Source organism: Phyllostomus discolor, chromosome 9, assembly GCF_004126475.2.
Source record: "Phyllostomus discolor isolate MPI-MPIP mPhyDis1 chromosome 9, mPhyDis1.pri.v3, whole genome shotgun sequence".
Classification (NCBI taxonomy): Eukaryota; Metazoa; Chordata; class Mammalia; order Chiroptera; family Phyllostomidae; genus Phyllostomus; species Phyllostomus discolor.
This window is the reverse complement of record NC_040911.2, coordinates 45,478,914-45,539,861: the sequence shown is the minus strand read 5'-3', so window position 1 is coordinate 45,539,861 and position 60,948 is coordinate 45,478,914. Positions and strand designations below refer to the sequence as shown.

The following is a 60,948-nucleotide window of genomic DNA, read 5'->3' as shown; positions in this document are numbered from 1 at the left end:
CCTACATGATCTCAAATGTCATTATGCAGAGACAAGAATAAAGTTTTCTAAACCAGAATCCTTCAAGCCTGTCTTCACAGAGGCTACAGTTAGCTCTACAGTTCTAAGAGCTGGAGTTAACAGGTCCGTGTTCTACTAGTGATCTATTTACATATTGCATGCAAAATAGCAACTTATTATATATCAAACCAGTTTAACCTGGGATTTGTGGAAATCAATTTTCCCATCTTGCATTATACCTCCAAGGAAAGCACTCTGCACAGATTTCCATGTGGAATGTGGTAACTCTATCCTAATTAATTTATCCACCACATGAATGAGATGCTTCTGGTCTCTGTGAATCTCTCAAGAGACAAGGGATAATCCCTCCAGCAACTTGTAAATGGCTTAAAAGTTAGGGAAGCAAAGAAAAGTAGAATTTCCTGTATATCCTCCGCCTGTCTGGAATGAGGTGAAGGAAGGGATTTATTCTTTCAATAACACAAGAATGCTCTGTTCATCATTCCAGTGTGCTTCTTGGCAGCAGGTGGACTAGTTTGCAAAAGCTTCTCTGACATAAATTAAAATAACGCTTAAAGATCCTTCTGCTCTGATGGGGGTCGGGGGACATCACATAGAAACACTGCTGGGCTTGGAACCTGGCTCGAATGGGCTTTTCTCAGCGATCAAAGGGGTTTCTCCCAGACTGCAGAACCATGTTGCCTGTATGACCATCAGGGACCCTGTTACTGCTTTAACTTAACTCTACCTTAGCTTTTATCTTAATTTTGTTTCATTAGTTTGTTACTTGAAGAAATCGAGGTAAATTCTCACATTCGTATAGTACTAAAGAATATTGGGGTAGAAGGTGGTCACAGCTTTAGTGATTTACACTTTTATTGGATTTCCTCTAAATTCTGATTAACATTCAGAGAGAAAAAATGCTTGAATTGCAGCAGATTGAAATTACCCAGCTTAAAATATACAGAGCACTACTGTAATACTGAGTGTGTTTCACTGTGCTCTCATTATCTGAAAATTGGTCACCTTGTAAAGAACCAAATCGTTTCCTTTCTCCTGTCACTGCACTCAGAGCAGTCTCCAATAATGTAATGCTTCTTCGTCTTACCAGCAGGAACATGATTCACTGTGGGACATGCAAGGCAGTCCAGATGCTGGTTGAGAAAGTGTTGATAATTTTACTTTTTTGTAATGAAATTTAATATAGGGTGAGGAAAATGAATGCAAGAAGTTATCGGTTTAATCTTAGCTCAGACATCAATTTGTTGTGTAACCCTTGGCAAATCATTTAACCTCTCTGCTTTGGTCATTTCAATTTTTTGGATGTGCACATTAATAAATATTCAGGTAATATTAAATGTTGTTAATATTAGATATTCAGCCCCTTATATTTGTAATCATACTCTGTAGTCATTATCATGAGGCCTCACTAAACAGCCATTTATTTGTGTTAGTACTCACTATTCACTGTGGTTATTTCGATCCCAATATGGCAGACGAAGGACCAGCTGGGATAAGAACCTATGGGCATGTATTTTTAATCAGCTGCTGTCTTTGCCATAAGTCCATCAGTCTGACTACTGCGATTTGCCTACCACCTTTTCAGAAAGTTGATAAAGATTAACTCTTGCCTCTTGCCAAACTCATTGCAAATTGGGAGTACTAAAGAATACAAATAAAGCCCCTAGGGATAAGACACTAGCATTGAAAAGCATTGTGAAGGCTTACAAAATATTTTTAAGTATATTTTATTGATTATGCTATTACCGTTTTCCCAATTTTTTCTCTCCTTTATCCCTCCTGCACCTGTACCCCCCAACACTCCAGCATTCCCCGCTCCTTAGTTCATGTCCATGGGTTGTACATATAAGTTCTTTGACTTTGTTTACTATACCATTCTTAACCTCTCCCTTCCTATTTTATGCCTACCAATTATGTTTCTTCTTCCCTGTACCTTTTCCTCCCTATTCCTCCCCTCCCCCTCCACACTGAAAACCCTCCATGTGATGTCCATTTCACTGATTCTGTTCCTGTTCTCGTTGTTTGCTTAGGTTTGTTTTCATTTTTTTAGGTTCAGTTGTTGATAGTTGTGAATTTGTTGTCATTTTACTGTCATCATTTTTGATCTTCTTCTTTTTCTTAGCTAAGTCCCTTTAACATTTCATATAATAAGAGCTTGGTGATGATAAACTCCTTTCTCTTGACCTTATCTGAGAAGCCCTTTATCTGCCCTTCCATTCTAAATGAAAGCTTTGTTGGACAGAGTAGTCTTGGATGTAGGTCTTTTACTTCCATGATTTCAAATACTTCTTTCCAGCCCCTTCTTGCCTGCAAGTTTTCTTTTGAGAAATCAGCTAGTAGTCTTATGGGCACTCCTTTATAGGTAACTGTCTCCTTTCCTCTTGCTGCTTTTAAGATTCTCTCCTTATCTTTAATCTTGGGTAACTTAATGATGATGTACCTTGGTGTGTTCCTCCTTGTGTCCATTTTCCTTGGGATTCTCTGGGCTTCCTGGACTTCCTGGAAGTCTGTTTTCTTCACCAGATTGGGAAAGTTTTCTTTCATTATTCATTTTAATAAGTTTTCAACTTCTTGTTCTTCTTCTGACACCCCTATGATTCTGATGTTAGAGCACTTAAACTTGTCCCAGAGTTTCCTAAGCCTCTCCTCATTTTTTGAATTTTTGTTTCTTCGTTCTGTTTTGGTTGTATGTTTATTTCTTCCTTTTGTTCCAAATCATTGATTTGAGTCCTGATTTCCTTCTCTTCACTGTTGGTTCCCTGTATATTTTGCTTTATTTCACTTTGGGTAACTTTCATTTCTTCCTTATTTTGCAGCCAAGCTCAATCAGTTCTGTGAGCATCCTCATTACCAGTATTTTGAACTCTGCATCAGATAGGTTGTCTATCTCCTCGTCGCTTAGCTCTTTTTCTGGAGTTTCAATCTGTTCTTTCATGTGGGCCATATTTTCTTGTCTCAGCACATCTGTTATATTGTAGGGGGGGGAGGCCTTAGTTATTCTCCAGAGTGGGGCAACCCTCTTTACTATGTTGTGACACTATCTGTGGGGATGGGGTCAGAAGGGGAACAATGCCGCTCATTCTAGCCCCACTTTCCAACAGCTGCCTCATGTGAGACTGGGAGTTTCTCCCATGGTGGCAACCCCCACAGTAGTTTACAGCTACCTTTGAGTCTTTAGTTTCCCATTCAGCCAGCTCCCCCCTTGGCTCCCCACCATCCACTGCCTTGCTGCTCACCTTCTCCACCCAGCTACCAGTCTCCTGTCTCAGACCGTCCTACCGGTCCGGGTGAATGTTTCTTTAACTCCCTGATTGTTGGAGTTCCATACAGTTTGATTTTCTGGCACTTCTGGTTGTTTATTGTTTTTAGATTGATTGTTACCCTTTTTTTTTTTTTTTTTTGGTTGTGTGAGGAAGCAAAGCATTTTTACCTATGCCTCCATCTTGGCAGAAACTCACAAAATATTTTATTTAAAGAAAATAAACCCTAATTTAAGCAATTGTCAAAGGGTACACTGACCAAGATTTCCTTTAAATTATTTATATCAAGTATTTTCCTTTCTTCTAATCTAGCACACTAGTATTTGTTCTCTTGTTCTAGCTATACTTTTTAAATGAGGTCCTATTTTCTACATCCCTTTCTAAGACTAGAAAGAAGTCTGTTGCAGAAAGGTCAGTAGAAGGCAAAGCTTGTGAAAAAAAGTCAGTAACACATGATGAGTCTTCAAACTGGCAGAGTTTGTGCTTCTCTGCAGTTGATGTAATTTAAGTGATACTGGGTAACCAATGGTTGTTATCTTACCAGACATCAGATAGAGGAGAGGCAAAATATCCACCAACACTTTAAAGTAGGGAGAATTCCTGTAAGTTCTAATGAGCACTGTGAAACTACACATAGTAAAGGTGTGGAAGAGTAAAACAGAGTAGATGTTTTTAGAAATGGGAAAACTGGAATATATGCACACTCAGATGGGTTAATCAGATGTTGACAGCATGAAAAGATTGAGGTTCACCTTGAAGTTTTGATTTACTTTGAAAAGCCAGATGCAGCTTAGGTTTCACTGGGTGGGTGAGGGCTGTGGGGAGGGGCATGGGGACCAGTGGATTCCGGGTCTGACTTTAGTGACCCCTCTAAGGAGATGCAAAGCTACACTGTTCTCTTCTTAATCAAGGAGCAGTGCTCTAGAGTGTGTTTGTTTTTCACATTTACCTGGAAGATCAATGCTGCAGATACCCAGTGATGCTTAGCTAGTTATTTTAGTTCTAGAATGTTATTTTTACAGGATTTTGTTTTGTTGTGTTTTTACCAGTGTCAAACCAGAATTTTTGTTTTCTGATGACCTCCACAAAAGTGTAGCATTTCTGAGGCATTAGGAGGGATCCCATCAGTATGGTCCCCCTGAGAGAGAGAAGTGCTATTGATGGGTAATCATGAGTAAGCAGAGACAAGAAAAGAAGCTGCTTGGAGGGAAGGAATAGGAATTATTTTTAAACACCCCCTATGATTATTTGGCTAAATGCAGAGGCATACTGAAGTTTATTTTCAAGTATGTGACCTTTTCACAATCATAAACTGTATACTGGAATGTGCCAGTAAGTGCAGTAGTTTTAATTAGCCACCCTATCAGGTAAAACCAACAACCAAAAATAATATGAGGTGTTTTTTTTTTAATACCCAATGATTTAAGTAATTAGAAAAAAAGAATTGCATGCAACATTCTTCAGTTGAGTTTATCCTGGTTTGTTTTAATTTTAACTAGAGTAGGAGCAGAATAGGCAAATTGCACTATTTGGTTTCATTTCTTAGTTTAGCAGAAACCACTATGACCAGCACTAATTAATTAGCAAAAGTGCTATTTATGTAATGGCATCTTCCAGCCAGTGTGCCTTCCAGGGGAAAAGGTAGGTGGTTTGTGTTATTTTGTCTCTCTGGACTTTAGTGACTAGAATTTAGTAAGGCAGTATCCTGGAATATATTAGGAAATAACAATGCCAGATTCATTTTGTATTTTGTACCCTGAAAAGGCATTTATGTAAATGTAAATGCTGTATTTGTGATATAAAAATACTTGGAAATTGCAAGCTCCTCAGTCTTTGTGATATGATAGGAAAGGGAAAATTAGGAATCCCCTAACTGTGCTGTGATTAACTTTATATTAATAATGCAGGATATGCCCCATTTTAAGGAATTCCAATTAATGACCATCCAAATTTCAAAATAAATAAATTAGGGGATTTGCAAGAGCACTGTCTAATAAAAAATTAGCAGGAACTTATTGCCAAGTAATAATAATTATCAATTTTATATAAATAAGAAGTTGAGAGTTAATCTCTGAAAAATCTATGGTATTTAGCAACAAAAGTAGCACTCTATTAAGAAAATGTTGATTTATGAATAACTTTTTAGGGATATATCTGTTGTATAAAGTGGAAGTAAATTTATTTTTAAGCTCAGTATGGCTTTTTCCAATGTGGGGAATAAGATACAAATAAACCACCCAGGTAAGTTTTTAAAATGAGAATAGCGGACTTCTAAAAAGTTTAGTAGTTCTATATGTCCCCTGGCGTTGGGTAAGAATGGAAAGCACTTTGGGTTCAAAGCATACATCTGCCACTTTTAAACAGCAAACTTGGGCAAGTTTCTTGAATTGTCTGAGCCTCAATTCTACCTGATATATAAGGGATAATCATACCCTCTAGTGTGACTTACAGCCAGGTGAGATGGTGTGTAAAGGCACAGCTGAACACTCGGCAAACCGTTTACTGTTGTTATCATTTTATATGAAAATGGTTTTCAGTTAAAATTGCTTTAAATATTTCTTCCAAGCAATTGTAGTAGATTACACCCCACTCCCCATTTTTAAGTATTTCCCACAATGTCCTTCATAGTGGTTGGCAAAAAGTGGTACTTAATACTTGTAGCATATTGAATTATATAATCCCCATTAATTTACTTCCTCATTTCTTAGAAAGCTAAATTATTTCACAAGATGTCAGCCATTTATATTTACATTTTTCACTGGAATTTTCTCCATTCTATCAAAAGGAAAGAGGAGCTGACTCACTTTCTGTAGATTTTTACTGTCTTTTCCGTTTGAGGCTTCCAGACTGTAAAAAATAGAGCCTTCCTTTATCTTTCTGCACATCTTGAATTATTGCACTCAGATGCAAAGACCATTTTCCACTTTAATCATCTTTTCCAGTTTTTATTGTCATTCCCAAAGCTAATAAGAGCAATTGTTCCAGTGTGTTCTCTCCCACAGAAGTCAGTATCGCTAGCCATATAAATGATTTTTTTTAAACTCTCAGTATAGCCGCACCTTTGCTGGCAATCTGGGAAGGAGCAGGACCGGAATCCAGGGAGTGGTCTTACCTGCATCAGGCCTTGACCACCGCAGGCACGCCATCCTCAGGCCTTCACATCTGCAATCTCTCTGGATCTCCACAGTATCACAAGGTCTGGTTTTGTCAGAGAGGAACTGGAAGCCTAAGGGGATTCAGAAATTTAGTCAAGGTCACCAGGCCAGAAGTGAGGGTGGGAAGAGTCAAACCAAGCAAATGTTTCAGGAGTCACTGCTATGCACAGCTGCCTGGAGTTGTCAAACTCTGGGTTTGACTCCTGGGTCACTATAGTCCTGTAACCTCAAGCCAAATCACTTAATCTGCTTGTTTCTTAACTTTTACAAAACAGCCAAGAATTTTATACCTATCTTCCAGAGATGTTATTGGGATTAGATGTCATAATCTATTCAAGTACCACAGTACCAGACACACGGTGGATGATGAGGTTGTAATGGTAGGTTTTTAAAGATCTTTTGAGCAATGCTAAAGAGTTCCAACTATAACTTGTTGACAGTCAGGAATCACTGGAAGTTTATAACTTGTCCAGGAGGGGCATGATGAGATTTGTGTTTTTGAACAATGAGATTGAAAGCGTTCTGGAGGATTTATGGGTGGGAGCAAGACCAGAAACAAGAACTCATGGCTGGGAGCTTTTCTATGGTCCATTCAAGAGGGAATGCAAGTTTGGAGCAGGGCAAGGTAGAGGAAATTGGAGGGCAGACCCCTAAATACCATAGGGGGTGACTTGAAGGGATTGAGTTGCCAGTTTAATATGGAGGTAAGGAAGTAGTTACATGTGACTTTGAGGACTCTTGCAGCCAGGTGATATGGTGATATTATTCACCCAAAATAGGAAGTATTAAGTGAGAAATGGATTTTGTTGTGGAAATAAACAAGCTAGCTTGGGACATGCTAAATTTTAGATTTCCTACTAAAAATCTGAGAGAAAACATCTATCAGAAGTTGGTTCAGGGGTTCAGAAGCTACATCTGAGACATGGATTGACACTAGGGATTTATGGAGAGGGTGGCAGATGGACACCTGACAGTAAATGACCACCAGCTGGTCTTGATTCAGTAGTGAAATCACCATCCCACAATATGGCTCTTAGTAGGTGCTCAGTAAATCTTTGTGGAAGGAAGGGCAGGAGATGGGAAGGGATTGGCCAGAAAGAGAGTGCAGTGTCAGACTAGAAAATGCCAAGAGAGCAGCAAGAGGGGCTGGGAGTGAGAGTCAGCAAAGGTGGGTGAGAAGGACACTCACAGGCGGCCACGAGCACTGAGCTCCATGGTGTAGCCATGCTTCTCAAAGTACCTCCATTTGTCTATATTGAACAAGATTTACAGATACCCTCAAGACCAGCATTTTCCCCTTTGTTCACACTTCAGAAATAGTCTGAATACTGCTTTCTAGTCACTTTAGTGCAGGGAGTGCCATGAAAGGCAGCCTCTCCCCACTGGAGAGTGGCTCCTGTTACAGGTAACAAAAGAGAACTGCATGTGAGGCATTGTGCTTTCCAACATATTGTGCCTTCGAAAATAAGTGATGCATGATCCTAGCTCTTTGTCTCCTTTAGCCCATTTTCCCATTGTCCCTTTCTGAACTTGTTCACCAAGCATCATTCTACCCTGCAGATAAACCTGTTGGCAGCAGCTTCCTGAGCTATGTGGAAATACATTGAAAAAGATCCAACTGAAGTTTCATCATACTCTGGATTTCAGTAGGAGACTTGGGTTCAAGGTGTGTCTTTGCCACCAATGAGCTCCTCTCACTAGTCCTCAGCCCCACAGCAGGCTGGTTTCCACTGTGATCATGGCCTTGGCACTGACCTCCAGGTGAACACTAACCTCCTTATTGTAAAGTCTTTCAATATTTCCAGGGCTTCACTCACTTGACTGTGGAAATGTGCTTGGCCCTGTGAGACCATTCCCACATTCCTGAAAATTTCTGCTCTGGCTTCCTAGACATGTCCCTCTCTTGATTTTCTTCTCTCTGGCCTTGCCTTCTTTCCCAGGTCCTTTGCTCTTTTCTCCACCGATCTCTGAGCAACGTTACGTAGTCTTATAGCTAATGGCTTCCAGACTTTTACTTGCAGCTCATACCCCACTCATGACCTCTGTCTGCTTAATGAGCACATCCACTCCAGAGTGAAACTAGTCTATGACTAAGTTCATTATCTTATTTTCCAAGTTTAAATCAGAAAATGACTCCACTGTCTATCCAGTTAACCCAAGCCAGAAACCTAGGATCATCCTTGGCTCCTCTCTTTCATGAACTACCTATGTCTAATTAGAAACCACATCTATTGATTCTGCATCCAAAGTCTTCTCTCCATCTATGTTGCCACTACCCTAGTCTAGCCACCAAAGTTTCTCACCTTGACTTCAAGACCGCATCTTCTTATCTGGTCTTCCTGCTTCTCTGCTTCCTCCTCTACTTTATTCTCCCCTTTGCAGTTAAAGTAATTTTTAAATCCAAGCATAGCACTCAGTGCTCAAATCCCTTTTGTAACTTTTCCAATAACCTTAAAATAATAAGCTTTCAAGGATCTTCGTGGTCTGCTCCTTGCTCATGTTTTCAGCCCCATCTATCCCTACCACCCTCCCTCTCATTTTTTTTTCTCTCACCTCTTGCCTTTGTACACACTCCTTCTTTCCCCAGAACTGCTTCTTCTTCTTACTTCTATCCAGTACCTGGTTAAATCAGAATTAGCACTGTCACCTCAGCACCACTAGCTCCCTTCCCTCCCTCCTTCACCCCAGTAAAGTAGGAAGCACAGCATTTTAATCTCATGAACTCTATAATTCCTGTACCTCTCTTACCATAGCATTATTATACAAAGTCTGTCCAGAAAGTATTCAGCCACACACTATAAAAAATAGAGACATTTATTGAAGAAGATACAAGATACAAAAAACATTGTATGCAGGATGATGATACCTCGTTCCCCTTCAAAGTAGGCACCTTGGGACCTCACACAGTTCTCCCAGTCACCAGCAGCTCCCTGTTGTATTTTCTTGAATCTCATCGACGGTCTGAAATCTCTTCCCTTTCAAAGATGATTTTAGTTTTAGAGAAAGCCAGAAGTTGCAGGGCACCAAATCTGGACCATGGGGCTGCTGAGTAACCCTAGTAATTTGATGTTTAGCCAAAAAATTCTGCACAAAATGTGACACATGAGCAGGTGCATTATTGTGATGAAGTTGCCAGTCACCAGTTGCCCATAACTGCAGCCTCCTGAACCATGTGAATAGTTTCCATGGAGGAATGTTAAGCTTGATTCAAGATCTGATGCAGATTAATTCTTCTACTAGCTCAGTCACTTTGAATGTGACAGCCATACAGTACCATGCTCACTCAAATGGCATCTACCACCCCCACTGACTAGTACAGTGAAGTCATCATTGTTCATGCATGTGCATTCCAGTCCACTCTCCTTGGCTACCAGGTTACATTGATGTCCTACAAGCCATTCTCAGTATATTAACAATGACTGGGCTTTTTCCAGACATATCTGTACTCTCATTGTAATAGAGAGTACATTGTTTAACTCTCCATTTCTCTCTTAAAATGGCCCCTTCATTCCTATATCTACTGTCCTAATTTAGTGTGTAGCACACAGTAGGCATCCAAGAATGAGTGAATAAATGCCAGTCCCTAGGACTGCATAAGTGGACAAGATTTGCATCTTGCCTTCAAGGAAATCATCTTATGAAAAGGGAAAACTTATAAGTAAATATCATATTACAGCTACAATAATAGACACTATTAACCATCCAAATTAGCACAAAAAAGGTAAAGACTAACTTTGTCAGGGAGATTTGAATTGGTCTTTAAAACCTAAATGGAGACAACCTAAGACACTTCACCTTTGGACTCAGCTCTGGCACTAATTAGCCTTTTCATCTTGGGTAAATTACCTGTCTTCTCTGAATATAAGTTTCCTTCTCTACAGAAAAGTGAAAATAATAATAACTAACTTCACAAAACTGGAGGGAAGATTAAGTGGTGAGATTTAAATGACATACACAAAATGTGGCAACTAGTAAAGGCTCAGTATAGCAGCTGTTTTATAATTTAAATTAATTTAAATGTGTTTATTCAGTGCTTCTTGAGTGAATATACCTAAAATGAATGAGGAAAAAAAAGAATCTATTTCTTGAATGTGACTAAAATTATAGCTTCAGCCTGGGTCTACATGAGAAAACTTGCTGAATGGCCTAATATACAATTTACCATTTGCCTCCATTTAACTATAATAAACTATTAAGAACCAAAGGAACAGGTTTTATTCTAGAAAACTCCTTTTAACAACCCCAAGGAATTATTTGCACTTGTGCCTTCATGCATAGAGTAATTTACTAGCACTGGGTCCACCCTTATTCATCCATGATTTCAATGCTGCATAATCCTACATAATAAGTTGCTCTTCCCTAGACCTCAGCCTCCCCAGCCTTGTTTATTTAGGGTTACTTTAAAAGTGTAAAATCTGTGGCTGGCTGTGCCACAGTAGGAATGCATTTGAAGACATGCACTATGAAATATTATTCTGAACAAAAGTTATAAAGTAGTACTCAGGTATTGCATTTTCTTGGTGAAAGAGCTGTGTCCTATGTTGGTGATCTAAAATATCTGAGTACTCTTAATTCTAAGAGATAATATCATGACATTGTGAAATCTATCACCCACTTTCACATCACTTTAAGAATGCCAACAAGTTGATTGCAGTTAGATTGGGGTCCCTGGGGTAAGGTTAAATTATTAATTAACTTGCATAGCTTTAGGCAACTTGGCTGGAATCTTTGCAGTCGTCTCTCTTTAGCATTGCTGATCAGAATCTTTGCTCTCAAATCTTTTTCTAAACCTTAACTCTTTTGAGCATGGGCATGCCTTAGCATGTCATAGTAAAATTACCCATTTACTTGCTGACAACTCCCACCACACCCTAAAGCAACTTGCAGGCAGAAGCTGTCATTCATAGCCCCCCCCCTTTTTTCCTATTATCTCAGACTGTTCCTGCCCCTAGTAAATATTCAATAAATAGTTGTTGAATGCTAAGAGTACAAGAAGCCCAACCAAGTGTCATATGCAAAGGTAGCTGCTCCTGAGGTTGGGAGAGCCCTTACCCACACTCACTGCCCAACTGACGAACCCAAGTGCTATGGCTCTGTGCCCAGAGGACAGCGGGCGTTAGCACACTGGTTCGAGCTGAGCTGTATGCCTTCATTGGCCACAAAATTATCTTTGAAATTTCATCCACATGAAAAATGCTTATGTTAGAGGTACTGAACAAGTCCCTGTGGAACAATCAAAGGTTAGAAAGACAAGTCCCCTACCTGCAAATGGCTTTAAAAGAAATTAAGGTCACAATCACACAGATAAGAGTTGAATGGTGTCCAGGGAGTAACCATTATAGTTGACTTCCATTATCTGTGTCATGAAGTTCAAAATTCCAGCTGTCTTTCAAGAACCACCTCCACCTAGACCTTCAAATGCTCCAGCCGTGTCCCCTGTTGCTCCCCTACAAGAGCCCTCTTCTCTAACCCTGTAATCTGTTCCTTGCTCTCCAGATAAACTATGCTTAACCCCATTTCCACACCAGTGCATCCAGTGATAACCCAACTAGAATATTCACTCTACTCTGTTCCTCTAAGCCACGCCCTTCAGGAGTCAATGGCAAACCCTCCTTTCAGTAAGGCCTCCCTTGGCTGCCCCAAAGGAGCACTCCTGTAACATTCATGGGATGCACGGTGTGGACTACGCTCAGTATAATTATGGCTTATTTTTACGTGAATGCTCTCTTCTCAAGGACCATATTTTATGTGTTTTCTAATTCCCAATGTTCAATGTAGACAGTATGGTCTCAATAAATACAGATGGGACAAAAGTAGGTTTACAACTGTGAGTATGTGCAATAGAATTTATTCTTGTTATTATTACTTGTTAATATTGTATTATTTTCCATATGAGCAACTGTAAATGTACTTTTGCCCCACCCTGTGTTTGGAGATGGCGGCCACTTCTAGCTGGAGAGGTCAAAGAGGACTCCCAGAGAATACAACATAAAGGAAGGCATGAGGGTGGCCCTGCCCCATCTCTCTGGATATAGAGAAATACAAGTTCCATGTTTTTTGGCACATGTTCAGAAAAGCATCTTGCTCTAGACCTTAGCTCTAGGCAGCACTCAACATGATTGACACCCCTGCTCCTTATTTGGAAGCTTCACCAGCACCATGTTTTCCTGGCTCCCCTCCCAAATCACCAGCACCACCCCGTCCTTCGACTAACTTACAGATTTATCTTCTTCTGCCCCCCATTAGCATTTAAGTTTACTCAGGGCCCTCTCCTTTCAAAGGGCCTCACTTCTGTCTTTACACATTCTCTCTGGGGAATATCATCTACCCCATGGCTTCAGTTAGCAATCTGTGTGTTGAACACTTTGAAACCTGTCTGTCTTTCCAACCCATCTCTCTCCAGACCCAGAAATTTACCTGCTTGCTGGACTCTCCATTTGTCCAAATGCCTCCACGTCATCACTGCTCCCCACAGAGGCCCTCTTCTGGGCTCTCTGTCAGTGGTTGGCATCCCCTTCTCCAAACTGAAGCCAGAAGAATAGCAGTAGTTTTTCTCTTATTGATATTGTCCTATTGTTTTTGAGTCCTGTTGATTCTTATATCCATACACTTCTTTCCATTGCTACTGTGACTTCCTGAATCCAAGCCTGATTACTGCAAGGACCACCTGCCGTTCATCCTGTTTCCACCATTGCCCCCTCTAATTCCATTCTTTACACTGCAAACCAAAGTCATATGTTTGAAAGTCAAATGTAATCATGTAATGTTTCTGCTTGCAGCTCTTCTAAGTTTTCTTGTTGCTTTTAGGATAAAGTCAAGTTGTCTTAACAAAACCTTTCATCATCCATTCCCTTCTAGCCTTTCCTACCTCTCTTGCTGTGCCCTTTCCTCTCCTTCCCCTGCTCTATATTCTTGTCACAACAGGCCCCCTGTTGTTAGATGCCTCTCTACTCCTCTCACCTCCAGGGCCTCTGCCTATGCCGGTGTTCACCCCCCACCCACCACCCTCTCTGCTGTCACATGCATGCACACCCTTCACCTGCCCACTCCTGATAATCTAGATTTTGATCTCGGTTTTGATTTTACTTGCCTGGCGGCCTTCTCTGATCTCATGGGGTAGCTGAGGCACCCTTTTCTGCTACCATGGCAGCCTATACTTCTGTGTTATAGTTGCCTGTGTCATTTTATGCTCACAGTTTTCCTGGAGGATGAGTGGATGGATGGATGGATGGATGGATGGATAATTTGTTTATTGAAAAGATAGCTTCTGTGTAAATATATTTCCTTTAAAGAGGAAGAAACAGACATAGGAGAAGAGGAAGAAACTCATTCAGGGGAATTCAGTAACAATATAACAACAGTGAAATTATAAAAGGTGATATAAGTGCCACAAAGTGTTTTACTTTAAAAAATGCATTGCATTTATGTAACCATATTTTTTATACAGCACTTTTAAAAATCAATTTTGTCACACTAACAATCTCATATGAGTCAATAGTCCTATATGAGGCAAAAGCATCAGAAAATATTAGGCCTCATCTTCTAAAGAGAAAGTTTAGTCCCAGAATAATGAAGTCTGCAGTGTAAGGACACACTGGATTTGCAGCCTGTCAGGAAAAAGCCTATTCACACCGGCCCACAGACCACATCTGCAGGCTGCCTGCCCTCGGGCTGGTTGTTAGAAAGCAAAGGAAGCTTCTTTTCTACCAGGAAAGCCTTGGAAAAGTAGAAAATGGTTGAGGAAGTATTTCATAAAAGCATACAAGATTAATCTTTTATTCAGTCAGTCATTCAGCAAATGTGTCTGGGTGTCTACTGCATCTCGTATGTACCAGATATTAGGAATCAGCGGTAGACAGAAAGGAGAGCTGTGTCTGCCTCATGTACTTCAGTGGGCCAGGAAGACTAATCACAAACATGGAATGTAGTGTGAAATTACAATTGTGGGAAGAGCTCTGAAGGGAGGGCTTGTGTGGTACTTCAACAGCATGTGATAGGGACTCCCCATTTGACCAGATCAGGAAGGTTTTAGGACACACGGAGGACCAACAGGTACTTACTGGCAAGGACGGGGCTTGAACTAGGAAGGGAAAATGCAGAGTGAAAAGATGGTGCCACACCCCACACAGGAATCCACCTGTTTCTTGGAAGGTTAAGGATCAAAAGAAGAGCACAGATCCTCATCATCATGGAATAAGGAAGGAGATAAAGCATTTAACTTAAAGGTTTTAAACATTTCATTCTAAGTTAGTACAAGACTTGTGTTATAGCCAATTATAGCTAAAAAAGTAGATGAACAAGACAGCGTAAGCAGCTAAAAGGAGAAAAAGCTGGACAGAAAAGGAGCAAATGAATTTCTCCTTCACTTTAAAAAGCTGCCTCCTATTGCCAATCGGCAGGTGTTTGCCTGCCAGAACCTGCCTCTAGGTACTCGTTGGAAGTCAGTCCAAACTAGGACATTGCTCCTAGCATCTAAATGAAACCTGCAGGGGCCCTGTGGATAGTGGCTGCTGAAGGTTTGCTGATTTGGTTCCTCTTAGAAGAAAGATGTGTACAGTGATCTACTTGATCACTTAACCCATCAGGTCCCAGGGACCATGCAGCAGTGGAGAACTCTGACTGCCCATGGAATGGAAAATGGGAGGAGAGGAGGCTAGAGGAGTCCAGTGCTGGGAAAGTGGGTTAGAGACGGGACAAGAGGAGCAAGCCCGTGTGGAGAGTGGGGTGTAGCATGGCTAACACAGTGCACATATTCTCACAGACTTTTACAGAGTTTAAAGTGAAAAAATGCAAGGGCTTTTAGTGTTTGTCCATTTGCAAAATATTTTCATGTTATGGCCACTAATAGAAAAAGAAAAATGGTTACTCTTGTTGATTTCTGGAAAAACTGACTTCAAAATCAGATGTTTGTGTACCTTATCAAAACTTATCTTCTATGCCAGGGGCTTGAAACCTGCAATTCTTTTATATTGCCTTTCTGACAGTTTGTCTTGTTTTCTTTTCTCCTCCCTGGTCTTCATTTCATTGACAGCCAAGTAAGTATAACTTTAAATTTCCCAGTGCCCTTGCTGTGTCTCTTCCCGACAGCTCTTCAGCATAGCTATTCTTTAACTCTTCATCTTTACTATTTTATGATGTTAACTGCCTTCATGTTCCTGCCTTCCCTCTAATCTGTATCCAGTTTACAGATGCCGGTATGCCACACTGCAGTCCAGGCACCTGAACTAGCTAGCACCTGAAATGTCCAGCTTGCACATTTCTGTTCTTAAGGAAAAATTCATTTTAATGTGCTTCAGGCCAAAGGACAAAAAAAAGTAATTATCAAGAAGGAAAGTTTACCAGTAACGGGAAATGGAAAGGCAGTGCAGACCATTGTTTAAACACAGAGCGATGGTCTTTCTTTTACTTAAAATCCCTTTAACAATATTTCTTCAGCCAAAAATTCTTTTATTTTGTACTATGTGTTTGTGGTATCATAAGAAATTATGAATGCAGGGAAATAGCATGGCCTCTGTTTTCCCTGAGAGGTCAATTGCATTTCTGAAAGCCCCTGTGTTTAAGTATCCACCAATAGCTGACGAGCACTTGCCCACTGAAGATCGTGGCGTGTGGCAGGGGCATTGATATACCGCCACCTTCACAAGGGTAAAGGAATACTGGCCATAGGATGGTGGCTCATTTTGAGTAAATTAAGTAGGAAATTATGGTCTGCACTGCCTTTCCTAGACTTGGTGACCAGGAAATACAGGAATGGATTATAGAAAAAATCAGATGCGGATCGGTCAGAGTACAGCCAGATCATCATCTTTACACACTGACTTGTCACCTGTCCCCTCTTAATTTTCATTTGAAATCTAAAAGAACTATCTTTGTCAGGTATCATTCTGTAGAAACTTTGACCTCACCAGCAAATATGGCAATTATTTTTGAAATAACAAGAGAATCTACTTCTGCCTCTTAATCTTTTCTATTTTTTATGTATTTCTAAATACGCATTTATGGCTGACAGACTAAATGAGAACTTGTCACATGCCACTTTAGCTTGTCTTTTTGCATATTTTCAGCCAACATTAAAAACACATATAGTAGTAATTAAGTCTTCTTTAGAAATCATTTCTTACTGCTAATGTGCTTTTTAGATCCCTCAATGAGGCACCATAACTTGATAAATTATTCTGTCAGCAGCAGTAACAACAGCAGAGCCTGCATAATTGTAAACCCTTCCCATGCTGGTACTTAGCAAAGTAATTAACCAGCCTGATTTCCTTACTTTGGAATAAGAAGTCCAACATTAGCAGGTTTTCATAAATATTCCTTCATTCTGTCTTCTGGGAGGAGTCACTAGTCACTTGACAAATGAGATTCTGAAGGGATTGAGCATTAGAGAAATGGTCTTGCTGCTTTAGCATCTCACCCCCCAGACTAATATTTATTGAATTTGGGCTGGTCCTGAGGTCCTGCTGGGTATAAATCTAACGAGAAGATCCTAAGTTTCCCTTTGTGATGAAAAATTTTTCATTTACTTCACTTCCATTTTAACTTTAAAAAAGAACAGAATTATTCAGGGAAAAAATATATTTGATATGATATGATATGATATATGATATGATATGATTGATATGATATACATATTATATTTATTATATTAATAAAAGGAGACAGTCGGGTTAAAGGGGGAAAGGATATATATCTCAGTGTGGGAAGTCTAGGCCATACCGAGAAGAAATGAAGACACAGATGCGTGCAGGTCAGGCTACCCCCGAGAGGAACAGCGCAGTATCGCCCCACAGAGACAAGCCGTTTGGACTAGAGATGCCATTTGCACTGGCTTCAGAGAGGTTGCTTCCCAATTAGACTTGTTTGGATTTGATTTTTTTTAATGATTTGAGTCATCACTGATCAAAATGAATCACAAACAATTTTTTATGTAAAACTTGGTGAACATTTCAAAGGCATAAAACATGATATCAGAGCTGCTCGACACTGTACATTCATCCTATATTTCTTATTATATTAGCAACATTTAAAAATCTAAACTCTCACTTGGTGACATTTTCATTAGCACATCTTATTCCGTGTACTGGCTTTTAAGTTTTAATGCCTGTCTTAAAAAGAAAGAGAGAATGGAGGCTTCTTAATCAGAATGTATTAATTTTGGTTTAATGTCTTTAAAAAAATCTTGCTGTTGTAACTAAAGGGGAAAAGAGACATAGAAAACATGATGAGGACAGAGAAGTCAAGTACAGATTCTGAAGAGCCAAAAATAAGGACAGTGATGGAGGACTGAAGTACGTTTTTTTAAATTTTGAATAAGAAACAGTATGGAGTTTTCTCAGAAAACTAAAAATGGGTCTGCCTTTTGACCCAGCAATTCCACTGCTAGGATTATATCCTAAGAATCCTGAAACACCAATCCAAAAGAACCTATGCACCCCAATGTTCATAGCAGCACAATTTACAATAGCCAAGTGCTGGAAGCAACCCAGGTGCCCATCAGTAAATGAATGGATCAAAAGACTATGGTACATTTACACAATGGAATTCTATGCAGCAGAAAGAAAGAAGGAGCTCCTATTCTTTGTGACAGCATTGATGGAACTGGAAAGCATTATGCTAAGTGAAATAAGCTAGGCAGTGAAAGACAAATACCATATGATCTCACCTTTAACAGAAACCTAAATAACAAAACAAGCAAACAAACAAAATATAACCAAGGACACTGAAATAGAGAACAGACTGACAGTGACCAGAAGGGAGAGGGGAGGGAATTTCAGGGGAAAAGGGGAAGGATTTGCAGGAACAGTATAAAGGACACATGGACAATAACAAGGGGGGACAGAAACTGGAGGGAGGTGGGGAGGACTGGGAGGGGTGGGCTGGGATGGGCGTAAAAGGCAGAAAACAACTTGAACAACAATTAAAATTAAAAAAAAAAACCAAGAACTAACTAAAATATGATTCTTAGGTCCATGGCTGAGTCATATAAGAGATGGTGGTCAACTTTGTTCTTATTTTTAGTTAAGAGTAGAAGTAAATTAAATAACATAAACATTAAAGATGGAGGATGTGCTAGGAATCTTTGCATATTTGTACTTAAATTGGCTTCTAGAACCCTGACTTGCCTCTGTACTTTGGAAGTACAAGAGTTATAATGTGAGTTAGAGAGGCCTGGTGCATACCGGGAAATTCAGAGGCTCCTGCAGAGCTCTCTTTGGCCCTGACTCCAAGTGCTTCACTCTGTCCATCCTCTTCCTATTGGGACCCAGGGACTGGCTTCATTCTAGGCTGGTTATTGCTCCTCTAAAGCATGTGCTGCTGCTGACAGCCTGAGGCTTCAACCGCTGAACTGGCTCTGCCACCCCTGCTTTTCAGTTGCTCTAGACCCCCCAGGCACTGACTGCCCACTGGCCTTTCTGTAACCAGAGAATCTCTCCCAAGCTCTCTCAGGTTCCTGTTTCTGCCACACCTGTGTGCCATTCCTGCCCTAGGACTTCAACAATCACTAATGTTTAATGTGCTGACAACAATCACGGATGTTTAGTTCTGAGCGCCCTGAAAGATATTAAACCCTGAAATACATTCGTAAGGGAGGTCTGCAGAAATAGGAGAGGTTCTTGTTTGTCTGAATGGTTTCTGTCAGAGAATACACAGACTAACTGGTGCCTGGTCCTGAGGTAGTAAACTTCAGGTTTTATAAATACATTGACAAAAGAGAAAGCCCAAACTGTAACAAATAGTAACTAGTTTTAGAATGTATGCAAAATCCAAACGCTTGGAGGGAAATTTGCCCTATTTGTATCCTTTCATTATCTGGCACGTCTATGTCAGATGGAAATGAACCCTCCCCCAGGTGTTCTCTGCCCCTGATTCACCAGAAACCACAGCTTTCCTGGGAGGAAGAGGGGGCACATGACTACAGAGAGGAGCAGTGTGCCCAGAACACCAGATAGGAGAGTCTTCCCATTCTCGTGCTGCAGAGACAGATCCCTGTGGCCTTCACCCACTGACAGAAAAGAATAGTGTTTCCTTATGTTTTTTTTTTCTAAAACAAGAAATAAGACAAGGAAAGAACCATATTTTACAGATCTTATAGTAGAGCAAGACACAGAACTTCACTATCTTAGCTTTCTTGCCTTATTAATTTCATTTTTGAATAGGTAGCATATATATGCATATAGAGGTGCACAGTGAAAACTCTCCAACCCACTCCATCTACACAGCACTCTTCCTCACATAGATACCCACTGTTATTATTCTCTTCTGTGTCCCTCTAGAGTATTTTTATGCATATGCAAGCAAATATATATTTTCATATTCCCACCTCCTTTTTTAACACAAGTAGTATGCCATGTGTATGGTTCTCACTGGAATTTTTTTTCACTTGATAATATACCCTGGGGATGTTCCCCATTTGTAGAGAGGTACCTAGAGACTAGTTGTACAGCTCTGTATGAGTGTTCCTTTGAATGGTGCACCATTATCTAACCAGCTCTCTGCTGCGGACATTTAGAATATCTCCCATCTTTTGTTGTTACCAACAGTGTTGTTGCACATAACCATGCACATGTGTCCTTTTGCCCATGCATTGGTATGTCTGTAGGATAAATTCACAAAACTAGAATGCCTGTATGAAGGGGAATATACATCTGTCACTTTAATGACTAATTGCCCAACATAAAAATATGCAACTTGGGGGAATGCCTTTTGTCAATACCAGTAAAATTTGTTATCAGACATTTAGATTTGTTCAACAGCATAATAATTGAAAAATGCTTAGTATAAATTTAATTTGCATTTTATTATGACCTACATTGAGCAGCTTTTCATAGTTTAAGGGTCTTTTGTGTTTTCCTTTCTGTGAACTTTGTCAAATTTGCTGTTTACATGTTAGTCTTTTTCTTGCCTGTGTCAAAGAGCTGTTTATCTTTATGTATTAAAGAATTAGCCCTTTGTCTATGATATAAGTTGCAATATTTGTTTTTATTTTGTATTTTGGCTTTTGACTTTGCTTATGGGTGTTGTGATTATTTGGTTCATTGGTTTTGGTTTGCTTTGTTCTTCTGTATCATTTTCCTTTCTTTTGAATTTTATGACATAGGTAAGAAGGTTTTTCCCATTCCATGAGAGGATCCTGCTATATTTCCTTCTAGTACTTTAATGGTTTTTTTTTTACATTGAATCTTTTATTCATTTGAAATTTATCCCTATTCCAGTATCTCATGTCAGCTGTGAACTTTTATTTTCCTTTAGTTGGTTTTGATTCAGAGGGCTACCCCGTTGATTCAACACTGTGTGTGTCATTTCACTGATCTGAGATGCCACACCAGCGTGCACTAAATTTTCATAAATACGTGCTCTGTGTATAAACTTCTTATTCTCGTCCATCAGTCTACCTGTTTAGTGTACCTGTGCCACATCATTTTAATTATTGAAGTTTTGTGATATGTTTTAATATATGGTATATTAGTCACACTTCATCACTGTTCTTACTTGTTTGTTTTGTTTTCCATATAAACCTCAGAATCAGTTTGTTGGTATTTTTGTTGCGATCTGAAGCATATGAGAGTAACTTAGAGTGAGACCTTTATGATGTTGATTCTACTTCTACAGGAACGTGTTGAATTTTTTAAGTTTGCTGTAATCTTCTTTTGTGTCAGTCAGTAGTGTTTGATATTTTTCTTCATGTAAATCTTACACATTTCTTGTTAAATGTTTCCTAGGTATTTGCTTATTGTAAGTGGGCTTTTCCTATATCTTCTAACTGGTGGCAATCTGTGTATATGAGGGCTTTTGACATTAGTGATTTAATTTTGTAAATTAAAATTTACTAAATTTTCTTTTTTTTTGTTGGGATTTTTCACTTGGTTTACAATAATACAAACCAAAACCATCTATAGCAATGACGGTTTTAACTTCTCCTTCCCAAGCTTATATCTCTCATGTGTTTTGTCTAAATGTATTGCTGTGGGCCCTGGGGGGACATGGACACCATACTGAATAACATTGGTGACTGTGGGCATCCTTCTTGTCCACAGATTTGTTCAAAATTACTCTTAGTACTTTCTCGATAAGCATGAAGATACCTTTTAGACTGAAATAGAGATATTTTATCAAGTTAAACTACACCATCAGTTTCTTTATTGAGTGTTATTATCAATTATAGTTGTTGAATTTCAATAAATTCCTTTTAAAATCTCTGTAGATGATTATATATTTTTCTATTTAGGCTTTTTGATATGAATAAATTTTATGTTTCTAAATTGTTATTGCATTCTTGGGATAAACCTCATATTGCCATAATACATAATTCTGCATGCTAATAATTCATTTAGGATTTTGGCTTTGATGTTGATCAGCAGGAATGGCCTGCAGTTTTCTTTGATGTGTGCGTGCATGCAGTCCAGTCAGAGTTGGGTATCAGAGTTATCACTACTCGATGAAATGAATTTGGAAGTGTTCCTTTCTTCCTATGCTCTAAAGTAGTTTTAAAGAGCACTGGATTTTTTTTTCTCTTTACCCATTTTGTAGGAGTCCTCTGTGAAACCACCTGGATGGACCCCTTAAGTTCACAGTCCAGTGGCCCAGAGCATGTGTGGGCTGCAGAGGGAGGGCAGGTGTTCAGTGCAGTTGTCTCTTTCTTCTATGAAGGAAACACATCTGTTTCAATGTTCTGTTTTCTCTGGGAGCAGTTTAGGGAAATTGTATTTTCCCAGAAAATTTTCACTTAATCTGCATTTTAAATGTATTTATGGAATTGAACATAAATAGTATTTTGTAAGTAAATTCTGTTGCTGTGATTATTTCCCTCCCTCCAGCATTGCTTATTTTCTATTAGCTTTTTAAAGTCTTTTATATATGATCTGACTGCTCTGACATTTTCATATGTAATTCTTTCAAACTTTAACAGGATTTGTTTTTTAAATGGTCACTTTCATAATTTTAAATTTATATAAAATTTTTGGCTTTCTTTCTCTTGAGAGGACATCATCTACTTGTCTCCTACTCTAAACAATAAACACAATGTTTATTCCTCCTCCCCTTCACACCAGATTTTAGTCAATATTAGATCTTAAATGATTTTATCTCTATACTGTTAAACATTCATTACTTCATTACTTCATTACTTGATTTGTTGTCTTTAAGTAATATCCTTTGACATACAGTTTTATATATCTAGCAATCAAAGAACTTATTTCTACTCCTTATTCTACCTTATTCCCCCTCCCTTTTCCAGTATTCTCTATTGTCCAGCATGAATTTTAAAGCCATTCCATCCCCCTTATTCTCTTTGAGATCTAAAGTTAAATATATTCACAGCTCAGAACCAGTTCTTTTTTTGTACTTTTCCTGTTCCAGTTACTTTTTAAAGAAGGAATAGTATGAAACATATTCCCTGAATTTTTGCACGCTCAAAACTCGATAGCCTGTGTTTTTGAAGGACTGTTCATTCGGACATACCGTACTTTCCTTGAGTATGTTGTCAATGTAGCTCCACTGTCTTCCAGTATTTAACAAGTTCATTGTGGCAATGTATATGTAACATAACATTTACTATTTAACCATTTTTAATTATACAGTTCAGTGGGATTAAATATATTCTCATTGTTGTATGACCCTCTTCAAAACTTTTGCATCACCCCAATCTGAAACCCTGTACTCATTAATAGTAACACCCCTTCACTCTCCCTGGACCCTCAAATAAATGGTTCTCCTTTCTGTCTCCATGTAGTTGATTAAGTATCTCAAATAAATGGAATCACACAATATTTAACTTTTGTGTCTGGCTTATTTTATTAGCATAATGTCTTTAAGATTCATCCACATTGTAGAATTTCAGAATTTCATTTTAAGGCTAAATAATATTATACTGTAAGTACATACCACATTTTGTTTATCCATCTACTGGTGGACAACTTAGGATTTCTTTAAGTTTTTTCACATGGATTCATGTCATCTGCGAACAGAGATAATTTTACTACTTTCTTCCCAACTTAGTTGCCTTCCTATGAATTGGAAAGTGTTAACCTCCTCTTATGTTTTTGGATGAGTTTGAGAAGAATTTATGTAAGTTCCTTCAGCTAAGGAACTAAGTTAATGCACCAGTGAAGCCATCTGGTCCAGGGTTTTTCTTTGTCAAGAGGGCTTTCAATAGCTGATTTAATCTCCTTATCAGTTATAAGCCGATTGAGATTTTCTATTTCTTCATGATTCAATTCTTGTGTTTCTAAGAACTTTTGTTCTTTTCTGTATTTTCCTATTTGTGGGCATACAGTTATTCATAGTGCTTGCTTATAATTCTTTTTAGTCATGTAGAGTCAATAGTCATGTTCCCACTTTTATTTCTGATTTTAGTTCATCTTGTGAAAAAACAGCTTTTGTTTCATTGATTTTCTCTATTGTTTTTCTCTTCTCTATTTTATCTCCAGTCTAATCTGTATTATTTCCCTTTTTCTGCTTGCTTTCAGTTTAGTTTGCTGTTCTTTTTCTAGTTCCTTAAGTTGGAAAGTCATTGTTACTTTCAGTTTTTCCTTCCTTTTTTAATGCAAGCATTTACAGCTATAAAATTTTTTAGCACTGCTTTCACTGCATCCCATAAGTTTCAATATATAGTATTTTCATTTAAACTTGTTTCTATGTATTTTCAAATTTCCCTTATGATTTCCTCTTGGACTCCTGGATTGCTTCAGAACATGTTTTTTAAGTTCCACAAATTTGTTAATTTTCCAGTTTTCCTGCTGTTATTGATTTCTAATTTTATCCTGTTGTTGCCAACAAAGATACTTAGCATGATGGCTATCATTTAAAGTCTGTTGAGATGATTTGTGGCCTAATACATGGTCTGCCTTGGAGAATACCCCAGGTGCACTTGAAAAAACATGCATCTTGTTGCTGGGCGGAGTGTTCTGTATATATCTCTGTTATATCCAGTTGATTTATTGTGTTATTCAAGTTCTTTCCGTGCTGATCTTTTTATCTGGTTATTCTATACATTATTGAAAGATTGGTATTGAGGTCTCCAACTGTTTTTAATGGTTTAGAATTGTCTATGGATACCCTCAATTCTGTCAATTTTTGTCTAATGTATTTTGAGGGTCTTTTTTAGGTGTGTAAATGTTTACTTTGCTATATCTTTTGCTGTATATAGCTTTTTATTAATATGTAATTCTTATTTTTCTCCTGTTAACTTCTTTGATATAAAGTCTCTTTTGTCGAGTAGTAGCATAGCTACTGTACTCTTTCTTAGGTTACTACTTGCATAGAATATCTTTTCCCACCTTTTCACTTTCAACCTATTTGTATCTTTGGATTAAAAGTAAGTTTCTTCTAGACAGCATATAGTTGATTCATGTGTTTTTATTCATCCTGATAATCTATCTTTTGATTAGAGAACTTGTCCAATTACATTTAAAGTAATCACTGATAATGAGGGACTTCTGCCATTCACTGTTTTATGCGTTACAGGATTTTTGACATTCATTTCCTGCATTATTGTCTTCTTTTGTGTTTAGTTGACGTTTTGTTTTGAAACATTTTAATTCACTTTCCATTTCCTTTTGAGTATATGCTATAGCTTTTTTTAGTTACCATGGGTACTACATTTAACATCCTAAAGTTATAATACTCTAATTTTAATTTATAACATCCTAAATGCAATAGCATATAAAAACTTGGCTACTATCCAGCTTCATCCCCACCACCTTTTAGTTACACCAACTTTATTGCATCTTCCTATATTCTCTGTCTGGATACAAGGACTAATCATTGTTCTTTCATGCACTAGTTTTTAAAATCATATAGAATATATGGAGTTACAAACCAAAGTTACAGTAATATTTGTTTTAATATTTGTATTTATCTTTACCAAAGAGCTTTATATTTTTATATGACTTTGAGTTATTGTCTAGCATAGTTTTCATTTCAACTTGAATGACTCTTTTTAGCAATTCTTCTTTTTAATATATTTTATTGATTATGCTATTACAGTTGTCCCATTTCCCTCACTTTATTCCTCTCTTCTCTGCACACCCTCTCCCACCCACATTCCCCTTCTTTAGTTCATGCTCATGGGTCATAAGTTCTTTAGCTTCTACATTTCCTATACTATTCTTAACCTCCCCCTATTTTCTACCTACCATTTATGCTACTTATTCTCTGTACCTTTTCCCCCTCTCTCCTCCTCCCACTCCCCTGTTAATAACCCTCCATGTGATCTCCATCTCTGTGATTCTGTTCCTGTTCTAGCTGTTTGCTTAGTTTGCTTTTGTTTTTGTTTTAGGTGTGGCTGTTAATAACTGTGAGCCTGCTGTCATTTTACTGTTCATATTTTTTAACCTTCCTTTTCTTACATAAATCTCTTTAACCTTTCATATAATAATGGTTTGGTGATGATGAACTCCTTTAACTTGACCTTATCTGGGAAGCACTTGATCTGCCCTTCCATTCTAAATGAAAGCTTTGATGGATAGAGCAATCTTGGATGTAGGTCCTTGCCTTTCATGACTTGGAATACTTTCTTCCAGCCCTTTCTTGCCTGCAAGGTCTCTTTTGAGAAATCAGCTGAGAGTCTTATAGGAACTCCTTTGTAGGTAACTCTCTTCTTTTCTCTTGTTGCTTCTAAGATTCTCTCCTTCTCTTTCATCTTGGGTAATGTAATTATGATGTGCTTTTGTGTGTTCCTCTTTGGGTCCAACTTTTTTGGGACTCTCTGAGCTTCCTGAACTTCCTGGACATCTATTTCCTTTGTCAGATTGGGGAAGTTTTCCTTCAGCATTTATTCAAATAAGTTTTCAATTTGTTGTTCTTCCTCTTCTCTTTCATGTACTCCTATAATTTGGTGTTGGAACATTTAAAGATGTCCTGGAGGTTCCCTAAGCCTCTCCTCATTTGTTTGAATTCTTGTTTCTTCATTCTTTTCTGGTTGAATATTTCCTTTTTCCTTCTGGTCCACACCATCAATTAGAATCCCAGTTTCCTTCCCTGTGCATTTTTCATTTCACTTAGCATAGCCTTCATTTTTTCATCTAATTTGTGACCAAAATCAATCAATTCTGTGAGCATCCTGACCAGTGCTTTGAACTGTGCATTTGATAGGTTGCATCTCTTCGTTGCTTAGTTTTAGTTTTTCTGGAACTTTAATCTATTCTTTCATTTGGGTCATTTTTTTTTAATCTGGGCACGCCTAGTATGTATAAGGGGAGGAGTCTCAGGTGTTCACCAGGGTGGGGCAACCCATGTCACTGCTTTGTGACACTGTATGTGGGGAAGGGGTCCCAGAGGGAACAATGGCACTTGCTCCCCTCTCTGCCAGATTTCAGTCACTTCCCCCTGCTTCCCCCAAGCAAATTGGGCCCTTCTGGTGCTGATTCTAGGACCCCGTGGGTCTCTCCAACAAACTCTCCTGTGAGGCTGGGAGTTTCTTCTGCTGCTGCCTCAACCCCCACAGGAGTTTTCAATCTGTGGTTTGAGGCATTTTTTCCCCATGCTGGGACCCTGGCTTGCAAGGTCTGTCTTGCTCTGCAGATGTTCCTCCCAGTTCACCCACAGGTGAATGTGGGACCACCCGATCCACCAGCCACCACCTGGCAGCCCAGCCAGCTGCCACCTTACACACCCCGGTCCTCCACCACTGCCTTGCCACCAGCCCTCTCTGCCCGGCTGCCCATCCCCGCCCCTCCTACTGGTCTGGATGAATATTTCTTCTTTAACTCCTTGGTTGTTGGACTTCCATACGGTTCAATTTTCTGTCAGTTCTAGTTGTCTTTTGTTTTTAAATTGTTTTTGTCCTTCTTTTGGTTGTGCGAGTAGGCACAGTGTATCTACCTACATTTCCATCTTGGCCAGAAGTTTCTTTTTAGCAATTCTTATAGGACTGGTCTAGTGTGTATCCCTTCAGCTCTTATTTGTTCGACATTGTCTTAATTTCTCCCTAATTTCTGGAATACAGTTATGCTGGATATAGAATTCTCAGTTGAGTTTTTTTTTTCCAGCTCTTTAAATACATCATACCACTGCTTTCTGGCCTGCAAAGCTTCTGCTAAGATATCTTCCAGTTATCTTGTTGAAGAGTCTTTGTACATGATGATTACTTTTCTCCTGATACTTTCAAGATTCTCTTTTTGTTTTTGGGCTTCAGTACTTTTATTATAATGTATCTCATTGTGGATCTCTACTTACAGTTCATTGGGCTTCTTGATTTGTAGATCCATGTTTTTCCTAAAATTTGGGAAGCTTTCAGCCATTGTTTCTCTCAATAATATCTCTGCCTTTTCCTTCTCTCTTTCACTTTTCTGCTCTCTTCCCCACAATGCATACATTGGTCTATTTGATGCATCCTACAAGTCCCTTAGACTTTGTTCACTTCAATAGTTCGTCTTTCCATTTCTCACACTTGACCATTTCAATTGTCTTATCTTCAAGTTTATTAACTCTTTTGCCTACCCAAGATTTTTTTAAATTATTCTAGTGAATTTTTCATTTCAAACATTATACTTTTTGGCTGTAGAATTTTTAACTCATTTTTTTGGATTTGTATTTTTTTATTGATATTTTGGCCTGTTCATACATCCTTTTCTTGATTTTGTCCACATTTTCTTTAGCTCTTTGAGCATTTTTAAGAGTCATTTTAAAGTTTTTGTCTAGTAAGTTTGCCATCTGGTCTTTCTTAGGGACAGTTCCTATTTAGTTTTATTGTTTGTTGAAAGGGTCATTTTTTCCTGTTCCTTTGTATACTTTGTGATTTTTTTTTGTTAAAACTTGGACATTTGAATCTCATAGTATGGTATCTCTATTAATCAGATTTTCCCCTTTACCACAGGTTCACTGTTTTGTTTTTGTCACTGGTTTTAATTGTTGTAAGATGATGTTTCTATACTGGAGATCAGCCTTAGGTATAAACTTAAGGTCTTCTCAAGTCTCTTCTGAGCCTGCATCTTTCTGTGTGCATTGACTTTCTAAATTCTCCCTTAAATACAGTTGCTCTCGCATGTCCTGATCCTTAAATTCCTGATTCCCAAATGGGAAATGGGAAAAATAAAGGGAAAAAAACTAAGGTACTCCCTTTAAATACTCTGGAAGCTACTTCAGCCAGAGGGGGCTTGTGACAACAGAAGTGGCCTCTGTTCCTGCACTTCCACAGTCAGAGCAGCAAATAGTGATGAGATCACAGCTTCCTGCTGCTTGAAGGACAAAGGTCCTTATTATCTGCCTTTGGCTTCTATAAATCACATGTAAGCCACTCCAAGAATGTAAGCACAGCTGCCTGCTGTGGGGCTCATGTGTGGCGAATGGATAACTATTGCCATAGTAAGAGCCAAAAATGACCAAAGTTAACTGTGATTTACCACCAAGCCTTCTCCTGGAATATGCAAGGATTCAAATAGAGTCCAGATATCCAAAATAGTTACGTCAGACAGATCAGTGCAATTGTTGTATAGATGGGGAAATGGACTCCTGGCACTTCCTAAATACCATCTTCCCTAACATAATTCCTGTGCTCTGTTTTGAAAGGATTTGAGAAGCTTTCTGAGGCATGCCTGGCTACCCAAATGAGTATTTAAACTCTAATAAATTTACTAAGATATATCTCATTATTGAATATGGCTTACCTCATGTAGTACATGGTATAACCTTTCAATAATATAGATTCAAGTATATTCAAGCATATACAGTCAAAATGTTCAGGAAAGGATTGTGTTTATCATTATTTACATATTTGTTTTGTTTCATTGTTTTGATTTTTCCTCAGAAATGCTATTATGCATTTGTTGGATCTCCTTCTGTAATCTTTTTTTAAATTCTTTTTAATTTTGACTTTATTTTGCTTCCATTTCTCATTTTTTATCCTTTATGTTTCTTGTTCTATGTTTTACAAAGTGTGTTCTCCCTTTCTGCTCCTTCCAGTGTCATCTTCATTCCTGTGATGATTTCATTTTTTTCTTTTACTTTTTTCTTGAGTTCTACCTCTCCTCCTGTCAACTTGCTATGTCTTCCTTGAATTATTGAATTTCTACATTGTGCTCTTCATTCATAGAGATAGTTCCTTCACTAAGCTTTGTTTTGTGTTTCTAACTGCTTGTCAATATATCTGATCACTCTTTTTATCTCCTCAGTGACAACATATTTTCTTGGTGCATTTTTATAATAGATGCTGCTAGTCTCTTCCACATTTTTCTCATGGCATTTCAGTATTGATTCCTTTTCTTTTTTCTTTGTTGGTGTTTATTTTTTAGATCAGTCATTATTGATGGGTTGGATTTTTGCACACTCCTCCAGAGTGATGGAAATTTGGACAGACCACACTAAAGGTTTTCGCACTTTTGCCTGACACTTAGACTGCTTCCTGCAAATATAGCTCAACCGAATTATCCTTTCAGTGACTCTGACTCCTCTGACAGTGAAACAAACTGAGTCCAAAAGGACTATTCCACTAGCCCTGCTTACCCCCATGTCTGCACCCATTTTTGGAAGCAGGAACATGTTTGCATTCTGGAGTTGGGTGCTTACAGAGATCCACCACCACTGGGTCCTTCTTTCCATCACTTCCTCTGTACAACTTCTGGCCAGTCACAGTTGCTTCTGCCCTTCTTAAAGCTATAGTAGAATCTAGGGAATGTATCTACCTCCTCAATTTATTGATAATGGAATTTGTGGTGTTTTGTTTCTTTTCTTTGTTGTTTTTGAATGATTCTAGGAAGATAAGAGAAATGTTCATGGCCATATCCCTTGCTGGTTAGCATGTTTTAAATGACAGTAATAAAACCACATTTTCTTCTCTCTCATTTTATTCATCACATTTCATTAAATGCTACACCTTCTGTTAAGACCATAGGGCTGGGAATTCCAGCCAAGTTGGAGGCGTAGATAGAAACCCTTAGCTTCCTCACACAAACAAAAGGAGAATAGCAACCAATCTAAAATCAGTAAACAACCAAAAGTGCCAGAAAATCAAACTGCATAGAACTCTGACAACCATGGTTTTAAAAAAAACTGTCAAACAGAACAACCAGACCAGTAAGGCGGTGGACGGAGAGAACCTCTGCAAGGTGGTAGACCATGAGGTCAGGGCTGGCTGAGCAACTGCGACAGGGCAGCGACTGTGCAGGTTGGGTTGGCTGCAGCGAAGCGGCAGGCTGTGCAGGCAGGACTGACTTAAGGGGAAACTGAGACTCAGAGGTTGCTGTGGACTATGGCAGTTACCATGGCGGGAGGAACTCCCAGTCTCACATGAGTTGGTTGAGAAGTGGGCTAGAGATAAACAGACAAGATGCATTGTCCCTTCTCTGGCCCCTTTCCTACAGGCAGTGCCACAGTGCAGCAAAGAGAGGTTGCCCTGCCTGGGTGATTACCTAAGACCCTGCCCCATTACAACTTACAACTTAACAGAGGCCCCAAACAAAGAAATAGGGCCAAAGTGAAAGAACAGAGCAAAACTTCAGAAAAAGAAGTAAGCAATGAGGAAATAGTCAACCTATCTGATGGAGAATTTAAAGCCCTGGTAATCAAAATGCTCACAGAACTGATTGAGCTTGGTCAAAAAATGAAAGAAGAAATGAAAGATATCCAAAATGAAATAAAGCAACTTATTCAGGGAACCAGCAGCGACAGGAAGGAAACCAGGACTCAAAGCAATGATTTGGAACAAAAGGAAAAAATAAACATCCAACCAGAACAGAATGAAGAAACAAGAATTCAAAAAAGTTAAGAGAGACTTTTGTAACTCTGGGACAACTCGAAATGTTCCAATATCTGAGTTATAGGAGTGCCAGGAGAAGAACAACCGTAAGAAATTGAAAACTTATTTCAATAAATAATAGAGGAAAACTTCTCTAATCTGGCAAAGGAAATAGACTTCCAGGAAGTCCAGGAAGCCCAGAGAGTCCCAAAGAAGTTGGATCCAAGGAAGCACACACCAAGGCACATCATAATTACATTAACCAAGCTTAAAGATAAGGAGAGAATCTTAAAAGCAGCAAGAGAAAAGGGGACAGTTACCTACGAAATCCATAAGGCTATCAGCTAATTTCTCAAAAGAGACCTTGCAGGCAAGAAGGGGCTGCAGAGAAGTATTTGAAGTCAGGAAAGGCTACATCCAAGAATACTCTATCCAGCAAAGTTATCATTTAGAATGGAAGGGCAGATAAAGTGCTTTCCAGATAAGGTCAAGTTAAAGGAGTTCATCATCACCAAGCCATTATTATATGAAATGTTAAGGGGATTTATCTAAGAAAAGGAAGATTAAAATATAAACCATAATATGACTAGAAACTCACAACTATCAACAAATGAACCTAATAAAAAGAAAGAAAGAAAAACAATGAAAACAAAAACTAGGCAAACAGCTAGAACAGGAACAGAATCAGAGAAATGGACATCACTTTTCAGTGGGGAGGGGGAAGGGAGGAATGGTGGGGAAAGCTACAGGGAAGAAGCAGCATAATTGGTAGGCATAAAATAGACAGGGAGAAATAAAAAATGGAATAGGAAATAGGAGTCAAAAAACTTATATGTACAACCCATGGACATGAACTAAGTGGGGGTGAGGGAAGCTGGAGGATTTGGGGGTACAGGGTGGAGGGAGGATAAAGAGGGAAAAGTCTGGGAAATTGTAATAATAATAATCAATAAAATATACTTTAAAAAAGACTATAGGGCTTATACAGGAGGAGAACTTGTCCTTTAGTGAGGTCTTAGAGTAGAAACAATTATTACAGACACAAGGTAACATGGGTGAGTGCTGCTTTTACAGGTTTAGACTAAGAATTCTGCAACAGGGCAAAATCAAAGAAATCAGATTTTGTGAGAATCAAAGACATTTTCTGTGAGAACCAAAGAAATTTTCAGGAGCAAATAGAATTTGGACTGGGTTCTAGATAGCGGATAAAATGTCAACAAATATACATAAGAGAAAAGAGATTCCTGGAGAGAGAGAGAAAGTCATGGTGAAGTAGTTGCTGGGGCTGTGAGAGTCAAGGGTTCTGAACACCATGATAAGGAATGTCTACTTATCCTGGACTTAATGTGAGAGAGTTGGGATTAATTTCAGTTCAGCACATTGTTTGTTTGTTGCTGTTTTGACTTGGGGGAGAGTGACATTATTAGATTTATGTCATAGAAAAGTGCTGAAAGCAGGCTGGAGGAAATTTAGAAATAGAAGAGCCTGAAAGGCAGAGGCCATTGCAGGCCACACAAGGCCAGCAGGATGCTGACAGTGAGGACAGAAAGGAGGACAGGGACTGGCAATAGAGCTGTCCCCTAAGCCCTGTGCTCCTGGAAAAGAGTCAAAGTTAAGAACTCTCCCACATTTCATGTCCTGGGAAACTGCTTTCTGTAAAGCACCACCATTTGCCATGTGTGGAGGCACCGAGGGTGCTAAGTCAACACTTAGGTGCCTCCTCACTCATCTCTGACAAGGCCAGACCCAAGCCCTCCAAATTCCCATGACTGTCTCATAACTGATTAGCTCATCTGGAAACAAGAGGCTTGTGAACCAACCTTTGGTGAAGTTTTCCTTTGTCCCCTAGGCCTCTTGACTGCAGCTCACCCTCAGACTGAGCCAGCAGACAGCCCCTACACAAGGGCCCTCCAGGAAAGCAAACTGAGCTGCTAACAGACCTTGTGGCCCTTCCATCCCACCTCTCCACACCCTGTTGTTTCTAGCCTTGCGTACTCCTCTCCATAAAAGAAAAGCCCATTTCTCCTAGCCTTTGAGAGCTTGCTGATACTGTGGATAGAGCTTCACACTATTGCTATACTCATCTCCCTCCTTAATAAACAATCTTTTCTAATAAAATCTCTTTTTGGCTTTTATTTGGTAGTACAGATCATTTAGGACACAGCATCAACCCAACCTGGCCAACCAATTGGATAAGAGGAGGTTAGGGCAGGGGATTAAGCAGGGCAGAGATTTGGGGCCAGGGTAGCCAACTGAGTGAGAAACACGCCTTTGTCTTTCTTTCGCTGTTTTGTTTCTGTGGTTTTAGTTTAGTTTAGTTTAGTTTTGTTTTGTGGGAAGGGATACATTTCTCTGTTTTAACTTATGAAGGAATACATTAACTGGGAGAAAAAAATCTTTGTGGTTCTTGTATTTCTCAAATATATATCACCTAAGTTAGTTTTCCATCCCATCTCCTAAATCCCCTCATACCAAACATTTAAATGAGTTTAAATCAGGAGGGAAAATAAAATATTATGAGTTGTTTATGATATTGGTGATTTTAGCTTTACTTCCTTTTATCCATTTAAAAGATTCATGAATTTAATATCTAAAATAATGTCTAAGTCCTACTCTTCATAAGATATTTTCACTACCCATGGTCTCCACCCCTCAACACTCTGGTGTTCCCAGCACGCTTGCTGAAGCCTTCCAGATTATTAACCATTAGTCTTGAAATGCTTAGCTCTTGGCATCTTCAGTGTGCTTCATAATCTACACTTATGTTAATCCACAGCTAATGGGCACAATAGTGCTCAGCCTTTCCCGTAGAAAATCTTTCCCTGGCCTCCATTTTCAGGATCATGAGACAGAGAGCGTGTGGGGCCCAGACCCCAGCATGTGCCTCAGAAAGCTGCACTGGTGACTTTACCCAACAGCGTTCCTGGGTTTCTGTTCCATGTCCCATCCAAGTTTCCCATGGCATTTTAGCCCAGACGTATTTGATACACAAGAATCTCTCCTTTAAAGGGAATTCAAAATAGCCGAAACAGCGTTGCTTGGAAAAATAGCATCAGTGGACGCCCCATCCCTTCCCATCCTCTACACAACCACAGCCTCAGCCTCTGCTTTCATTTTGCTGCACTTGTTCTTACAGCATCAAAATCTGTCAAGTTTTCCTTCAGCTCTCTCCACCCAGTTCCGTGTCTGTAGACATGTGAGGATGTGCCCTAAATGCCACAGGCGAGATGATTATTCAGACATCAATGAACGTCAAAAAAGCAAAGCTAGGTATACATCTAGATTATATAAGAATATTATTTCCTTTACCTTCACCTTGGCTGAATTCTGAGTTTCTATTTTTCTTATTTTCATAAATAGGAAAGCCATCCTGTAAATAACTCTTCAAAAATAGCCTCTCTGTAATATGCTGAATATTTTAAAAACCAGGTTTCAGGTTTGGCCTTCAGCATTCAGTCCACATGGCAGTAAGGCTAGAGCCTGGTGGAACACACAATGGTGAGATGTTGGAGTTAATCGAACCCCGGGGGCCTGCTGCTGTTTTGTGTGAGAAGTCCTTGACTGCATCTTTACCGCGCATGTCCCTGTGTGGCGTGGCCGCCCTGCAGAAGGCACAGATGGCGACTGTCAGTGCTGTGCCTCAGATCCATAGCCTCCTGGATGCAGCCACTTCTTAGCTGGTATCCTCCTTGTAGCTATTTTCCTACCATTTTGAAAATAAGCCTTAAATGTATTTTTGAAAAACCACATATTTCAATGTAGCCTCTTCTAATAATAACAGTCTCACTAAATCAGGATGATGAAAGGGAGGTTTATCTCAGCTTAGCAGGAAAAACCTGAGTTGTGAACTGTTTGTAAAGGCATATAAAGGTGTGACATCTAAATGTACAATAACATCATGATTTTATACGTGGAAGAAAGAGCAAATGAACTATTTCAAGGCAATTCCTGAGAGCAGAACTGGGTCTAATGGATAGAAGTGTAAGGACATTTTACTTCAACCTGAGGGAAGCCCAGCTAGCATACATAACTAGGTTTTGGCAGAGCAATTTACCTTGTGGGGGTGATGCTATTGCTAGAGGTGGCCCGCTGGAAGTCAGCTCCTGCATGAAGAGAAACTCCAGGCCCCTTTGCCTCCAAGAGGCCACTGCAGCAGAGTTGGTGCCCATACCAAGCCTGAGTCCAGGCCACCCGGCTCCAAATCCTGCTCCTCCTACTCATTAACTTAGTAAACTTGGGCAAATTACTTAACACCTCTCTGCCTCAGTTTTGTCCCCTGTAATGGGGTTGATCATTTTGAGGAATTGATATTTAGAAGAATTTTAAACTTAAAACAGTAAGTGACAGGTACGTGGTAAGAGCCATGTAACTGTTAAATTAAGTAAGGAAAATGTTTCCTAAGGTGTCTAAGATACTCTCGAGTGTCTCCTTTGTGCTAAGCAGTAAACCAGATGGACACAGACTCAAACTCTATACAGCTCATAGCTTGTACTGGAGAAAGAGAGACAGGTGGCCAGGCCATGGCCCGGAGAGGACTTCCATGACAAAGGAAGCTTGGGCAGGGGGCTCACATCAGTATCTAGAACTCAGGGGAAGATTTGTTGTGGACCAGAGTGGGATATGTTCTAGGAAGAGGAAGGGACATGAACCTGGAGGGCTGGGACCCGATGATTCCCAGCATCCTCAGCTGCTGCAGGCACATAGAGGCTCTGCTAATTTAGGTCCATGTTTTTTTTACAGCTGCTGACTCATTCATTCATTCATTCATTCATTCACTTATCTTTACTAACAGGTAAAATCTAGAACTTCTTATTGCAAAGAGGTATTTTTAAATTACCCAGTAACAATCTTATTTAGTTAGAAGCATATGTAAGTGTTTCAAGTTGTTGCAAATTCTGATCTTGTGCTATTTAAATAAAACTGTTGGGGGAAAACAGTGTTTATTCACATAGTGTCCTTGTAGAAAATAGTGGCTATAGTCACAATTCCACTTCTTAATTATTTTTACTGCAGAACTTAAAATAACCAAAAGAATTATGTAACTATTATTATAGTGCATAATTTTCTAAAAGTGTTGTTTGAAGGACCTCTTGGTGGAATCATTTTCCTTGGTGAGCTACAAGTGGTGAAGCTCATTTGGTGTAAATTAGCAGCTCTGTTTATGCCTAATCTTAAGTAAAAAAAAAACACAAATATCAACATGCTCCAAAAGAACTTATCCAGGATAACCTATCATTAAACTATAGGGGGAAATATAAAAAAAAAATGGCAATAAAGGGTGAAATATCAAAAGCTGATGCCCTCTCTATGACAGTGGGTATATTCCCTTTCAAATGCAGTGGAGTGTCCTAAACTCTTGTGAGCTCAGTTCACAGAGACTTGCATAGGACATTCATCCCATTCGGAAAGACAAGGGTATTTCTTTAGAGAGCATTGCTTGGAGACCTAGAAGTCTCTAGTAAAAGGTTTATGTGGAGATGAGGCAGTATGTGAAACAGAACAGTGTCACGGGGTCTTCCTTACACATCACAAATGCCCCAAAACAACTTTGATGTGAAGTGCAGTAAAGAGAACAAGGCCCCGAGGCCACCAGAGCCCCTCTCTCGGAACTTTCAGACACAAACTACCTAAAAATGTCCATCTGCTTGTTTCACAGTCCATCAACCCATGCCCTCCCCCACCAATGAACCGGGGAAACTCCCCGTTCCAGAACCTAAATCAGAAAGTGTTCTCCTTGTGTAAAATTCTACCATGGCTTCCCAAGAGCTTCAGGGACATGCTCACAGTGCTTAATGTGACTTAAGGGAGCATGTGGTCTGCACACACCTTGCTCTCCAGCCTGATGGCTCACACCTTCCCTCACATTAGAGTGTGCTTTCATCATATCAGCTTATGGTGGCTTCTCAAATACACCACACAGTCCCACCTCTCCTTAGTGGAGCACATGTTGTTCTTTTGCCCTTGGTAAGGCCCCAAGCCCCTCCCACCTGGCTGGTGTGAGTTGGCCTGGTGACCCAACTTGAGCAATTTCTCCTGTGACCCACCATCATTCCCTTTGTCCCATCTGTGAACTCAGTACTTGACTCTGTCGTCAGAGCCATTAATTTCTTGGATGAAAAATTAGTCTTGTTTATTTTTGTCTTCTGAGTAGCTGGTGTAGCTTTGGATGAATGCATGCAATGTCGATAAAAGTCTGGATCCCAGGGGCCACTGGATAAGAGGGAGGAAAAGGAATAGAAGTCTGAGAAACAGCCCTGCCGATGCCATGAGGAACAGCTAGCCAAGGGTGTCCACCTTCCCACCTTTCAGGGTGGCCAGCCCCACCCCAGACAGAAACAACCAGTGGTGAATTTTTCAGATGAAATGATATTTTACAGCTAAACAGGACTCCAGTTCAGAAGTAGTTCTCAAAAATTTTAATGTGACTGAAGTTGACCTACTAAAATTTTATTATAGAAATTTTAAAGGTGAGCTAGCTAAGAAAAGGGCATTTTCGTAATTCCTTGCTATTTTAAATTTGGTAAAACTGTTTTTGACACTGCTGCCTGTGAATTTTTCTTTGTTTTACCTCTATGATCTTCCTCTTTCCCCACTCTAGTTATACAGTAGGATAAGCATGAACTAAGTAAACAGGTAAAAGGAATGGGCAGCTCCGGTATAGACAAAAGACGTAAATATCAAATGACAAATAGAGTGACTTGTGGAGAGTCATTTAAAGTCAGCCAAAAGAACTTTTAAGCATCTATTAACCAAAAAGTCCTATACATCTTGGGGGGCCAAATGAGAAATAGACTCTTGCCTAAAAAGTTTGCTGTCCATCCACTCATTTAACCTGAATTTATTAAACTCCCACTGTGTGCAAAGCACTGGACTAAGCACTAGGTGTGTAGTAATTGAGAATACAGACAAATGCACACTTATTTAAGTATAGAGTATGAAAATAAAAAGGATAATTTGTTATCAGAGAGAATGAAAATAATGTCCAGGGTTGAGAGGAACCTAAATTATACTAGGGAGTCAGAAAGAGCCTGCCTGTGGAAGTTCCTTTGCATCTGATCTCCTAAGAGTCAGCCAAGCAAAGACAAGGGCCTGGAGTCTTCCACAAGGAAAGAACAGCAAGGCATATTTAAGGGATGGAAAGAAGGATTTCTGTGGCTGGAACATGAGATGGGTGGACAGAGGTGTGAGACAAGGTCAGAGAAAAATAAACCTTTTCTTCAGGTTTATTTCTTGTAAGGAGACATAGTTTTCTTTGAGTAAAAGATTCTCTGGAATATATAAACAGGCGCTTAACCAAGAGCAGAGTTACAAAGCAGCTGCCATCTTAGAAGATTTACCTTCTGTAGCTGGAACGGAAAATTGCTGGCACAGCAGCTGGCAGGACAAAAAACCTTTCTGCCCTGGTGAACCCGGTTTCTATCCTGAGGGTCTCTTCCTACCAACCTTCCATCGGATCATTGTCAAAATAATCTTCTTAAAATCCTTCTTTGATCCTCTTACTTCCCATTGTAAAAGCTTCTCCTGCCTTCCCACATCTGAAGGGATAAAACCCACATGCCTCTGGCTCACATTCAGAAGCTTCACCCTGAGCTTCCATTTATCTTTCAGGCACCATCTCTGATGGCACCCGTGTTAGAAGCTGGGCTCAGCTCCACCTGTCTGGATAGTTTATTTTCCCCAATTGGACTGTAAGATCTTTACTTGGCTTGTCTCCTCATCCTACCACCCCTCACCCTTGTACCCACCTCCAGCAGCATCTGCCCGGCGATTTGCTTGCCCTGCAATAGGAACTATCCAAATTGATTGTTCACTGAGCCATTCAGCAAGAATGTTTTGACTTCCTAATATGTGTTAGGCACAGTGAAAAAAGACAAGGAGCTGCACTCAGGGAATAACTTATCTTATTGTTTGATAAGCCATGTGATTGTGGCTATCCTGTGTGATTTAAGCCTTTGCATCGCAAAGTATGTTCCTTAGGTGAATCATATTAGCATCATCTGAGAGCTTGTAATAGCTGTAGAATCTCAGTCCCTCACCATCCATTCTGCATTTGCAAGATATTCCCATGATCTGAATTGCACAGAAGCTCTGCTGTAAGACTCACAGAGAAAGGAAAGGGGGTCAAAATGGTGAAATATGAAGATCCCAATCTCACCTCCTCCCATGGGCACACAAAACTACAACTACATATAGAACAGCTGTCACTGAGAATGACCTGAAGACTAGCAAAACAGATTTTCTACAACTAAGGATATAAAGAAAAAGCCACATTGAAATGAGGAGGAGTGGCAGAGATTCGGCCTAGTCAGAGCACACACCCCAAGTGTGGTGTCTTACAGGCAGGAAGGGTATCAAAACCCCAGAGGTCCTTCCTGAGGATCAAGGAAGGTGTCCAAGACTCACATTGGTCCCCCTCACCCAAGTGACCTGTACTAGGTAGAGGAACCACCACAACATTTGGCTTTGAAAACCAGCAGGCCTGCATCCAGAAGAGCTGAAGGGCTGTAGGAAAACTAGACTGTACTTGTAAAGGGCTCACACACAGGCTAACTTGCTCTGAGCCCCAGAGGAGAGGCGGCAGTGTGAAAAGTTCATGGATCATACGTGAAGGAGATACACTGACTAATTTTAGGGTGACCGCTGGAGGTGTAGGTGTGTTTTCCAGGCATGGAAGTGCTATCAGGCACCTTTTTCTTTTACTCATCTTCCACCTAGTTGGCCAATGGAGAGTGTCAGCTAGCAGGTGCCATAGCTGACACTCTCCATTAAACTTGCTAACACCATTTGCCCTGCCCCTGTGTTCCCCAGAGGTCCCACCCTGCCCATGACCCTTCTAAAGTGGCCCCTGCTTCACCACACCCAGTGGGCTGCCTTGGCCAGGAGTGGTGCCTCTCCAAAGTGGCCCTCACTCTGGGAGACTAACCCACCCATCAGCATGCCCCAGTTGCAGCTGGGCCTCCAAGACAGTCAGCCTGGGAACCAAACCACTCACCAGCACACCCACAGCAATTAAAGCTCTTCCACAATAGCAGGGAGCACTTAGTCTACACAAGGGAAGCCCCCAGAGCATCTGGGTCAGGTGACCGGGGGGATTGAGTCACAGCCCCATGGGGTACCATCTACATAAGATCACACTTTCAAAACTGGGAGGCATAGCTGCTTTACCTAACACACAGAAACAAATGCAGAGAGTCAGGCAAAATGACAAGACAAAGGAATTCTTTCTTCCAAAAGAAAGAATAACACAAAACTCTAGAAAAAGAACTAAACAAACTGGAGATAAGCATTCTATGAAATAAAGAGTTAAAAATAATGGTCATAAAGGTGCTCACCAAATTTGTGGGAAGAAAGGATGAAACCAGTGAGAACAACAGAGAGATAGAAAACATAAAAAAAGAACTGGCCAGAACTGAAGAATACAATAACTGAAATGAAAATAGATATATAGATATATAGATATACACACATACACATACACATACAGTAGAGGGAATTAACAACAGATCAGACAATACAGAAGAGATGGGCAATCTGGAAGACATGGTAGTAGAAATTGTTCAATTGGAACATCAAAAAAAAAAACAACAACAAAAAATTGTAAAAATGAGCATAGTTTAAAGGACTTTGGGAACAATAACATGTTAGCATTTGTATTATAGGAGTCCCAGAAAGAGAAAGAGAGAAAGGAACAGAAATCTGTTTGAAGAAGTAGTGGCTAAGACTCTCCTAAGTAGATGAAGGAAACAGACACTGAAGTCAAGGTGTAGTACAGAGAGTCCCAACACTGGGAGCCCAAAGAGACCCACACCAAACACATCAAAATTCACCTGTCAAAAGTTACAGATAAACAGAGAATCTTAAAATAAGCCAGAGAAAAAAACAGCTAGTCAGCAGAAACTTTACAAGACAGCAGAGAATGGTGTGATATGCTCAAGGTGATGAAAGGGATAAACCTACAACAAGTAATAATCTACCTGGCAAGGCCATCATTTAGAAATGAAAGAAAGAGACAGAGCTCCCTAGGCAAACAAAAGCTAGAGGAAATCATCATCACTAAATTGACATTATAAGAAATGTTAAAAGGAAAAAATGCTAAAACTATAAAAAACAAAATATATGAAAGAAAAAATTCAGATCAATCATTTATAAAGGTAGTAGAAAAGTTAAAAGACAGGAGCAGTAAAATGATCTATGGGGGGACCCCCCAAAAAACTGGAATTACCTCCTGGAGGGCAAGCCCCTTCTAATATAGGCTTCTGCTAGGTGAGTGTTCTAGGAACTCACCTGTATCAGTGTCAGCTGGCATTGTTGTGAGAGGCTGCATTCAGCTTCTGCAAATTTTTTTGAAGACTCTCTCAGGGCATTTGTCCATCATGATAGGTGGTTTACGAGTGCGCCTGCCCACACAATGCTGAGTGTTCAGCAGTTTTCAACATAAACAGTGTGATCCCTGTGCCCCCCTCCTATTCACCCAATCTCACCCCAAGTGACTTTTTTGTTTTTCCAGCTGAAAAAAGTCCTCAAAGTGAAACACTTTGCCAATGTGAAAGAGGTGAAACAAAAAATTGCAGAAGCACTAAAAAGCATCAAAACTGACTAGTTCAAAAACTGTTTTGAGCAGTGGGAAAAGTCTTAATGGGTGTATTGCATCAAATGGAGAGTACTCTGAGGGTAACTGAAGTTTAAACATGTACGAATAAATACACAATTTCTTATAAATAAATTCCTGGTGTTTGGGGTACCCCCTTATAAATCCATAATAATCAGCTAGGGGATATGCATGAATACACACAAAAGGTGTAAAATATGATATCAAAAACATAAAATATTAGTGGGTGGGTAAAAATGAATCGCTTTTGGGGGGAGGATTGAAGGTAGGAGGGAGAGGTGGGTAGGGCAGGGGAGAGGGATGGGGAAAATGGGGACAACTGTAATTGAACAATTTAAAAAATGAATTGCTTTTAACCTTCTCTCCTTTCATACAACACTAAAAACTGAATTGCTTTTAGAATGCATTTGACTTAAGTTACCATCAATTTAAAATGGGCTGCTATGTCCATTTTATATGTGATGTCCAGGTTTTTATACATGAATTTCATGGTAACTACACACCAAAAGCCAATAGGCTTTTGTGTATAATAGATACACAAAATATAAAGAGAAAGGAATCCAAACATAACAGTAAAGTTATCAGATTAGAAGGAAAAGAGCAAGAGAAGGAGAAAGGAACAGAGAACTACAAAAATAACCAGAAAACAATGAACAACATGCCCATAAGTACATACCTATCAATAATTATTTTAAATGTAAATAGACTAAGTGCTGCAATCAAAAGAGGGTGGCTGAATGGATAAAAAACAAGACATACGTATGCTGTCTACAGAAGACTCACTTCAGATCTAAAAGCATCAGTGTATAGACTGAAAGTGAAGGGATGAAAAAATATGCAAATGGAAATGAAAGCTGGGGAAGCAATATTTATGTCAGACAATGTAGACCTTAAAGCATAAACTGTTATGAAGCAAAGAGTGGTATTGCATAATGATACGGGGATCAATCCAACAAGAGGATATGGCACTTGTAAGCATCTGTGCACTCAAGATAAGAGCACTTACATACATAAATCAAATATCAACACACATAAAGGGAGAGAATGGCAGTAACACAGTAATAGTAGGGGATCTTAACACCTCACTTACATTAATGGATAGATTATCCAGACAAAGAACAAGGAAACATTAGTGTTAAATGTCACATTAGATCAGATGAACTTAATAGATAGACACAGAACATTTCATCCAAAAACAGCATAATACACATTCTTTTCCAGTGCACATGGAATGTTCTCGAGGATACATCTCATTTTAGGTTACAACACAAGTCTCAACATATTTAAGATTGAAATCATAACAAACACCTTTTCCAACCATAGTAATATAAAACTAGAAATCAATTGCAAGAGGAAAACTGGAAAAAAAAATCCCACACAAACATGCAGAGGATAAACAGCATGCTACTGAAAAACAATGGGCCCATGAAGAAATCAAAGAGGAAATCAAAAAATATCTCATGACAAATGAAAATGGAAACACAACTTTCCAAATGAAACACAGCAAGCAGGTCTGAGAGGAAAGTTTGTAACAAATCTCAATGTTTCAAGAAACAAGAAAAATCTCAAACCGTCTAAATTTGCACATAAAGGAACTAGAAAATGAATAACAAGCAAAACCCAAAGTTAGCAAAAAGGAAGGAAATTATAAATATCAGAGGAGAAATAAATGAAATAGAGACTTAAAAAATAGAAAAGGTTAATGAACCTAAGAGCTGGTTCAATGAAAAGATAAACAAATTAATAAACCATTAGCCAGAGTCATCAAGAAAAAAAATAGAGGGGCCCAAATAAATGAAGTCGGAAATGAATGAGAAGTTACAAACAACACCACAGAAATACAAAGGGCCATAAGAGACTATTACAAACAATTATACACCAACAAATTGGACAGCCTCTCTGGTAAGTGACTTGAATTGTTGGGTCACGTGATTATACTCACCTTTATTACCCTATTTCCAAAAATCCCTAGTAAAAGCAATTATATGATCTCCTTCAGGGATTCATTCAAGACAGCCCCTTGAAGAGGAAGAGTATGTCTTGTGAAATGCCCTGTCCTGCTCAGTGCTTGCACACTGCCTTACCCACACTGAGTAAATAGAATTTAATATTTAACAACTGGATGGTGTAGAAGAGGCACTCAGTAAATATTTATTGAATAAACAGAGAAGAAATGAAGATGTACTTTTTCAGATCCAGCACAATCAGTGAAGCTTCAGGGGAAGATGTAAAAGATCTGGTGCCTCCTGTTCCTATAAAGTCATCTTTCCTGGATTTTTGAAGCCCTGACTAAAGTCATCCCTTAGCCTTCTCTGGACTAAATCTCCCTTCTTTTAGTCTGTTTCCATAGGTTTTTAACTCTGAAATTTCAAGTTTTGTCTCTACTATTAATTTTTTTTTTCTAATTTTCATCTCTAGTTCATCTCGGCTTTAGCCAATCCCGCTGGTCCTCTTCTGGCCCTGCCTGGCCCCTAAAGGCAGTGGGGTTCAACATGCTAGGACCTGCCTCATGAGTTTGCTCCGTTACAGTCACCGTCAGGGTCTCCGGAGAGAAGCAGTACCAGTGGGAGGAGAGAGGGGAACGTGCCTGCCACGAGCACAGAGAGAACACCCTACCTAGGCCAGCAACTTTCAACCCTGCTGACAGGAGCTTGTAAAAGTACCAGTGCCCACTCCCCATCTGCAACTGGCAGAAATTCTGACTCGGTTGGTGTGGGCATCACCAGATTTTAAACTCTCCTCAGCTGGTGTTCATCTAACTTAGGAACCACTGATCTAGCCCATCTACATTATTTGAAAAAAAAAAAAAAAAAGGAAAACATGCCAAAGGGGGAAAATATGTGTATATGTATATGTCTGTATGGCAAAAGTAGGTTTACAGTTGCTCGTATGGCAAATAATACAATAATAAATAATAATACAATAATAAACTCTGTTTCCCATACTCACATCTGTAAACCTACTTTTGCCTACCCCCACACATGTATATGTGCATGTTGCATACATACATATGTTGACAGGATTTACATTGAAGCCTCATTACTCTGGGCTTTGGTGATTCTGGACTTTATGATAGTTTTGTGCAATGGGCTAAGTTTACCTTTCCCACCTATAGTAAAATGAGTACTGTAAACAAGAGTGCTTTAAAATGTTTTGTAGAAACTAGATTGTTTTTGTAAGGATTTAGATTCAAACACTGACTTGAGCTAAATATAATTTATATTCCCAATTACAGAACAAAAATTTGGAAGGCACCAGCAAGCACTGTGAATATATTATACAGAGTTCCTCTAACAATTGTAGAATTGCTTTCATTACCTTGTTTATTATCACTTACACTAAAATTCTATTTATACTTTAATCACTTTAGAATAATGTTTATCACCATTGGAATTCAGCTGCTCATACACAGAGTCATTCCTACGAGCACATCATTGGAAGATGATTTCCTCGAATGCCACAGCTTTAATGGGACCCACTCCCCCCCTTCAGATGCACAGATTTGCTGATGTGCTAGAGCAGTGACTGTCAGCCATTTTCCACCCCATAGCACTGATAAACTAATTACTAAAATGCTGTGGCACACCAAAAATTGTATTTTTGCCAATCTGACAAAAAATTGGTATACTTTTAATTCATTCACACTGGACAGCTATTGTTTTGTCAGCTGTTGTCATTTTTTTATTTGACAATCAAAGGAAAAGGGGTCAGTGCCCCTGACTAAATAGTCAGGTATTGCGTGTTTTCGAAGTCCTTGTGGCGCACAGGTTGAAAATCACTGCACTCCAGTGCTCTGGCAAGTGAGATGGATCTCTGCTGTGTCGGGCAGATTCAGATGATTAGGGGTCTGACAATCACCAGAATAATTCATGTAATGACTTTATGCAGGAAATTTCATTATTTCTAATAGCTTACAGTGGTTTAATATTTTAATGTAATTATGGTTAATTATGTATTGTAATAGGCCTTGGCTAGGCTTTGGATCTGGGTCTAAGTAAAAAACAGCTAATGGAAATTTTTCTCTAGTTGTTTTTTTTAAACAAGGAATTAAGTCCTAAAGTGAAACTGAATGCAAATCTAATAGGCAATCTCTTGCCAGAGAAAATATTGGCATAATTACATTTAAATGCCTACTTTATCAGTTTAATTGGCTATTCCCTAACCTTTCCACTTACCTACTTTTAGAAATTTCTGTTGTGTTGGGTGAAATTTTACCAAAAGGCAGTCTGAGTGAGGGAGATACTGAGAAACATATCAAATAATGTTGTTTATTATAGTCACCATTAAAGGTAGAGAGGAAGAGGGAGTTGGAAGTAATGCCCAGGATGAGGTTTGGGATTTCATTTATTGGTGTTGCCGATTCTGGTTCAATGCTAAAGATGGACATAAATAGTGAGAACTAAAGTATGGCTTGCTTCTAGTGAGTGTGTCCACTGGCTGCTAAGCCATAATGCAGTGTTTCTGATTACATTTCCACACTCCTGGGGTTTGCCTGCAGTCAGGGCTTGAGTGAGGGAGGGCCATGGAGAAGTGTTAAAATTAATGTGAATTTGCTAAGGCTTAACTTTCATTCTTCTTTTGAGAAATAAGCCCATTTTAGACTGCACTGTCACCCTCTTCCCCCTGCATTCCACTTCTCATCCCATAGCACCCTGTCTCTTCCCCAAGGAAGAAAAGAAAGACAAAGAAGAGGGCAATGTGAGGGCCACTGAGAGCCTTCCCCATCCTCAGCCTTTTAGAATCACTGAGGCGGCTCCTCTGTAAGGGCCCCCTTGAGGTGTGGGTACCTGGAGCTTGACAGCCAGGCTTGTAGGCTTCAGCAAAGCACAAGATCTCAAAGGCGTCATAAACAGACAGTTCCAACCTGCCCACTTACAGGAGGAAATACCTACTTGCTCATTTATTTGGGAGTTACCTACTTTCTGGCTTGGAAGAGAAGGTAGGAAAAAAAAGTGGGGGGGTAATTCCTAACATTTGTATAGTGCCATACCATACAAGTGATTTAACTCCCTTAACAAACCTGTGTTTACTGACTCCATTTTCCAGCAGATAAACCGAGGTCCTGAAAAGTTTGACATCTAGGTGAAGTTTACGTAGTGAATGCACAGGAAGTCCAAACCCAGATCCAGGACTGCTGCCCAAGGCCAGGGCACTGTCCATGCTCCTCTGTGAGTCACAGCAGCCGTCTGCACACTCAGGCATTTCTCGGGATAGGATAGGCTCTCCTGCATAGAGCTTTTTGTTTTGTTTTTAGCAGAATTTAACAGTGCCTATTTTGAAATCTGTCATAAGGACACACATTAAAGTTTAGGCAAGGGAAAAAAACTTAGCTACCAGAGATAAGGAAGGGAGATAAAACCTCACAATATTAGATGTCACCTCATGTGAGGACATTGCATGTGAACACTGACATGGGCACCTCGTAGAGGTGAGAAAATAGCATTAAGCGAATGGGAAGGGCAGTGAGAGGGACGTCAGGTGCTCTGTGACTGGACAGATCTGACGAATCCTAGGCAATTGGCAAGTTGGAAACAGTGGTACCTCACAAGATTGTTGTGGAGCTCAAATACCTTGGATGTAAACTGCACTTTTAAACCTGTAGAAGCCTTTACAAGTAAAAGGTACCCTAACTGGTATATATTAACTGGTCCATAGTCTGAGTGGAGCATACCGTAGGCCAGTAAAAGCATGCCTCTCTCTCAGCCTCTCTGGGCACCTGGTTTTATTCCCAGTGACCCAGCTGCTTCACCTGTACCGTCTTTCTGGATTGGTTGCTCTCTTTGATCAGTTCATTCCTAATTGCAGACCTAAACCAAGACTACATTATTGCACCCCTTGGTTCTGGTGGGGCCTAGCTGTGCACCTTCAGAGTCGCTCCTCCACTATGTCCCTCTGTGACCCTCCCCGTCTATCCCTCAGACCCTAACTACAAAATCTGTCCACTGAGTTAGCCTGTCTCCTGGTGTACGTCTGTACTGTCCTCCCTCCCCAACCCTTTACTCCATGACCTGCTCTCTCTGTTCTGCGTCCTGGTCTCGTGTGCTGTGAACTCTGCCCCATAGATGCCACAGCTCAAGGCCTGACTGCTGCCTCCTAGGTAGGTAAAGAACTGTCAGCATGTTATCTTCCTAAACCTTCATCTCCAGACCACTTTTTGTATATGTGTTGAAATGTTCTTTATAACTTAAATACCCCTAAGTTCCTTAATGAAGGCAGTATAATGTACAGATCAAGAGCACAGACCAGAAAGCCAGGCAGCCTAACTGTGAGTCCTAGCCACTTTCTGTCAGCTTTCTTAGGCAAATCCAATTATATCTCTCTCTCTCCCCCATCCCCCTCCCATCACCCCCCCCCCCCCCCCCCCAACGCACACAATTCTCATTTCCTTCAACTAAAATGCTCAAAATGGTGCCTGGCACATGGTAAGTACTACATGAGTACAGGGCCTCATCGGGTGGGCTCAGCTTGGGAAGGCAAAGGGAAAGAAGACCGAGCTTGAGTACTAGATGGGAAGGGCAGGAGCAGAGAGCATTTCACCCACTAGTCACTGATGCATTCTTCACCTACAGTGGTACCTTCCTCCAGGGCGGTTTCGGGTAAGCCTTAACTAAGATCTGTCTTCTGGCTTCCCACTGACCCCCTTGGTGTCATCTCTTACATGAAAGCTTTCGGTTCACTCCATTATGTACTTCCGTCCCAGCCCTTTGTGTCTGCACTCGTTTGTCTCGCTGTCTCATTTGAACTTTTAGTAGGTAAGAGCTTTTTACTTAAATTTCAGAGCAGTTTATAAATAGACTGCTTAGTTTCAGCCGGCAGGTAAAAGCTTTCATTAAACTGTTCCTCCCTCCCAAAGTGCTGTTATCTGAGGCTCTGGGAAAGAAAGAATGGAGAGTGTTTTCCTGGTCATTAAGGAAGAGGTTTCTGAAGCCCTAGTGTCAGTTTTCTTTCTCTCGGCCTGGAATTGGCCGGTGCGATTCTGACCAGTAATCTACACCTGTAATTTTTTCCCTCTGAGAAAAACTCTTCTCAAGACACCTAGATGATCAGACATAATTCAGGAAAGCCACAGTCCAAGAATAATTCAAAAACAAGGTTCAGACTCACCCTGAAAGCAGATTATTTTAGCATATCAAATTGTTTTCTCACCAAAAGAGAAATGGGAATGTAAGCAGCAGTAGCTACCTTTGATAGAATAATAAATTAAGACAAGGGGTAGGAGGAGTGCCCAGAAGTGTCCCTTTTCTGCTCAAAATCTGAAATGGAATTGCCTCTGAAATATTTTGGAAAGCATGTTTTCTCAACTATTCAGTTGTATCAAGAGTTTCTTGTGTTGTTGCAGTTACATAATTATGTGTAACATTCTCCTTGGAGTTGTGTTCATCTCATCATCTTCAATTTTGCATAATAGTGGGAACCACTAAAAAGAGGAAGCCATGAAAATGACCAAAGAGAAGCCATTTTTAAGCGGCATATGAACATGGTGGCAACAGTAGACTGGTGGTGGGCAGTGCTCCCAAACCAGGGGCAGCTAAGTAATGGATTCAGCAGTACCGTCGTGCTTCAGAAATGTGGCCATATGCATTCCTCTTTGCATTCACCAAAGAGTTACACTAGTCTATCCTAATAATTCACATGGCCTTGAAAATATTTCGGGTGGTTTATTTTCAGGTTAGAAGAGAAGTTGACACAGTGCAGTCACACTGTGTGAGTGGGAATACCCAGGATGAGGTTATCGGCCCTAAGGAAGACTGGAAAATGAGTGCAGTCTCATTCCTGAACATGCACAGGTTATTGGGGAAATGGGCGGAGCAGCTGGCCTCGGAAACTAGCTCTTTCTCATTTATTTCAGGCGCATTTTCCATTACTGCCGTTGTACCTGTCACCCTGTTCAGTCTTGTTCTCAATGTTTTCTCCCTCAAGTGGTTTATTAGAAGCTCTGCAAAGTGTTTCTAAATATTACCCATTGCCACAAACAGGACTTTGAGAATGTGGTGACAGTTTACCTGAGGCAGTCTTCTTCACACACTGCTTTATTACAATTCTCTTCTCTTCTAACATGGTTACTTTTGAATCCCCACCCACCCACACCAACACACAAGCATTAGCAGCTTGACTTTTGTAGCCGATAGTCGGGAGCAGGATTTTGTTGTTGATTGAAGTGGCAGTGTTACCACCGAACTTCTCTCATTCATAGAGTGATCCCGTTAGCTCGTGACTGAATAATCCTCAAGTATTCAGTCCTTAAAACATAACCTCATTTCAGTGACACCACTTCCACAACATCTTCAGGTGGAAAGTAGGCCTTTAGAGAAAAGTACTGATTCAAAATGCAGTTATTTTCAGGAGAGGTGTAAAGCAGGGTTTATACACAAATTATCATTTACTTGAGAAAGAGGCTTACCATATCATCACAGGTAAAGTGTCCCCTTCATGTTGGAAGTAAAGGCCTCAATTTACAACAGAGTGTTTCCTTCTGATGTGAGAACCTTGAAGCTCCTGTAACAAGATCCCATCAATTTTTTATATCATTGTCTATGTGCAAAAGTAAAAGACCCTAAGAAATTGTCTTTCTGTTCAGGGGAAAGAGCCTTCAGCCTGTTTCCTTGGTTGCCCCTTAAATGTTATTTGAATTTCTGATATGATACATTTGAAGTGGTTACTTACAAGTTAGCTGGAAATAATTCTTTAGTAGTTATGTTTGCTAATACTCATAAAAATATAATTCCCAAATTCTGCATCTTTTGGTATATTCACATAAATGGGAAACCAGAGTCAATTAATTCTAGGATAAATCATACTATCCCTCCTACCACCACACTCCTACCCCTCTACGCAGGCACACAATGGGCCTGACCACTTTGATCTGATCTCCTGCGCTTATTAAAAATGGAAATTGAACTGTCATTTTTGCAAGGTGTCATGAATGTGTGAAATTAGCATCTAAATCAGATGTATACTATAAATGTGATAGGATCATAAACTTAATTTTTCTGAGCTTTAATTTATTCTGGTTACTTTTTAAAACTGCACAGAGTCTGTTTTTCAATTATGTATTTTCAAAAAGTATGCTTACGATCTGTCTGCTGGGCATTTTCCACGATGCATGCAGCCGGGCTCCCGAGCAGCCCGGCTGGTGGTCCCTGCGGCTCCGTGCCTGTGCTCAGAGTTCTAGTGGAAGGTGTGGATTTCAGGCACTCGGCTTCAGACTAATTCAATGTTTTTGGCTCCTTGCTAACATTTATCTTCAAGAAACAACCTCTGGCTGTGTCTGCGGCTCAGAGGATCTGGAAAGCCAGCTCTGTGCTGTGTGGAGAGCCCACTGGTCACATAACAAGATAGATTGTTCAAGGCAGGCTATCAAAGGCCAAGTCAAAAAGTGTGAAAGGGGCCCAGTGGCAGAGAGGACCAAGGTGTGGAGGGGGCAGGTGGCCCATGTAGGAAGCAGGCTGCACTGGCCTTGCTAAGGTGAAAGCTGATGTTTCCATCAGCCAGACTTTGGATTTCAAAAGAAGGTTGAGATGAGAGTGTAATGGCTGATCCGATTCCTTCATTATCTCTTTGCTTAGTAATTTATTTTTAATTTGCTCCAGGTACTTGTCCCTGCCATTTAAAAATTTAGTTTTTTCCCCTTTCCATACATACATAGGCCCTGGGAACAATAAAAGCTTTCTGTTTTCTTTAATGCTATAAATCAGAAAAGGGCATATATATTACTTGTGCATAGTAGCTTCTAGTGGTATTTGCATTAGGAAAGAAAGTAGATGACTGAACAGAATAATTTCTGTGGGCTTAGACCCAGGTTCTGACAAGACTTTTGAATCATGTAACGGAGTACGACATCATTGCATGTTTTATCGAGCTCCCGAACAAGTCCGTTTTCTTGAATGTTGGTATAATTTAGTATTTTTAATGAAAGAAAGGACCACAGTAAACAATGTGGTAAACACCTAATGGGGAGGCTCAGTTTTAATTCATGAGAGGCATGCCAGCTTCCATGAAGTCTTGCCTCTCCCAGAGTGGAGCTCACGGGACCTTCCGGGCTGTGCTAGGCCGGAAGGGTCCCCCTTTCAAATGGGAGCAGCTCCTCTAGGGCGGGTGGGGCGCACAAGCCTGTGAAAACAGGTGGGCTCCCAGGACTCGTAGATCAGTCTCTTGTACCTCAGAGCACCCACAGTACAGGCTGAGTTCTCTAATTCCGTGCACACGTCAGCGCCTCCATGAGGAGAGCCCTTGGCAGTGCCTCAGAGCCCGGTCTGTGCTGAGGTCCATGCCAGGAAGCAGGCAGCTCTCAGTGCCAGAGACCGGAAGGGGTGAGCAGCAGCGCTGTGTCTGCAGGCCCTGCCAGCCCACTTGGGCTGCGCACAGGGTCTCTCTCCTCTCCAGAGCTTGAAGTGCTGCTTTGATCAGTCTACATGGGTCCCAGGGAATATCCCTGGAAGCAGGTTTATTTTTTGGTGTATCTGGCAATACTTCCAAAGACCTGTTTGGAGATAGAGTGGTCTTAGATTGCAAAGTGGAGGCTTTCCTTATTAAGGAAGAGGCAGCTCTGACTTTCCTGGAATGATTAAGCCTCACACACCAATGACCGTCGTGTGTCACTCTGCCACTAACCCTTCAGAGAGAAATTTAAAAGCCGAGATGGAAAGGACCCGCCCTTAAAGGATTAGAGGAAAGCAATGCCCCAGTGTGGTGGCCTATGGGGTCAGCCTCTGGCCCTTCCCCTTGCCCATCTTTTGACAAGTCACTTAGTGCCTCTGAGAGCACTGCATTATGTATAAAAGAGGGCTGGTAGCACCACCTCTCCTGAAGTGTGGGGTAGATACGAGGAACAGTGAGAGAGACACCTAGCAAATGTCTGTTCCCTTGGTTCCCAGCCCGCTGCTGGCAGGGCTCTCTGAAGCCCCCGGTGGTAGTGGCAGCTGTGTGTGTGTCCTCTTGGTGCAGTTCTTGTCACTGTGATTGAGTGCTCCTGGCTGGCAGGCACAGCGCTGTGCCCTGGGCTGGCTGTGCCTCTCAGTGAGCACAGCAAACCGTGGCGTCTTGGGGTTCTCTGATGAGGTTGAGCACCCACAGACCCCTCACTTAAAGAGTGTGTCCAGTGGTTGGTAACAGGGCAGTGCAGAGAAAAGGGAGGTAAAGTCCAGAGAGGTGTTAACTCATGGCACTTGCATAGTGGGGAGCTTCAGGCCTCCCATCAGTCAGAAGGGATACGTTGTTCTGCCCCTTCCCAGGAGTTGTACCTGCCCTGTTGTTTGTCAGCGAGCAGCTGTTGAGCACCTGGTGTGTACCAGGTGCTATGTGGGGAGTGAGGGGTTCTAAGATAAACAGCATGTGGTCTCAGCTCCCCCAGAGGTAGGCTGTGTCAGATTTTAAGGGTTAGAGCTTCTGTTAGTTCACTTGTGCCTCCCAAGCTCTACATTAACGGCTGAGCGAGTTAAGAGCCAGCACACAGAGCTGCCTCGGCTTCCACACTGGGTGTCACACACTGCCCGCAACTCCAAGGGCCCTGCTTCCAGATCCATTTGACCAAAGGTATATTGCTCCTTTCGATCCAGTACCACCACCCAAACGCTGGAATTAACATAAAATAAAACTGTTTCTTCATGCACGGTAGTGTTTTCCTTTGTATCTTTAGTGCGTGGTTAAGGATAGCAGGGCCTTCCCATTTTCGAACTTCAGCCCAAACCTGGTTTGTCTTCCTGTAACTGCATGTGAAGAGTCAGGACAGGGAGTGACCAGGGAGGGCATGCCCACTCTGAGAAGAGCTCTGCAGCCCTCTGACAGGTCGAGTCTGGTCTTCATCCAATTATGGTTTCACTTTCACAAGTGAAGAAACAGTCGTGCAGAGGATAAAAATTATGTGCTGAGTGATTGGTTGTAGTATCCAACCCAAAGAAGTTAATTAATAATGTCTCAAGCTGTGTAAAGCAGATATTAAAGTAAAAGTTTACCCTTTAGTCATCAAAAAACATTCTACACTCTGTCTTTTATTGGGTGACTAATATACCAAAACTTAATATGGATTTTTCTGTACTCTTATTAAAATGAAACCAGGGGATATCTGCCTCTTGAGAATCAAATCAAGGAGTTAGTTAGATCCCTTATCGCAAACAATTCCCAGCCTTTTCAGCAACAAATGTACTTGGCAAACAAGAGCCCAGAGCAGGGAAGCTGGGTGTTTCACTGGCACCAAAGAGGCCTGCATCGGCACTGCACTCTGTCTCTGCAGTGCCAGCGGTCCTCAGCCGGCTCGGCGCCACGTCAGGTGTTGAGCACCTGAGCCATGCTGCTCTGCGTGTCCAGTCTGCACTGCTCCACAGGATGTGGGGATGAGTTGGAAGTGACTGTCCTTGAATTTATACTCCACTAATAGAGACTGCAAAGTAGACAGACAACTTCAATGTGGAGCAGTAGGCAGTGGGGTCCCACAGGGGCCACCTGAGAAGGCGTGTGTCACCCCTGCTGGGCTTCGAGAGGGCCTCTGTGCCAGCGAACCCCGAGCCTCAGGGTTTGGGAGCCCGATGGATCGATGCCTGGGATTGGGCCCCCCCCTAAAAAGGGTATTTGATGAAAACAGATAAAAAAAGGAACTAAAACCCTTTAGCAGGGAGCTAAACTGGTTCATGGAGCAGGAGACTAAGTCTCGTTCTAGGATGTGTGTATTATTTGCCACTTCTCCAGATTACTAAATGATTTAATCCACCATTGCCCTGTTGTGTTTGGGATTTAAAAAGTGCCTGTGTGGAGGCAGCAAGGCAAGGGAAGCCAGGAAGGCTGTGTCCCATGGGCCAGCAGGCACAGGAGGGCAGGGGGAGGGGGTAGAGAAGCACCCTGAGGACCAGGGGAGACGGGGGCAGCCTGAAGGAGGAGAGAGCAGACTTATGCTCCTGGGAGTGCCAACAGTGGCATGCAGGGGCAGAAATGGAATGGTCTGGTTTCTAGAAGGCGGGTAGGAACTGTGAGGAGATGCTCCTCCAGCATGAAGACCGGCAGCAGGCTGTGGAGCCTGATGCTGCCTGCAAGGAGGGAAGTGCCATGCTTCTGGGTCTTCAAACACACGGCTGTGAGCAGCAAGCAGGAGGGGAACCAAAGGGGAAGGCACTCACGGCTGTGGCGGGCACATCTCCCAGAGGGGAGGCAGTCCTGGAGTTGACAGGAGCCATGAGATGGGTCATTCCGTCTTTGCTGGGTGAGGGAGCCTGCAAGCTGAGGAGGAAGGGCTGCACCTGAGAATGCACTGCAAAGCCCAAAAGGTGGGACCTCAAAGGAGGCTGGGCTTTCTGTATAACTGAAGAGAACTGTTGGGAAAATGGCAACAGGGAGTCTAGAAACTTCAAACTTCTTGTTCCCTGACTCCTTCCCCTGCTACCCCAGCCCTGGTGAAGAAAGACAACAGCTGAACTGCCACAAACCCCTCTAGAATTTAGTAATTTGAGGGTGTGAGTGACACTTTTAGAGAAAGTGGCTCTAAATCTGAATGATTCCCAGTCTAATTTTCAAAGCCATTCTTTGCACCCATAGCAGTCAGAGACAGTTCCTACCCCCCTGGTACATGCGCTTCTTCAGGCAGGCATATGTTCATCCACTCCACGGACATTTACGGAACATTAGCTATGAACCAAGTGGGCTGCTCAGCTATCTCAGCCAATAGACTGTGGAGCTGAAACAAGACCTCAGGTAGCCTGTCTCCAGCTGGACTCACCCACCACAATGGACCGTCCACAGTCTCAGGTCTCCCTGTCTTCTCCTACTCTTGGAATCACCAGGGCTGTGTGGAATGCAGGCCACTGGAGCCACATCATCATTGCCTCGGCGGGGGTCATGCTGCTTCCACCCCACCTCATCGCCCCTCCCGCACCAAGAGCAGACTCTGAGAAAGAGCCACGGGCCCACACTCTTCCAGACCATACTGCCCAATAGAAATAGATCAGTAGCCACATGGAAAATGATAAAAAGAAACAGGTAAAATTAATTGAAATGATATTTCATGTAATCCAGTATATCCAAAATATCATTTCAACATAGAATTCAAGATTTAAAAAAATATTGAGACATTTTATTTTTTTTTACTAAATGATCAAAGTCCAGGGCATATTTTACATTTATGGCACATCTCAATTTGCACTGTTCACATTGCGAGTGCTCCATAGCTGTGTGGCTGATGGCTACTGTGTTGGACAGTGTACAAATCTAGAACATTCAGTGTTCATTCAATTTGTGATTCTCTTGAGAACCCTCAGGGAAGTCCCTGAAAAACCTGACTTTTTTCTGCCTCATCACCCAGATTTATATAAAATCAAGAAGAAACAGTCTTGTGATGAGGGATGATTAATAGCTACAATCATAAAGCACCCTACAGATATAAATTATGAATTCTAAACAGTGCAGCTATGAGCCCTGGCCAGTGTGGCTCAGCTGGTTGGAAGCGTCGTCCCTGTGCACCGAAAGATCATGAGTTCCATTTCCGGTCAGGGCACATGCGAGAGGCCAGCCAATCGATGTTTCTCTCTCTCCCTCTCTCTCTCTCTCCCTCCCTCTCTCTCTCCCTCCCTCTCTCTCTAAAAGCAGCGAACAAATATCCTCAGGGAGGATAAAACAGTAAACAATAGGACTGTGAGAACCCAGAACATAGTACAGCAAACCGAGTCCCCCACTCATGTCGGTCTAGTGTGACTCAGCATGGAAGAACTAGCAGTGTGCGGAGAGCCAGCTCTAAGTTAAATGACTGTGCAGGACATTCCCATGGAGTCATAGAAAGGTGTCTTCGGATCACGTTTGCACTTCTTGCTGTCTTTTACTTTTGTTTTGAGGAACATAGGGTGTAAAAATATTGAAAATGAGGATGGACCAAGTCCAAACCCATCAAAATCAAGAGAAAATGTTGCAGCATAGAGATGACACTCCGGCAATATTAAATATGAAGACCTCGAAAACAGATGATCATGGGAAGAAAAAAAATCACCAAGTGCAAAGCCCGGTCTGAACATTGCCTGGCTTCTCCACCCAAAGTCACTGCTGGGTCACAGCGCCTCCAGTGGAGTCACTTCCCAGCAAGTGCTGGGTAAGGTGATGACCGTCAGTGAGCATCCAAGACCTTACAGTAGGGGAGAAAAATCACGTAACTGGATATTGGGACCTATTACAATTTTATTTTTTCCTTTTTTAATTTTGGAGCTGAGAACAAATAGAATTGTTACCCTTCTCATTGAAAGGAATATTACTTATGAAATGGGTCTCCATTTTTAGTGGGATTAAAAATAACTTGAGTCCCAGTCATGAAATCTCTAGTTACCATTTATGACTCACTGGCGTCAGTTTTGTTGTGTCAATTTTTGTGAAGAAACAGCCATACTTTAAAAGAACATTTCCTTAAAGGATTTGTGGAGCAGTAGTGGGAAGGACAAGTGAAAGGGGCAGAGGGGAAATCAGGGACCTATTTTCATTTATTTCCAGGTGAATTAAAGACCTTTAGTGGCTAAATACTTTTTTAAGTCTGTGGAATCAGGAAGCAAACAGTCCTGTACACCGCCCGTTTGGTCATTTCACCTGATAGGCAGACCCTGAGTCACACACCACCCCCAGTGGGCCACCCACACTGGCTGTCCCTGGGGACCTAGAGAAGATGGTCTGCCCTTGGCTGGGGTGTTCCATGTTCAAGAGCAGAGGCAGAGAGCACTGACATCAGTTGGATTCCAGCAAGTTACTGCCTCTGCAAGAAAGAGAATGACAACATTTTTGGAGATGGAACTATGCATTTGCCCCTCTCTGGGTGCTGCTGAATGGACTCAGACCTGTGGCCAAGTCTCCTGGCGCTCAGTCCAGAGCCTCCTTGAATCCTGGAACTCAGCACAGAGCTGAAGATCCTGGCCTCAGAAACTTGAGAGTGCTCCAGATCTCCAAGCACCTTGACTGGAATCATTAACTATTCTGTTATATTTTTTAAAAGACATAAAAACCAAAAGAAATACCTAATGAGAGAAAAAGTGTAGCAAAAGAATTCTTCCAATAAAGTATTCTACAAATGGCAAATCACTGAGGTGACAGGTACTACCTGTGTCATTCTGCTGTCTGGAAGGGTAAAGCCATCTGAAATGTTAAGGTAGAGCCTTGTATTGTCACTCTCCACTGGTGTTAGAGGCAAAGCTAGGACTATACATGCATTTCATTTTCTGGGGCAAAAGGCATTTTGATTAATTAAAATGTGAAAACTTTCAGTAGGAGGGCTGTTTCTATAGGCTGCATTATCCTGGCTGACTTTTAGGGGAACTGGGTAGGAATCATCACTCCAGTGAGGCAGCGAATCTGAGGGGCACCCCCTCCCCACCAGTGTGTTCGGCAGACACAAGACTGGGATGCTGGTTTGGTGGGAGAAATACAGAAGTTACCCAGTTAAAAAAAAGACCCTTCCTGCACTCTGTTCATGGTAGGCAGCTTTCCCTAACCTTGACAGACAATACCCTTTGGGTTTCACGAGAATGGTTTCTGAGGACAGTATACCCCTTCTTCAAAGGCTTATGCTCTTTAGTTTATTACCGACTACTTAGTGAGATCTAATAGGACATGAGCTGTGCTGGCTCGGTAAAAATTAAAATCAGGGTGTTCACGTTTGATGAAAATGTATGTAAAATTTTAAGTGGATAATTTCAAAAGTCTAATTTTATGCACAGAATTTAAAATAATGCAAATCATCCCACATTTTAAAAGTCTGTCAAGAGCCACAGAACTTCAAAGCTGGCAGGCTGAGCGGGTTTTCACAGTGTTTCCTGGGTGCCACGTGCCGCACCGTTTGCACTGGCAGCACACTGTGGTTCCCACTCCCGTTTCCGTCCCCTGGGGCTTCTGCAAGTGACTTTGGTGACCACAGCACAGTTGTCCCTGGACCACTTGGGTGTGCAGTCTGAACACCGCCCTGAAGATCCTGAGTTTTAGTCTGAATTTCAGCTTTCATAGAGGTTCGGCTGGTCTAGGCACACTGGCTTTGGAAATACTGTATGTCCTCGTAGTCACCATTGTTACAATTTACAACACCTTTGCATCTTATAGCACTAATGTAATGTCTCATGTGGACTGAATGCTTATACTGTAGCAGGAGCTGTTCTAGTCCCAACACCTCACTGAGGTGTAGTATTGTTATTACCCCATTCTAAAGACGAAGACCTTGATACATAGGAGGTAAGTATCTCACCCCAAACCACTCAGCAACTGTATGGGGACCAGGATTCACAACGAGGCAAGCTGGTGTGGACCTGCCCTGCCTCTGGCGGCACAGTCCCCTTCGGCAAGCCTGCCCTAGCATTCTTTCAGCTAGACCTAGAAATTTCACCCCCAAACCAAAAGTTTTGGGGGAAGTCAGACCTAGTAAATGAAACAAAGAAGACACTGTGAAACGCTGTCCAAAATGCATTCCCTTTCTTTTGTTACTATTGGAAAGCTAGTCTTACATTGTGCTCATTTCTAATCATGTAAATCCCCTTCATAGAACACCAGTCCTGACTGACCTCCAGGAGCTTACGGTGGAGTTTAGAGTAGCATCTACCATGTGAGTGGTTACAGTGCGCTGCGACCACGCTGCCTTCTGCACATTCTCTTCCCCTCCCGCCGGTTCTGCTGGGGGTATTGTCAACCCCGGCCCATCTCAGAGATGGCAGACTGGCTATCCAAACTCCCTCCTCCTCGGGGACTCTCTCTCTAACCTAACTCAAGTCTTTCTGAGCAGGAAAACTCAACTTTAAGGCTTGCATCTCATGACATAAAGTTTTATACAGTAAAATTGATAATGATTGATCATTGATTTTCATGTTTAGTATGTAACTGGTACTGGCAAGCATTCCCCAAAACCTGAGATTGCAGGTAAACAGATCCAGAGAACTTGGCACCAGTAGCAGATCGCAGCCCAGCAGGTGGTGTGACCTTTCCCTGCTGCCCACGACATAGAGGGCCTGTTCCCCACTAAGTTGTCTTCATCCCTTTTTCACCTCTATTTTTCACCTCTAGATTTCACCTCTATTCAGAAAGGTTGTTTGCTTTAATAAGGACACAGCTGATAGACTTCAAAAGCCTTGGAAGACACAGAGCCAGTTGGATGGTATAAAGCTAGAGCCCCCAACTTTAGTGGTAACCTGAAGGCCACCTTGCTACTGACACTGACCAAAGTCCCCGGGCTTCCAGAGCTCAGAACCAGGAGAGGTGGTGGTCTCAGGAACCTCAGCGCCGTTAAGTGCTGGCAGCCACACCTTCGGTTTGTTTCCAAGTGGATGCCTCAACAGCCAAGGCAATTTGCTTCCAAAATTATGGTGTGGAAAATTTCATGGCTTGGGAGCACAATGGTTTTCTCACATACCTTCAGCACATATTTGTGAATTATAGGAATCTGATTATCATCACTTGACATTCTCTGTCTCCAAAATACAAGATTCATTAATTGTGTCTTTTCAGTCCTATATATATTTCAGTCTTATACGTAATTGATTTACAAAGGGAGTAGGTTAGCGATACATATGTGATTTTTTTTTTCTTTTAAGTCCATGTTATTTCTGCAAAAACAACGGATGGATTGATGCAGTGATTCTTTTCCAGAATAAAGCCCAGCTTTGGCTCAGGTCTTAATCCCTAAGAGTACATAGATTTAACCCTTGGTTTCCCAGTAAAGTCCTCGGTGATTCTGCATGGCCGTGACTGCCGACTTGCTCTGCAACCATGCCACCCTGGGTCTTCAGGGCTTGTTTTGTACATGCTCCTTGTCCTACCTGACAACTTCATTAAAGAAAATTCGCATTCGTAAACATGCTGGCTTTTGAAGGTGTGAAGCTTCCCGTCAGAACCTGCAGCCTTATTCTGTTGGCTGAACTACACAGAGGGAGATAACCTATTTACATACTAAAAAGGTCAGTGTTGGGCAGTCAGCATTTAGAAACACATTTGCTGCTGCTTGCAACTGGAGCATAAGAATTTGGGAGGAGGCCGCAGTTCGCTGTCTCCTTATTTCTGTAGACTGCAAGCATTGGTACATACATACGCAGGACGTCGGTGCCTAGCAGCCAGGGAGGGGTGGGCAGGTTCTGTCGCAGCTTAGACCCTCCCTGATGACTACCAGGTACCATGCAAAGCACAGATCAGCCTCACCTGCTAAAAACTGTTAATTAGAGATGGAAATATTTGCAGAATAGCTCTTCTGACTCAGGTTAGTAAAACACAGATTATCATAATAGACTTTAAATCATGTGGCAACTGCTT

The 60,948-nt window shown here is 40.9% G+C and overlaps 1 protein-coding gene and 1 long non-coding RNA gene across 2 annotated transcripts in view; one reads left to right on the top strand and one right to left on the bottom strand.

Annotated features, from left to right (window-relative positions):
- Positions 1-972: 972 nt before the first annotated feature.
- LOC118496723 lies at positions 973-48,485 on the bottom strand. The gene is made up of 3 exons (XR_004899280.1): positions 48,257-48,485; positions 6,394-6,507; positions 973-1,126 (listed from the first exon to the last, which is right to left on the bottom strand). It is a non-coding gene; the product is annotated as an uncharacterized LOC118496723 (long non-coding RNA).
- A 12,327-nt stretch (positions 48,486-60,812) lies between these two features.
- LOC118496721 (lethal(3)malignant brain tumor-like protein 4) overlaps positions 60,813-60,948 on the top strand; it is a 15,651-nt gene continuing 15,515 nt past the window's right edge. Inside the window, exon 1 of the mRNA XM_036009293.1 lies at positions 60,813-60,895. The gene's annotated coding sequence lies outside the window, so the exon portion shown is untranslated. The remainder of the gene's footprint in view (positions 60,896-60,948) is intronic.